At 35.3% G+C, this 72,089-nt stretch overlaps 2 protein-coding genes and 1 long non-coding RNA gene across 3 annotated transcripts; all 3 read right to left on the bottom strand.

Annotated features, from left to right (window-relative positions):
- Positions 1-14,608: 14,608 nt before the first annotated feature.
- On the bottom strand, positions 14,609-15,553 carry LOC104893945 (uncharacterized). Its single transcript, XR_790169.4, has 2 exons — positions 15,186-15,553; positions 14,609-14,975 (listed from the first exon to the last, which is right to left on the bottom strand). It is a non-coding gene; the product is annotated as an uncharacterized LOC104893945 (long non-coding RNA).
- Positions 15,554-24,414: 8,861 nt separating this feature from the next.
- LOC104893946 (pentatricopeptide repeat-containing protein At1g18485) lies at positions 24,415-28,710 on the bottom strand. Its single transcript, XM_010680088.4, has one exon. It carries the CDS (start codon positions 28,260-28,262, stop codon positions 25,317-25,319), a length of 2,946 nt encoding a protein of 981 aa, XP_010678390.1. The 5' UTR covers positions 28,263-28,710; the 3' UTR covers positions 24,415-25,316.
- Positions 28,711-37,310: 8,600 nt separating this feature from the next.
- On the bottom strand, positions 37,311-70,431 carry LOC104893947 (serine protease SPPA, chloroplastic). Its single transcript, XM_010680089.3, has 13 exons — positions 69,901-70,431; positions 69,620-69,803; positions 63,787-63,924; positions 63,321-63,491; positions 63,113-63,216; positions 62,495-62,562; positions 44,156-44,322; positions 43,758-43,827; positions 41,333-41,487; positions 39,842-39,947; positions 39,163-39,250; positions 38,912-39,055; positions 37,311-37,863 (listed from the first exon to the last, which is right to left on the bottom strand). Exons 1-13 carry the CDS (start codon positions 70,351-70,353, stop codon positions 37,633-37,635), a joined length of 2,079 nt encoding a protein of 692 aa, XP_010678391.1. The 5' UTR covers positions 70,354-70,431; the 3' UTR covers positions 37,311-37,632.
- Between the last annotated feature and the right edge of the window lie 1,658 nt (positions 70,432-72,089).

Here is a 72,089-nt window from a genome sequence, read left to right as displayed (position 1 = left end):
TAACTGACTGATGTTATTGTGTATAGTGTTTTTTTTCTTGGTACAGATCCCGAAACTATGGGATTCTTTCGGCCTTCCATCAGTGAGGGAGGAGTTGGAGGCCAATGCATTAGATCAGCACCCGTTTCCAATGGCGTGGATAATTGAAAAGGTGCATTCAAAACCCTCCACCATTTTTCAGGAATTTAAAGATGAGATATATTTTTAAAACTTTCTTTTATATATGTATAATTTTTTTTGGTAAATAAAATTTTACCCTAATCGGCCACATAATGTTAAAGGATAAATACAAGTAGCTCAGTTAGTTGTGCGTTTGGAGGGAAAATATAAATCAGTTAGAGTTTGTTATTAGTTTGTTATTCTGTTACAAACTCTGTTACAAACTTATATTCAGCTCAACTATAAAAAATTGAAGTTAGCTACTGTAATAAATCATGAAATGAAATAATATCCTATTCTTCCTCTCAATCTATCTCTCTCTCTCTTTCTCATCTGTTTCTTTCTATTCTCTCTCTGTCAATTCATCTCTATTTCTTCTTTTTCTTGAAATCTCTTGCAAGGATATCAGTCCTGCAACATTGGTATCAGAGCCAAATACTGCTCACTCATAGAGTTTCCATCGACGGAGCTTTAATCTGAAAATTCAAACATTCTGGCACCTCTTTTTAGAGTTGTTAGTAAGAAGTTTTCAGATATGGAAGAACAAGTAAAATTGCTGGAAAAGCGTCTCGAAGAGCAATCTAATAACATGCTTCTTTTGATGCAAATGGTGAAGGAGATGAAGGATAGCACCAGTTCTTCTGAAACCCAGAGAAATACTTCAAATAATGAAGTTAACTCCAATAGACCTCAAGGTATGATACCAAAACTGCAATTTCCTACTTTTGATGGATCTAATCCAAGAATCTGGATAAAGAACTGTAGTAGATATTTTGCTTTGTGCAAAATTGCTTGAATGTAGAGTAGATTTGGCATCTTTATACATGATTGATGAAGCAGAATTGTGGGTTTCGAGTTATTTGGTTGTAAGAAAAAATGTAGATTGGGATGATTTTATTCTTGACTTGACTGCAAGATTTAAAGATGGGAAGGGAATTAATGCAGTAGAAAATTTTAATAAGCTTGATCAATCTGGAACTTTAGAGGAATAAATTGATGAATTTGAGAACTTGAGGTCTTTGCTATTGCAAAATGGTCATGTATTAACTGATGAATATGTGTTAGAAAGTTTTGTGGGAGGTTTGAAACCTTCTGTTAAACCAATGGTGAGGGCCTTTAACCCTTCATCTATTTCTGAAGCTGTGAGATATGCAAGATTGCAAGAAGAACAATTACTAGCATGTGCTGCCAAACCTTCTCCAAGATCATCTTACCCATATTTTTCTGCAAAACCAATACAATCTGTTCCTAATAACAATAATACCAATAAACCTCCTCTTCTTCCTACCCCAAACCTTCTCAATCTTTGGTAAGATATCAACCCAAACCTTTCAAACATATTCCAGCAGATGTGAGGGCTGAAAAAATAGCAAAGGGTCTTTTGTTATTATTGTGATCAAAAGTATGATAGAAATCATAAGTGCAATTTTGAAGAAACCCAATTGTTTACTGTTGAAGTCCCTAGTGAAGCAGAAAGTGATGATGATGATGAGGGTAATAGTGGAGATGGAGATGTGGAAACTCGAGAAGAACCCTGTATTTCAGTTAGTGCCCTTTCTGGTAACCAGAATTTTGATACCATGAGAGTGGTTGGATTGGTGCAGAGTAAACCTCTTCACATTCTAGTAGATTCTGGTAGTACCCATAACTTCTTAGACCTAGCCTTAGCTAAGAAATTGGGGTGTAAGATTGACCAGATAAGTCCTCAGGCCATTACAGTAGCAGATGGAAACTCCCTGGTATGTCAGCATAAGTGTACTTCTTTTCATTAGACAATGAATAAGAAGGAATTCAGTACTGAAGTGATGTTGATTCCTTTAGGGGGATGTGATATGGTTTTGGGAGTACAATGGTTAAGTACTTTGAGACTAATTATTTGGGATTTTAAAGAATTAGTGATGAAGTTTGAATTGGATGATCATGCTTTTTCTCTAAAAGGTATTCCTCCACAGAAGATAAAAGTAATTGAAGGAACTCCAGGTAACCAATTAGTAGAGAATGTAGTTCAATTTTGTGTTATGCAAGTCAGTGAGTTGTGTGTGACTCAAGATCAGAAGAATAAAGAGATCTTGGTGTCAGTAGAGTTCCAGTTATTAAAAGAGAAATATTCTGATATTTTTGTTGATCCTGTGGAGTTGCCACCTCATAGAGGAGTATTTGATCACAGAATACCTTTGCAACATGATGCTGGACCAGTGAGCATTAGACCCTACAGATATCCTTTAAAACAAAGGGATATAATTAAACAATTGGTGCAAGAAATGCTTGATAGAGGAATCATACAAAACAGTTGTAGCCCCTTTGCTTCACCAGTGGTGTTAGTTAGCAAGAAAGATGGGACTTGGAGACTATGTATAGACTATAGGGAATTGAATAGGAAGACTGTCAAGGACAAGTTTCCTATCCCTGTAGTGGAAGAACTCATTGATGAGTTAGCTGGAGCTGCAGTGTTCACCAAGCTAGACTTGAGAGCTGGTTATCACCAACTCAGAGTACACCCATCTGAAGTGTTTAAAACAGCATTTAAAACTCATACAGGGCATTTTGAATTTCTTGTTATGCCTTTTGGCCTAACAAATGCCCCAACATCATTCCAAGGATGGATGAATCAGGTTTTTAAACCTTTACTCAGGAAGTGTGTCCTTGTATTTTTTGATGATATTTTGATCTATAGCAAATCCATCACTGAACATTGGCAACATCTGGAGTAAGTATTTCTGTTAATGAGGCAACACAAGATGTACATTAAGGAAAGCAAGTGTTCATTTGCAAAAAGTAAAGTGGAGTATCTAGGACATTTCATCTTAGGGTCTGGGGTTGAGACTGATCCTAAGAAGATTGAAGCTGTGTCTAGATGGCCTTCTCGAACTTCAGTCAAAGAATTAAGAAGTTTTCTGGGCTTAACAGGATATTACAGAAAATTTGTGCAGAATTATGCTATAATATGCAGGCCCTTGCATGATTTACTTAAGAAGGATTGGTTTGTATGGTCTACAGCAGCACAGGAGGCTTTTAATGCTTTGAAACTTGCTCTGGTGTCTTCTCCAGTTTTAGCTATACCAAATTTTTCAAAGCTTTTTATTGTTGAAACTGATGCTTCTAACATGGGTATTGGTGTTGTTTTAATGCAGGAAGGCCATCCCCTAGCTTATATAAGCAAATCATTGGGGCCTAAATGGCAGAAATTATCAGTTTATGAGAAAGAATTACTTGCAATTGTATTTTCAGTTCAGAAATGGGAGCAATATCTGACTGGAAATCATTTCATCATTAGGACAAACCAGAAAAGTTTGAAATGGTTAGCAGAAAATTTCAACACCATTTCAACAATTTTGGTTGTCCAAACTTATGGGATTCGATTATGAAATCCAGTATAAGAAGGGACCAGACAACCTGGCTGCAAATGCATTATCAAGGGTCCAAGGTGCTGAAGTGTTGTGCTTAGCTTTATCAGTGGTTGATGCTGATTTGATTACTCACATTAAGAAAAGTTATCACTTGGACTTTAATTTGATCTCTATTATTGAAGAGCTCCAAGATGCAGCAAGTTACATGGGCTTTAGCTTGTAAGGAGGCTTATTAAGGAAGCACAGGAAACTTGTCATAGGCCCTGATGCTCAATTAAGGTTGAAGTTGCTCACTTGGCAACATGCATCTCTAGATGGTGGTCATTCAGGCAGGGATTTAACTCTTAGAAGATTGAAAGTAATCTTTTAATGGAAAGGCATGAGTCTAGATGTTAGAAGGTTTATAAGAAATTGTCACATTTTTCAAGCTTCTAAACCTAATAATGCAGCAAGTCCTGGTCTTTTGCAGCCCCTACCAATCCCTCAAGAAGTATGGTATGATATATCTATGGATTTCATTACTGGTCTTCCTTTATCAAATGGCAAGAGTGTCATTTTTGTAGTGGTAGTCAGGCTTAGCAAGTATGCCCATTTTATACCACTTGCTCATCCCTTCACTGTAGTAGATGTTGCACAAGCCTACTTGGATAATGTATTCAAGCTGCATGGGTGGCCAAGGAATATAGTCAGTGATAGAGATTCAGTCTTTCTCAGCAAATTTTGGAAGGCCTTGTTTTCCATTTATGGAACTGAGTTCAATATGTCTTCTGCTTACCATCCTCAGACAGATGGACAAACAGAGGTAGTAAATAGGTGTTTGAAGACTTATCTTAGGTGTATGAGTGGAGATACTCCCAAGAATTGGAGCTTTTGGTTACCTTTGGCTGAGTGGTGGTATAACACCCACTTCCACTCTTCTACTCAGTTCACACCCTATGAGGTTGTGTATAACCAACCTCCTCCATTACATTTACCTTACGTGGCAGGAGAGTCTGTAAATGAAGTGGTTGATAGAAGTTTAATAAAGAGAGAAGCTATGATAAGTAACTTGAAGAATCATTTGACCAGAGCTCAGATCAGAATGAAAAATCAAGCTGATCAACACAGGTCTGATAGAGAATTTCAGGAAGGTGAATGGGTTTGGCTGAAGTTGCAACCTTACAAGCAACAAACTCTTCAGCATAGGGTCAACCAGAAGCTGTCCCAAAAGAATTTTGGCCCTTTTCAAGTGTTGGCTAGGATTGGATAAGTTGCTTACAAACTGTCATTGCCCACAGAAGCTCAGATACATGATGTTTTTCATGTATCTCAATTGAAGAAATTTCATGGTATTCTTCCAGTAGCAGTACATATCCCTCAGTGGTTACATGGCCAATCTAATTCGACTGTGATTCAACCCAAAGCCATATTGAGGAGGCGGTTTGTAAAACATCAGAATAAAGCTATCACTCAGTACTTAGTTCTATGGGAAGGGTTTGAAGAACATGAAGCTTCTTGGGAAAATGCTGATTCTTTTGAAACCAAATTTCCTGATTTCATTGTATAATAGACTTGAGGACAAGTCTTTTATAAGGGGGAAAATATGTTAAAGGATAAATACAAGTAGCTCAGTTAGTTGTGCGTTTGGAGGGAAAATATAAATCAGTTAGAGTTTGTTATTAGTTTGTTATTCTGTTACAAACTTATATTCAGCTCAACTATAAATATTGAAGTTAGCTACTGTAATAAATCATGAAATGAAATAATATCCTATTCTTCCTCTCAATCTATCTCTCTCTATTTCTCATCTGTTTTTTTCTATTCTCTCTCTGTCAATTCATCTCTATTTCTTCTTTTTCCTAAAATCTCTTGCAAGGACATCAGTCCTGCAACACATAAGAATTTACCATTTTATTGTAGAACACCATATAAACCTCATCAAACTGACGTTCTTAATCAGAGTTTTTGACCTGTATGAAAAGAAGTACATCATGAATCAAATTTTGACTTTTTGAGGGCATTACGAATTCACTCTTCATTCATATGATTTTATTGAATGTAATCAGTAATTAATGTTGAAATGAACTACGATAAAATCTAAATTTGAAAAGTAAATCGCATTCTTGTGGGAAGAGAAAATAAAATATAATATATTGACAATATAGCAAATCTTACCGTTTCGTCATAAAAACAAGCATCAATTTGTTGTAGCCAGCAGCTGCAATAGTAAAATAGTGACACATGGTAAAATGTTGTCTTCTATGAATCACCGTAGCTACAAATTGATACATAACCTGCGCATAGTAAAATCAAGTGATAATAAATAGATAAACTGATTATATTGTTCATAAGAGAACTAAATTGTTAATAAGAAAATTAATTAGGTATGTTATTAATTTGGATGGTCAACCTTGTTTAGAATATTATGGATTATAAGGCGAACCTACTTATTAGGGTCTTAATTAAATCGAATTTTTTTGAATGTTTAATTTTTCGGTCCAGATCAAAAAAATACAAGGTCTTTGTGACTCATTAATTTAGTTGTTTTAAGCTTTGTTTATATGAAACTTTTAAAATACTATCACGGACTCTAACAACGATGTGTTGTAAGACATTGTCATTAAAAATAATAAAATTATAACTTGATCGTATTGATGACGAGCTTGACACTTTCGAGCTATATTTGAAGCATTAATTGTTTGTCAATTGTAAAAATAGTTCAATTTGAAAATGTCGGATAGAGAAAGAATTATATTTTGTGCAAGTGCACTGAAATAACAGCCATTAACTAGAGGACTAAAGCTTATTGCGTAAATGCATTTGATAAGTTGGTGACTTTTATAGTGACTTCTATATCATCTGACGGAGTCCTACTCAAGAAGAATTGACGAACATGGAGGAAAACATTATTGTTTAGTTTATGTCAGATGAATACATAAGTGTGTAGACATGGGGAGGTCGGTAGTTCCTCCTCCATTCAAGATCCATTAAGATGCGTACGTGTGCTAGTTCTTTTAAAGGTAGGTATATGCGTGTCTCTTGAAAGACAATATGCTAGTTATGGAATCTACTCCTAGAAATAATTTGTTAACTTTTTGATTTTAAATGGTAACTTATTCAAAAGCAAAACAATGAATCAAGAGATTTATTGTAACCGATTTAGTATAAGTGCATTTGTACTTAGACATGTAATGGTGTAGGTGCTATAAACAGGTTACATTGTTCTTTCATCTTTGTCGTTAGCTGTTTGTTATTATTGTTTATGCCATCATTACCTAACTTAACATGACAACCGAAACAATTAGTGTCCAGCGAGATAAGGGCGGATAGCATTCAAGTGAACGTGAAGTTTTCGGATCTAATTCGTCGCTCCCGACCGAACGAGGGTCTGCCAGATCCTCCCGGGCAACACGAGATAAGTCAAATTATATATATAAAATGTAAACATATTTACGATTTTCTTGTAGAACAGCATATAAGCCTCGTCAAACTAAAGTTCTTGATCACAGTATTTTATCTGTATGAAAAGAAGTATATCATGAATAAACTTTTGACTTTTTGAGGGTATTACGAATTCAGTCTTTATCCCTATTATGATTTTATATAATGTACTTAGTAATTAATGTTGAAATGAACCATGAATAAAATCTAAATTTGAAAAGTAAATCCCTTGTGAGAAGAGAAAATAAAATATAATATATTGACAATAAAGCAAATCTTACAATTTCATCATAAAAAAACATCAATTTGTTGTCTCCAACAGCTGCAATAGTAAAATCTAGCCATGGTAAATTGTTGTCCTCTATGAATCACCGTATCTACACATTGATACAAAACATGCACATAGTAAAATTAAGTGATAATAAATAGGAAAACTTGATTAATATTGTATTATTGTTGATAAGAGAACTAAACTGTTAATAAGAAACTTAATTAGGTATGTCATTGATTTTGATGGTCCACCCCGTTTATGAGATTATGGAGCATAAGGGTGTGCCTACATATTAGCATCCTAATTAAATCAAAAAAAATTGTATGTTTGATTTTTCGGTCTGGACCGAAAAATCAATCAGGACTTTGCGACTCATGACGTTTGACTAGGTTGGTTTGTATTTTGTTTTTGATATAATTGTTTTAAACTTTATACTTGTTTGCTATTGGTAATAAAACAAATCTTTTTAATATCAAACTTTTAAATACTACCTTCGATTAAAAGTGGTAAGGCATTGTCATTAAAAATAGTTCATTATAACTTGATCGTATCTATGACGAGCTCGAATTTGAAAGTGTCGAATAGAAAAAGAATTATACTTTGTGCAAGTGCACTACTATTAGCACATAGGCTTAAGGCTTATTGCATAAATGCATTTGATAAGTTATGGTTACTCATTTATCTTCCTCACAATTATTTACAAAAGTAACTCCATTTTATTATATGAGTAACCCCATTTTTATCGTATGAGTAACCCAATTAATTCATATTAGCAATGCCATTTAATCTATGAGTAACCTCATTTAAACTTATGAGTAACCCAATTAATTCATACTAGTAACCTTGTTTATTTATACAAGTAAATTCAATAAGTCATGCGAGCAACCTCATTTATTTATACAAGTAACTTCAATAAATCAAACGAGTAACCTCATTTAATCATACGAATAACCCCAAAACGTTCACAGAAGTAACCATATTATCTTATAAGAGTAACCTCATTCATTCATAAAAGTAAATTGATTAGTAACCTCATTTATTCACAAAAGTAACTTTTTTTTTTTCATATGAGTAACCTCTTTAGTTCACAATATTAACCTTATTTAATCATATGATGACCTTATTTGATCAAGTAACCCCAACTATTCACAAAAGTAACCCCATTTTATTATATGAATAATCTCATTTTTATAATTTGAGTAACCCAATTAATTCATACTAGTAATGTCATTTAATCTATGAGTAACCTCATTTAATCTTATGAGTAACCCAATTAATTCATACTAGTAATGTCATTTAATCTATGAGTAACCTCATTTAATCTTATGAGAAACCCAATTAATTCATACTAGTAACCTCATTTATTTATACAAGTAACTACAATAAATCATATGAGTAACCTCATTTAATATTACAAGTAACCCCGAAACTTCACAAAAGTAACCGCATTTGCTTATAAGAGTAACTTCATTCATTCATAAAAGTAAACTGATTAGTAACCTCATTTATTCAAATGAGTAACCTCGTATGTTTACAAAAATAACTTAGTTTTTTTAATACGAGTAACCTCATTAGTTCACAATATTAACCTTATTTAATCATATGTTGACCCTATTTGATCAAGTAACCCCAATTGTTCACAAAAGTAATTTTATTATATGAATAAACCCCATTTTTGTCATATGAGTAACCCTATTAATTCATACGAGTAACCTCATATAATCTTATGAGTAACCCAATTAATATACTAGTAACCTCATTTATTTATACAAGTAACTACAGTAAATCATACGAGTAACCTCATTTAATCATACGAGTAACCCCAAAAGTTCACAAAAGTAATCGCATTAGCTTATAAGAGTAACCACATTCATTCATGAAAGTAAACGGTTAGTAACCTCATTTGTCCACAAAAGTAACTTCATTTTTTTTTTCATACGACCAACCTCATTAGCTCACAATACTAACCTTATTTAATCATATGATGACCCTATTTGATCAAGTAACCCCAATTGTTCAAAAAAGTAACCCCATTTTATTTTATGAGTAACCCCATTTTTATCATATGAGTAACCCAATTAATTCATACTAGTAGTGTCATTTAATCTATCAGTAACCTTATTTAATCTTATGAGTAACCCAATCAATTCATTCTAGTAACCTCATTCATCTATACAAGTAACTTCAGTAAATCATACGAGTAACTCATTTCATCATACGAGTAACCCCAAAGGTTCACAAAAGTAACCGCATTTGCTTGTAAGAGTAGCCTCATTCATTTATAAAAGTAAACTGATTAGTAACCTCATTTATTTAAATGAGTAAATCCATTTGTTCACAAAAGTAACTTCGTTTTTTGTCATACGAGTAACCTCATTAGTTCACAATATTAACCTTATTTAATCATATGATGACCCTATTTGATCGAGTAGCCCCAATTGTTCACAAAAGTAACCCCATTTTATTATATGAGTAACCCCATTTTTATCATATGAGTAACCCAATTTATTCATACTAGTAATGTCATTTAATCTATGAGTAACCCAATTAATTCACTAGTTACCTTATTTATTTATACAAGCTAAGTAACCCCATTTTATTATATGTGTAATACTCCCTCCGTTTCCTAAAGATCTTCCCTCTTTCCGTTTAAGTGCGTTTCCAAAAGATCTTCCCTCTTTTACTTTATTCCTTGTTTCGAATTTTTTTTTCTTTTTACCCTCTCATGTCCATATCACATGGTCCACCATTACATTATTAATTCAATTTTACTCCATTTTTCTCTCCTACTTTAACCGATTTTTATTTGTTTATTTATCTTAACCCCTTTCTCTCTCCTACTTTACCCACCCCTTACCCCACACAAATTAAATAGATCCTCCTTGGTATCTGTAGGAACAGTAACAAGGAAGATCTTTAGGAAACGGAGGTAGTACTTCGTATTTTTAGTAAGTCATTAATTATAAGTTTTAAATGGATTTTATTTATTAAAAAGGTTTATTATGAATTATAAAGGTTTTAAATAGGCTTTTATAATATATTATAGATTTTTCAAATAAACTCTATTACAAATTAATATTGGGCCTAAGTTTACAAATTATAATCCAAGTAGTTAGTTTAGTAGTTGAAGATATTTGTTAAAAGAAAAATTAGAAAAGATTTACAAAAAAGAGAAAAGATTTATAAAAAGAAAAAGAGAAAAAAGGGAAAAAAATAATTTTCGGCGCATGATCTTAGCGGTTAGGTGGGTGTGGGTTGATAAAGTTTTTGATTACTTTTCCTTTTTGGTTATCTTTTAGTTATTTTACCTTCTATAATTATGTATTATGGGTTAATTTATATCTTTTCCAAATTTTAGTTGGATAATCATAAATATTAGTTAGATCTTAGCTAGATTAGTTTATCCTTTTTCCTAAATTTATCTTTTAATTTCCTAGTCCTATTTCAATTCTACGTATCCAACTAGTATAAATAGGGGTTTCCACCCATCATATTCTTCACACCAAACTTAAGAAATACAATATGTAGATCTTTAATAATTATTTTTGCAACTTTAGTATCATGTTTTTAGGAAAATATTTTGAATTGAAGCCCATGTTTTTATAAGTTTTATTATGAACTGCATGTGTTCTGTTCTGTATAAACATGTTTGGATGTTTATTAATTTTATTATGCACTTGAATCATGCCTTTAGTTCAAAATTATTATAAACTTGATCTTTAAATCTATATTCATATAATTTACAAGGAGGTTGGTATTTAAATGCATGTTTAAACTTTAAATATTTTAAAAGGAGTGTTTTTGAACTATTATTATTTTTCAAAGGTTACTCCATGATTGAGTTGTTTTATTTATGCCTTTATATGACTATGTACAAAAGAATTACTATTCTTTATAAAGGAGGATTATTTTCGAAAGATTTTTATTAGATATATGATCTTTTATGATCACAATTATAAAGTGGCAACGACTTGTTATTTATTAGCAAGAACGGTAGCTATTATATTATCTACCCATGTACTTTTTGCATAAGTCATGTGGACAAGATACTAACCCCTCGTAATAGACTTAGTAAGGAATACTAAACTTGGGGGTGTGCACACTTTAGGAAAGGTACCTAGGCAAGGAAAAATGATTTTTATCAAGGTTATATACTTTATATTATATAAGTATTATCAAGTATCCAGAAAGGTTTTTAGAAATTAAATATTTTAAATGTTGAATCAAATAAAGTGTTCATTATTTCGCACATACATGTACTCAGTATTTTTACTAACACGCTTTCATTTGTTTTGTTTTATGGCTTAGTCCCTGTGATGATCCTATTTTGGCGAGCAGATTTTACAGCACTAGTAGAGAAATGTTGATTTGCGTCGGACCTGGGACCCCTATTTGCGTTGGACATAGGTCCGACGGCACAGGTCTCGACGCAAATTTGAGATATACAATCTGCGTCGAACTAGACACGACGCAAATTTAGTGCTATTTGCGTCGGATGTACTGGGTAGTCCGATGCACATGGACACCATTTGCATCGTGTATTGGTCTATGTGCGACGCAAATCATCCATTTAATATTTTTTAAAAAAAAGTGAATCTGCGTCATACCCAAGCACGCATGCGACACAAAAGTGACTTTTTTTAACAAAAAAAAAATAATTAATTTCGTGAATCCATCCATATTTTAGGTTACAGGACAACTCGTGAATCCATCTGTCGCGTAATTTCACCGATTACAAGAACATCAACTATTAAAAGAACATGAAGATTTGAAATTGAAAGAACATGAACAATTGAAAGAACATGATGAAAATCTAAAATCAAAATTATACAAATCTTCAAAGTAAAATAAATTAACCAAAAAAAATTAAATCACTTGTACAACCAGTATAGAATGAAAAAATCTGGAATAATATGAATTGTTCATCGAAATCCTAAATCAATCGAAATATAAAAAATCTGGAAATCCTAAGCTAAAACAACCGAAATATAAAAATTTGAAAATCCTAAAACAACTTAAATCTAAAAATCCAAAAATCCTAAAACAATTGAAATGTAAAATCTTGGTCTGCAATTTCTTCTCTTCCTCCTTCAGATTCGGAAATTCAATGAATTTCATTTTAATATATACTAGAAATTAAAAAGAAAAAATACAAGAAATTTATTTTTAGCAAAACAAAGAAATTCATAATTACAAGAGAATTGAAAAGAGCTTGAATAAGATGAATAAGATTCCGGAGAAATCAGATCTTGCAAAATGGCAAAAAAACAAAGAGAATTACTAGAGTTAGAGGAGAGAGAATGAGAGAACAAAGAAGGGAGACCAAGAAATTTTGTTGCACCGGAAAATTGAGTCTCATCCTCCTCCTCCGTGTCACCGGAAAATTGTTGAGAAATCTCTGTGTTGAGTTGATGAGAGTTGTCGTGTCACGGTTGTTGGTGAGAGTTGAGAGATTGAGATATGAGAGTTGAGAGAGAAGGCGGTTTAATCTGAAAGAATGGAGAGAGACATGAGAGAGAGAGAGAGGGGGGCGCTAGAATGAAGTGTGAGGGAGAGGCGATAGAATCAATCTAGGGTTTACAAAAAAAGTGAGGCGGGCCTAGGGGTCGAAAATAATGCCATTATTTGGATGAAAATAATACTTGGGCCCAAGTGATTTGGGTCGGATGGGACTAGGGGTCCGACGCAAATCAGCCTTTTGCGACGCTCCATCTTCACGTGCGACGCAGATAAGGCCTCATTGCTTCTCACCAGGATGCAGCTATGTGCGTCGCGCCCTCATGATGTGCGACGCATATGGTCCATATGCGTCGCATGTAATGGGGGTGCGACGCACATCGCTCGTACCTGGTGCTTATGCGTTGTTGTTTTGCGTCATACCCAAGCATGCATGCGACACAAATTTTGTTTTTGCGTCGTTTCCATTAAAGTGCGACGCACTTGAGGGGACGCAAATCGTCATTTTTCTACTAGTGCAGATTGATATGATGCATACTTCATATGGGGGAGCTATTGAGGAATCATAATTAGTCAAGGAGTTATTATTTTATTTTCTTTATTTCCATTATTGTCATAGTTGTACAATATAGTTTATATTAATAAAGAGAAGTTAGTTCAAATATTTCCGCTGCATTAGTTAAAGTTCGGTTTTGTAGTTAGTATTAGAGCCTTTAACGTTATCATGCGGCGGTAATACTCTCAAGTTTCTTAAGGAGTTTTATATTAAAATAAGTTTTCCAAAAGAGAGAAATTTGGGGTGTTACAGAGTGATGCGATAGAGTTTCGCGCTTTTAACTTAAAACGCTATTTTTGACCTAATTTTGATTTATTTTATGAGTTATTAAATGAGCCAACTTACTTTAATACAAAATTTTTGGTATATATGTGAATTACATGCTTTATTTTTGCTTACTTGCTTCAAGTTTCGAGGACAAAACTTCTATTAAGTGGGGTAGTCTGTAATACTCTGTATTTTTAGTAAGTTATTAATTATAATTTTTAAAAGAATTTTATTTATTAAAAAGGTTTATTATTAATTATAAAGATTTTAAATACATTTCAATGTAATACACTTGAGAAACTTTAGGGTATTACCGCCACGTGATAACGTTAAAGGCTTTAATAATAAGTACTAACAAAACTTCAACTAATGCAGCGGAATAACTGAACTAACTTCTCTTTATTGAAACAACTTTATTTTACAACTATATAACAACAGAAATAAAATAACAAATCCTCGACTAATTATATTCTTCACTAGCTCCCCCCACATGAAGTATGCATCATATCAACCTGTAAAATCTACTCGCGAAAATAGGGTCATCACAGGGACAAAGCCATAAAACAAAACAAATAAAAGCGTTTCGGTAAAATACCGAGTAAATGTATATTCGAAATATCAAATACTTTATTTAATTTAACATTTGAAATATTTAATTTCGAAAAACCTTTCTGGATACTTGATAATGGGGGTTGCTAAACGCAGCCTCACTTTACTAATGCAGCCTTAAAAAATCTCCAAAAAACCCTTATTATCATATTCTTTTTAAAACCCTTTCTCTCTCTAAAAATATTCTCTCCTCCTCTCAAACTATTAGATATAAAAAACTTCATCGAAGATCTACAAATTTTAATTTGATATTCAACGGACCATAATTTTCACCCAATCGAATTTCAATCTGTAAGTTGCGAATTTTTTTCGTAATGCATGATTTGCCTTATTTCGTGCAATCTACACGAAAAAAAGGATTAGTCTGTTTCGTGTAGACTACACAAAACAATTGATTCCGTTTCGTGCAGATTGCACGAAACAATTGAATCTGTTTCGTGCACCTTGCACTAAATACTATATTCCGTTTTGTGCACATTGCACGAAGTCTTTTATTTTTGTTTCGTGAAAAATTTACGAGACTATATCTAACAGTTTTACTTCATGCCATTACTTCAAAAGCATACCAACTGAGTTTATACATAGTGAAAACCAGATAATAAACAAAGTATAGTGGAAAGTGGAAACTAAACAAACACCAATGAAACTTAAAGGTTAAGGAACAACATTTCCTTTACAGTAAACAAAAAGGAAATTTGTTGATTAAGCTAGTGATAGAGTCTGTTCTCAATTTTCCTCAAACAGAACTCCCTTAAGGTTATCATCCAAGTATTCAGTTCTGCAGTCAGGATTCAGGAGTGATAACATGAATTTTCCTATCCTCCAAGGGCCAAATTGTAATGTGGGCCACCATGTTTATCACTCAAACATCTGTGAGCTTTTCGTACCACTGGAGCAAGCAGAAACACGAATTGACAATTTAATACTGAATAAATCAGAAAAATGAAGTTGTATTTTATTTTCAAATAATATTGGTAATAAATCAGAAAAACGCAGTAATTGACATTTGAAAAAAGTACAGAAAGCACAAATACAAGTTACAACAATATTGAAGAAACAAATTGCAGAAATTTTCAATTGTAAAAACAGAAGAACGAACCGATTTGCTCCAAAGTCATGAAATTTGGTTAAAATGGGCACCCAATTCGCATTGCACGAAGCCAAGAACACACAAAGTCGTGAAATTTGGTTAAAATGGACACCCAATTCGCATTTAACGAAGCCAAGAACACAATCACTCATGGAAATCGCCCAAGTGATACTTTGATATTCATCGAATGAAAAATCTATGGAGAAAGAGGGAGAAAGGAGAATAATGGAGAGAAGGAGAGAGAATAATGGAAATCTATGGAAATCGCCCCAATTTGAGGACGAAGAGGACGAAGACTCGAAGAGGGAAGATGGAGAGAGTAGTAGTTAGAGAGAGAAATGGGTTTTGAGACAAAGGGTATTTTAGATATTTTTCAGGGTTGTGTTAGTAAAGTAAAGTTGTACTTAGCAACCATGTTGATAATACTTGTATAATATAAAGTATATAACCTTGATAAAAATCCTTTTTTCCTTGCCTATGTACCTTTCCTAAAGTGTGCACACCCCCAAGTTTAGTATTCCTTACTGAGTCTATTACGAGGGGTTATTACCTTGTCCACATGACTTACACAAAAAGTAAATGGGTAAGTAATATAATAGCTACCGTTCTTGCTAATAAATAACAAGTTGTTGCCTGAATAAATAATAATAGCTACCGTTCTTGCTAATAAATAACAAGGTGTTGCCTCTTTATAATTGTGATCGTGAAAGATCATATATTTAATAAAATTCCTTCTGAAATAATCCTCCTTTAATTTAAAAAGAATAGTACTACTTATAAATTTAGCCATATAAAGTCATAAATAAAATAAATCACTCAAGGGATAACCTTTGAAAAATAATAATAGTTAAAAAACACTCTCTTTCTAAATGTTTAAACATGCATTTAAATATCAAAATCCTTGTAAATTATATGTATATAGATTCAAAGATCAAACTTTATAATAATATTGAACTAAAGGCATGATTCAAGTGCATAATAAAATTAATAAACGTTCAAACATGTTCTTACAGAACGCATGTAGTTCATCATAAAACTTATAAAAACATGGACTTTAATCCAAAATATTTTTCTAAAAATATGATACTTAGGTAGCAAAATAATTATTAAAGTACATATACACGCACCTTGGAAATTAATAATTACTAAGGGAGAAGAGAGAGAAATGGTAGGCTAAGAGAGAGTGTGTTTATACTTGAGAAAAGATATGTATTTCTCAAATTTGGTGTGAAGAATATGATGGGTGGAGACCCCTATTTATACTAGTTGGATAGGTAGAATCGGAATAGGACTAGGAAATTAAAAGATGAATTTAGCAAAAAAAATAAACTAATCTAGCTAAGATATAGCTAATATTTACGATTATCCAACTAAGATTTGAAAAAGATATAAATGATCCCATAATACATAATTATATAAGGTAAAATAATTAAAAAGATAAGTTAAAAGGAAAACGTTACAAAAGTTTGATAAACATCTAACTCACTGGCGTTAGTTTGCCGCCGAAATTTTTTTTTCTTTTTTTTCTTCACTTTTCTTTTCTAAACCTTTTTATATTTCTTTTAAACATTTTTAAATTTTTCTACCAAAGTACTTAGATTTTAAAACTAGTAAACTTACGCCCAACATCTATTTGGGCTACAATTTATTTTTAAATACTCAAAATCTTTTATAATAGCCTATTTTGAAAAGCCTTTTTAGTAAATAACAAGTCTTTTTAATAACCACAAAATTTCTAAAAGTATAAACATTAACTTACCAAAAATACGGAGTATTACAGACTACCCCTCAAAAGAAGTTTCGTCCTCGAAACTTGAAAAAGCAAGTAAGAAATATAGCAATTAATTTACATATACCAAATTCTTTCTATTAAAGTAAGTTGGCTCACTTAATAACTCATAAAATAAGTTAAAATTAGGTCAAAAATAACGTTTTAAGTTAAAAGCGCGAAACTCTATCGCATTCTACCCCCTTAAAAGGAGTTACGCACCCGTAACTCGCTAAGGCTTAAAGCTTGACTTAAAATTATTTACCAACTTTGTAATACAAACAATATAAGAATCGTTGCTGGTTTTGTAATAAAAAAATCACTAGAGAGATAATAACACTTTCAAAAAATAACTTTTAAGCTTTTAAAAAATTAACCTCTATTTCAAGGTATTATAACAGAAATAATTGTTTTCAATAATAGATCAACATAATAAAGAAAGTATTTGATGAGCTAATGGACTGACAGGCTATCGCGCGCACGGTGAGACCTGTAATTTCGTGTGTGGCCGGCCACACGCAAGACACGCTGAAAATATAATATATTGACAATATATCAAATCTTATAGTTTCATCATTAAAAAAACATCAATTTGTTGTCTCTAGCAACTACAATAGTAAAATAGTGACCCATGGTAAAATGTTGTCCTCTATGAATCGTTGTAGCTACAAATTGATACTTAACCTTCACACAGTAAAATCAAGTGATAATAAATAGGAAAATTTGATTATATTATTGATAAGAGAACCAAACTGTTAATAAGAAAATTAATTAGGTATGTCATTGATGTGCATGGTCAACATCGTTTATGAGATTATGAAGCATAAGAGAGAACCCACATATTAGGGCCCTAATTAAATCCAAATTTTTTGAATGTTTGATTTTTCGATCCAGACCGAAAAAACAAGGACTTTGTGACTCATGGCATTTGACTAGGTTGGTTTTTATTTTGTTTTTGATCTAGTTGTTTTAAGCTTTGTACTTATTTGTTACTGGTAATAAAACAAATCTTTTTAATATCAAACTTTTAAATACTATATTGGACTCTAACAACAACGACAAGATTAAGAGTTGTAAGGCATTGTCATTAAAAATAGTTTATTACAACTTGATCGTATTGATGACGAGCTCGACTCTTCCGAGATATATTTGGAAAATTAATTGTTTGTCAATTGTAAAAATGGTTCAATTTGAAAGTGTCGGATAGTGAAAGAATTATACTTTGTGCAAGTGCACTGAAATGACAGCTATTAGCACAGATGCTTAAGGCTTAGTGCGTAAATGCATTTGATAAGTTGATGACTTTTATAGTGACTTCTATATCATCTGAGGGAGTCCTAATCAAAAAGAACTTACGAGTATGGAGGAAAACATGCCTTGTTTAGTTTATGTTAGATGAATACATAAGTGTATAAACATGGGGAGGTTGGTAGATCCTCCTTCATTCAAGATCCATTAAGATGCGTATTTGTGCTAGTTTTTTTAAAAGTAGGTATATGCGTGTCTCTTGAAAGACAATATGCTAGTTATGGTTTCTACTCGTGGAAATAATTTGTTAACTTTTTGATTTTAAATTGTAACTTATTCAAAAGCAAAACAATGAATCAAGAGATCTACTGTAACTGATTTAGTATAAGTGCATCTATACTTAGACATGTGATGGTGTAGGTGTTATAAACAGCTTAGATTGTTCTTTCACCTTTGTCGTTAGTTGTTTATTTTTTTTTTTTTTTTTTTGTTTATGCCATCATTATCTAACTTAACATGACAACTAATACAATTAGTGTGTGAGGCGACATAAGTGTTGGATAACATCCAAGCGAACGTGAAGCTTTCGGATCTGGTTCGTCGCGCTCGACCGGGCGATGGTCCGCCTGATCCTCCCGGGTAAGACGAGTCATCAGTGAAGGTCGTCCCGTCTGACCGGGAGATGGTCCGCCCGCGCGGGCGAGACGATTTTTCTTTATTCTCATAGCTTTTCCTTGCGGGCCCGACTGGGCGTTTTTCGCCCGACCCGCCCGAGCAAACCTTTTTTGTGCGGTTTTCGAATTTTCGGGTTTTGTGCTGCTTGTGTTTATATTTTATATAAATACTTCCTCCAAAAACCGTATTTATAAGTATTATTCTCTTGAACCCTAAAACACAAGCCTACCTATTCTCTCTGAGACGTGAGCAGTTCTTGAGAAACTCAAATCCTTGATCCGGGTGCACAGAATCGGGGATCGCTGTATGAGACTTGGGGGACGAACGTCATCAGGAATCCGCACCGGAGATGGTGAAATCTAAGGCAGTGGTCTCCATACCACGGCGCAATACTGTTCTTGTGGAATTCAATCAAGTTCAATTGATTGTTATTTGTAGATAAGTTTCTTCTCTATATTGTGTATCACTTTAGTTTATTTTATATATTAGTTCTTCATGAGTACATCAATCATACCGATTATTTCCTATAATTTAGGAACGAATTTATTCAGATTGTTGTATTCATGTTGATGAACATTTTGTTCTAACCTAATTTCAATTATCTACCTTGGAAAGGATTCCTTGAGTATTGATTATTTGTTTAGGTATGATTTTGAGTCTTGTGAATAAACTTGAGGTGGAAAATTTGAAGCATATTTTATCTATAATTAACATAGTTTTTCCAATTGGCTTTACTGGAGTAAAGGGAAATTCTATCGATTGCTTTGATTTTCCAACTTTCTTCGTGAAGTTCTTGGTGCCGGTAAGAATGGCTCATGCCATTATAATATTGGGTTGAATTTCTAAAACTTTTGTTTTTGGTGGAGTCAATGCACTGCTCAAGGGTGCAATAAGTTCATTAATGTATAAAGTTTGAATCTTAGATATTATGCAATCAAAAGGCGACATACGTCCTCTTGTGCTTTGAGTGGTGGTGTGACTGTAATTCCAACTGTATTGCAATTGTCAATGTTCATAATCGATGAAGTTAAGGCATTTGGAGGAGCATAGATTCGATTGCATATTATTCTTGTTATATGGAAATTGGCTGCAAGTTTTATTTCCAAGAAAGGAAAATTAGTTTTGCTGACGTACGCCAACTATTCGATGAAAGTTTTCAATGAGTAAAGATCGAAAGGGAAGTGATGGAGCACAAGCAGGTTTCTAAAGTAATTGCGTCACTTTCAGGGAAGTTTAATTCCTCTCTAATTTATTTATTGTCAGACTTCTAACTTCACGTAAATTATTTTGTGTGCCCTTGTGCTATATATAATAATTATTTTTGGTGACAACTGACAAGTTAATTAGTCTATGTGGGGGTCGAGTTAGAGGTTGAGATGTTTTTCCACCAAGCAAAGAGGAGTTGGAGTGACAACTATGTGGAATTCATAGCACCTTCAATAGGATTGGTGAAAGGGAGGTTTTTCTCTTATCGTTAATATTTCAAGTATAGCTTATTTGCATAATTTATTTTGTGTGCCCATTGCTTAATATTTAATCTATAATTGTGTCCTCAAAATTGTTAGTTTTCTTTGAGGAATGAGTTTGTGCGTGTTTGAGACTAATGAGTATGTTAGTTTGGCTTTCTTAATTGAGTAGATAACTTATTTTGTTAACTTGGAGTAATGATTGGTGAATGCTATCGCATTTCATGTGTTGATTGATTAGAGGCTAGCATTCTTATCTTTTTGTTAAGGGTCTAGGTGAGACCATTTGGGACTCCTTGTGGAAAAGCATAAGTTTGAGAATAAATGTGGCTTTGTGCCAAGTGAGTAAAATCATTCAAGGTTGAAGGAAGATGAGGGCTTTTAAGAGGATTATGATTATTCTTCATACCATCTTTGGGTATCATCTCTCATGTGGGGATCATCGTCATTTTCAACAAGTTATGACTTATGTAAGATAAGCTGATGAGCTGTTACTTATTCTCCCTGTGTGATGAGGGTAAAGGTAATAACCTAGAATGTTCTCCTTTTTGGGGTTTTCTAGCCATGTTTGGAATTCTATCTTTCCTTTAAACAATTGGTGTTAGAATTTAGTTCTATGTGGCTTTTGGTATGCTGAACCTGATGATGTGTTTATTTCTTCTTGAATGAGCTTTGTTGGATGAATCTCATGATATCATTAATGATTTGTTAGTCATTGGTATGATTGTTCAGTAGTTATGATTATGTTTCTACTGCCTGATTCTATTTGGTGTCTCTCCTAGTAACGTTGATGTGTAGTTCAGCAAAGGAGTAGCAAAAGGTTAATTCTCTAAGTTAGCAAAGTCTAGTCTTGCTTGTAACCTCCGTGGTTAGAAAGTTGACATTGTTGATCAGCTATGTGAAGTTTAGGGGTTATTATCTTGAGGTGATGATCAATTCACAAGGGAATTTTATGTCTTCTGATTGGGACTAGTGCTTAGAGAAAAGCAAGCTCGAACATGACTCATTAGTGACATGCCATACTCGTTGTGTATGTCTTTGTCGGACCATAGTTAATACTTTGGGTGTGTGTTGACCTTCAATAGACTTTGAAGTTGTAAACTTGAAAAGCTATGGGCAAGGTACATGATTCTGAGGTTCATTAATGTTTTGATATTGACCTATGTAGTTATCTCACATGTTGCTAAGTTTACCTAGGCCAGTGGTTGTGGTTGTATTGGGATTGTGTTATTTGATTGTGTGTCAATTTGATTTGTAAAGTGCATACTTGAATGACATCTTAGAGAAGAAAGAGTCATTAGATCTTACAGGATTTGGAGCTGACCTGTGAGGTTTCCTTGGTGAAAAGACTTGAATGGTTTATGGTTTATACTACTATCTTATGTATTTGGTGTTCACACTCTTGATGTCTTTATGAAACTGAAGGTTTCAACTATTAAGTCAAGATGGAAATTGGAGATGAGGTATTTCATGTGGTTCGTGGATGAAAAACCATGGTAAAGGCACCTCTCATCTCAATCTTGTTCAAACAACATGGTTTGAAATAGGTTCAACTAGAAGGTTGAATAGTTAGCATGAACTGTTATATTTTGTATACATGTTTATGAACTTGTTTTAGAAAGTGATTTTCTAAATGATTATGCTTATATGTTTACAAGTGTATATGTTGGCATATTGTTCTTGACTGGTTGCTTTGTTGAGGAGATGCAAAATAAGATGTATTGCAGAGTCAACCATAAGAATAAGTTTGTGGAGTTGTACAGCTTGAGTCAAGAAGCCGACTGATGAGGAAATCATTGGCAAGTTTCCCATTGTGGGGGTAAAGAAATACTCACTTATTTACATTGTGATATTTCATATGCTTATGTACATTGTTATGTGAAGGCAATGGAGACACATATGGACAAGAACATGCAGAGATTGGTGTTGTGTTCGCTGAGAGAACCTGATGGATGCTTTTGAGGTACCATGTTGGAACTTGCCATGCTCACGTGGGGTCACATAACCATAATGAGTTCGGTGGCTCAGCTAGTTTAAACTTAATGGATGTGTGAGGATCCATTACCAGACATGGTGGTTTGAATGGTGAGCTTGATAGTATAGTGACAGGACAATCCATTACCTCTGTGGTGGCTTAATTTGTTTGAGTTTAATGGATTGATGAATCTATACCCTTTGGGTGGTTCAACTAGCAATTGAACTTGGTAGATTTATAGATATCAGGTTGGTCAGTGATTGTCGTTAATGTGTCTATAGTTAACACTGTGGGGGTACAATGTGATGTTGGATGTGGCATACAATGAGATATTTTATGTGAGGTTGAGCTTGACCGCTCTTAATGTTTACATATCCCAGCAGGCTTGGGTGGTCCTTGGAATGGACTTGATGGTTATACCGTTGTGATGCCTTGTGCATGATTTCACATGGTCGGTATCATAGTCTTGTAAAGGAATGGTCTACTTTCTTCAAACCTAATGGATCGTGAGAATCTATAGCCTTTATGGTGGTTTGACAAGTGGAGCTGATGGTACTCGGTGACAACCGGTAGGGGTTGTGTTGGAGTCCATGGCTGATTCAGTTGATTGAACATAATGAACATGATGTTTCTATGGCCTTCGTGGCTAATTCAAATTTATTTGAACGTAATAGAACATCATATATGAGTGTGAAGGGATGGTCTGCTTCTGTCGAATGTCGTTCTTGTAGGTATTCTAGAGCACTTTTTGTAATCCCAGGGTGATGGCCAGTATTGTTGAATTTTGTAATGTTCACAATCATTTGAAAGACATGTGATTTGTCTTGGAGGAAAAAAGAAATTGTATGTTCAAATATGTTGTATGTTGTTCATGGGACAAATTCATGGATAACGCGATATTTTTCAAGCTTTGAAAGTAAGATATGTGTTATCGGGTCACTTTTCTCTCCTGTAAGTTCAATCCTAGGATACTTGTAGGTGAATGGACACCCCATTTCACTAACGTGTTAGTTCAATTCTTAGACACTAATATAAGTATCAAACTTTCCTTTTACTACTCATTTCTTATCTTCCTAACTTCGCGTTTGTGGGTGATTGTTGGATAACGTCCAAGTGAACGCGAAGCTTTCGGATCAGGTTCGTCGCGCTCGACCGGGCGAGGATCCGCCCGATTTGCCCGGGCAAGACGGGTCATCAGTCAGGTCCGTCCCCCTCGACCGAGCGAGACGAGTTTTCCTTCTTTGCCCAGTTTTCCCTTGCGGTCCCGACCGAGCGGTTTCCGCCCGGCCCCCCGGGTGAACCTGTGTGGTTTTCGGATTTCCTCGTTTTGTGCTGCTTGTGTTTATATTTTACATAAATACCTCCTCCTAAAAAACCGTATTCATGATTTATTATTCTCTTGAAGCCTACCTATTTTCTCTGAGATGTGAGCAGTTTTTGAGAAATTTCAATCCTTGATCTAGGTGCACGGAGTAAGGGATCGTTGTATGAACCTTGGGGGACGAACACATCAGGAATCCGCACCGGAGATCGCAAAATTCGTTTCTAAGGCAGTGGCCTCCATACCACGGTGCAACATTGTTCTTGTAGAATTTAATTAAATTCAGTTGATTGTTATCTGCAGATAAGTTTCTTCTTTATATTGTGTATCAGTATAGTTTATATTAGTTCTTCATGAGTACATCAATCATACTTGAAGTAGAAGTATATTGCCAACTGAAACTACACTGGGATTTTTCCTTTGGCTAAGGGAGACAGTTGTGGTACATACGGTAGATCGATTGTATTACGCTATAATAGCTGATTAGTGATATGATTGTATAAAACGACCAATAACATATTAGCACAATTTATTGTTGGATTTTTTTAAAAAATACTTTGGTATACTTTATAGAAATTCATAGTTCCAAAGCGTTTTGACCATGATACGTTTGTGACTCAGAAGTAGATTTTTTTTTGAAAGAAAATATAATATCGTTTATTGAAATACTAATGTTACGTTATAACTTACAAATGTTATATTTACTCTGTTCACTTTTGTTCTTCCTAGTTAGCCTATATTATTTGTCTTTTTCAAATGGGAATTTGAAAAAAGAACTAAGAGAGTATAAAAATAACATACTAATATTGTAAAAATGATACATGTTGGTTTAGAATTCGCAAATGTTATATACAAAAAATGAATGCTAATTGTTCTTTAATTATTGGAACAAAATTTGTTTTTCTCATGGAACAACATTTGTTCCTCCCGAGTCCCGAGGAGGAAGTGAGGAACTAGATACTTTGGGCTAAGTTGGCAAAACTGGGTAGCCAATTGCATAATCGTACACATTATTGTAACGCGAATCAGGTAATACTGGATAGTACATGCATATCAAACACCAAAATTTTCTTGAGGCTCGTACGTTGCTTTCTCAGCCAGTATGTGCATAAATGCCTTGTCTTTTTCCCCTCATCTGCGCTATAGCCGGTAAGCAGCAACTACTGCTGAAGGCCTCTAGATATAAATGATATTCAGGCTAGTTCAGCATATCTGTTTTGCTTCTGAGAAAAAATTCTAAGAGAGCACCGGTGGCGGCAAACTCTACACTCAGGTTTCCAAAGAGGGAAAATGGAAGGACCAGGTAGCCAGGTCGTGTTTCAGGCTGTTGATTCCAGCCGTTGATTATTGCCATAATTGAGGGGTTTTGCACCGCGACCTCAAGCTAGAGAGCTTGCTCCGATCCTTCTGATCATCAGTTTTTTCAGATGCAGTTTGCAACTCTCGCCATATGGGACAAGGGAATAATATAAAAGCCAATGCATTAGGACTTTAAGATCATTGGCATTTGGCAAGCAGGATGTAAATGATTGAGCACCTACCCAATGATCAGAGTTTATTCATTGTCGATGTATCAAATTCCAAGGTGAAGCAGTTAGTGAAGCTGAACAAACTTTCTCATCAAAAGGGGTTAAGGGCAAGATCATGTCTTCAGCCTGAAATCTGGAAGGTTAGCATATATTATAGTTCACCAATAATCTCCACATGAACAACTTCCGTTCTTAAAATGGTGGAACCGCTTATTATCTCTCACAACAATATTCCTATTAGTAACCTTGGAGACCAATTTAATTGCGTTATGGCAGTCATTACATATGCGCAGATTCTTGCAAACTCTCATGGTCATACCTTCTGCAGATTTTAACAAGCCAAAAGATATTGCTAGCTTCTCACTGTGTCCCCTCAGTATATGTAATTTCTCCTCTTCTGCCAGATCATGAAGCACTGAGCTAGTATCAGGAATGTAGCCAATTTTTCTGATCTTCTCCTCTAACCCAGTCCACATTTTTCGGATTTCATCTGATTTAGAAAGCATGTGATCACCAACAACAAAATTATAAATCTTCCCTCCAACTTCTATCCAACTACAGCCAGCATCTTTCTGGAGGCCTTTCTCCCTCATTTCTGCTCTCACTCTTCTCACATCATCCCACTTGCCTGATCGAGCTAATAAATTTGATACTAGTACATAATTTTCTACCCTGTTTGGATCTAATTGTAGCAGTTTCTCAGCTATTCTTCCTCCAAAATCCATGTCATCATGAGTCTTGCAAGAACTGACCAAAGAACTCCAAATTCTAGCATCTGCTTCCATGGGCATGTTTTTGATGAGCTCCAATGCATCATACAGTCGTCCAGCACGTGCTAGCATGTCCACTACACAAGAGTAATGCTCCAATCTAGGCTTTATCCCATATAAACTATGCATATGATAAAAGTATTCCAAACCTTCTTCAACAAGTCCAGCATGGTTGCATGCCATAAGTATACTAATAAACGTAAAACGATCAAGCTCCAATCCCAGCATTTGCATCTGTTCAAATAGCAGCAAGGCCTCAATTCCACGTCCATGGACTGCATATCCTGAAATCATGGCAGTCCATGATGCTGAAGTTTTCTCAGTTAGGTTGTCAAAGAACCTCTGAGATAGCTCTATGCAACCACATTTTGCATACATATCTAGGATGGAACAGCTAACAAACATATCCTCTTGCAGATTGGCCTTCAAGGTGAAGCAGTGTATTTCCTTCCCCAACCTCAAGCATGAGAGCTGTGAACAAGCCCCAAGGAGACTCGTTATTGCAATTTTGTTGGAGTGAATTCCTCTTTCAAGCATGTGACGAAAAATTTCTAGAGCTTGCTCTGGACATCCAGTCTGTGCATAACCAGATATCATCGCATTCCAGCAAACTGGACTTCTATTCACTGTTCCATCAAATAAAGCCCTAGCAAATCGTGGCTTATCACACCGGAAGTAAAAAGAAATCAGTGAAACAAGTAAAAATGGGTCAGTTTCCAAACTCTTTCGGAGCACAAAGCCATGTATCTCTTCGCCATATTGCAAAAGACCAAGTTCTGTACAGGCTAATAGCAGACTACTTAAGTTAAACCTGTCTGGATGTAAGCCTAAAGATCTCATTTCAAGATATAAGTCAAAAGCTCTTCTTGGATCCCCATGTTGTGCATTGCAATCAATTACTGCATTCCAAGAGTTCAATGTCTTGGTATCTATTTTACGAAAGACAAATTCAGCTGAACTCAGTGATCCACACTTTGCATAGGCTACAATAAAAGCATTAGCCACCAACTCATCATGAAGAAATCCATGTCTCAATGAGTAATCATGAAGTTCCTTTAAGCTAATCAGCTGTGACTTGTGGGAGAAAGCTGGCAGCACATTCAAAATAGTGACTTGGTTGACCTTTGTTCCATCCCCTTCCATCTGCATTCTCCTAAGGAGATAAAATGTCTTTAAAACATCACCATGTCTGGAAAAATTCCAGATGATGCAATTCCATGATACCGTATTTTTATTTTTGTTCTTCTCGAAAAGGGATTGAGCAGCATACGCCAACTCACATTTGACATACATGTCAATCACTGCATTATTAACAGTTACTTCATCGATTAGACCCAATTTTACAGCCAACCCATGAAGCATCATTCCCATTTCAACATCCCCTTCCCCTGCACAACATGGTAACACCGTCACCATCGAAGCAACATCAGGTAACAAGCAGCACTCATCTTCAAGCATCTTCACAAAAACAACAATACTCTCCTTATAAAAACCATTCTCCGAATACACACGAATCAATGAGTTCCACGAAACTAGATTTCTCTCTGGCATACTCTCAAACACCTTACCAGCACACCCAAGTAACTCATACTTGCCATACATCATAATCAAAGCATTTCCTACAAACACATCGAAAACCAACCCCAATTTCACCACCAACCCATGAATTGTCTCTCCCAGACCAATCCTCAAACTCAAAGCACAACATTTTATAACACATGGAAAAGTAAAATTATCAGGTTTCAAATCTGTACTTGAAAGTAACTCACAAAACATCAATACTGAATCATCATAAAGTTCATTTTTGGTGTAACAACTAATCAAAGCATTCCATAAAAACAAGTTCTTCATCTTCATCTCATCAAAAACCAAACGAGAATCTAATGGAGACTCACACATTGAGTACATTGTAATTAAACGGGTGTAAAGAACAAGATCATTAGTAAAATGAGTTGAGACAAAGTTATGAACTTTTCGACCGATTTCGATATTATTTTGCTGCCCACATGACTGGATTAACAAATTAACAGCATCAACTGTTTGAATTGGGTTAACACAGGAATTTGTAAATTGTTCTTTAATTACAGTTAGTGCTTGATTGAGGTTTCGGGAATGACAGAGGTTTTTTACAAGTTGGGAGAAGGAGAGTTTAGGGGTTGAAAATTGGGCGTTTTGAAGGGGTTTTGGAAAGGAGAGAGAAAGAGAGGAAACTGGGGTTTTGATTGAATGAATGTTATGAATTGATTTGTATGGTTTATGGGTAATTGAGTTAAAGGAAGAAAATGGGGAATGGTATTGGTAGGATGAAGAAGACGTTAACAATATAAGCGCCATTATCAAGATTGGATTGAAAATTGGAATGAGAGAAGATGTGCAGAGCCAAGAGGTGCTTCGCTTGAGTCAAAGTTTGGCGCGCAATCAGACAAGCCTATTGCCTGTGTCAAGATAATGCAGCAATGCCTAAGCTATCCAAGTGTTTGTAACAACTAACAACAATTAAGTGGTATATTCGGCCAAATCTCTATTATATAAGACAACACATGGGGATACCAAAAAAAAAAAGGAAAAAAAGAAAAAAAAAATAACTAATTGTTTCATTTGAATGAAAAAAAGGGGGAGAAGTATGACATTTAAACTGAACCTCAATTTTTTTAGAAAATAAAATATAAAGACAGTTTTTCTACCCAATTAATTTTATTTTCTACTTCATTTGTTATCACACGTTATCGCACGCATTGCGTGCATGTAAGACTAGTTATTACAAACACACGTTCGTATGATGAGAACCATATGTTCACACTATACGTACGATAAACATGAAAAATTAGATTATAAACACAAAGATCAATACAAATGAATATGTACTAGCAAAGATGTACATATGCTCATTTGGCTGGCTATCCATGTACATGTGTTCATTTGGCTTGTTATCCATCTATATTTAACTTGTTATCAATGTGTGCATCATGGTCTATGTACTAGCGTGTGCACCATCTAGGCATTGGTATATTACAGTGTCTGTAAGACTGTAACAACAAAATCAGGGATTATCATATCAAGAAAACTAAAAATCAAGGTTGGTCGAGTTGGTTGGAACTTGGAAGCACTCATTCCACTCTTGTTGTAAGTGTTCGATTTTTTCCCCTTGCAATTCGGGATCTTCAAGTCCCCCCACTTGCAAGAAATATTTATCTTACCTAAAAAAAATATTATATCAAGAAAATTGCATATAAAATTTAAAAAGTAGTAAATTAAAATCAAAAGCATCATTGTCTTAATAGAAATAATAATTGTTAGTACTACATTGGTTTTTTATATACTACTTTTAAAAATCTAACATGCTACATTCGTCGCTTTACAATGATATATACTTCCTCCATTTTTAATACTCGTAACATTTAAATTTGCACCATATTAAGGAGAGGAGAGAGATAAAGAGAGGAAAAACATGTGTTAGAAGAGAGAAAGAGAGAATTTATTGTAAAATTATCAACGTTACAAGTACTAAAAAAACAATTAACTTGCTAAATTGTTACTATAATCACTACAAACTTTCATTGGTTTGTATACCAAGTAGTATTTGGTCTAGTGGTAAGAAAAACACCCTTCCAACCTCAAGATTTGGGGGTTCAATCCCCACTAGAGGCACTTTGAGGATGGGAATTTCCCTTACCCTTCCCCCTTACTCTCAAGTGTTGGGCCCATTAAGACCTGAGTGAGGTTCGGGCCACTTCTTCTTATCTTAAAAAAAAACTTTCATTGGTTTGTATGGATAATGCGCAAAGGTACAGATGACAATGATATCTCACATGCCATAACATACCTGAACAATAAAAATGCTACCTTTTTAATGAATCACTACTTTAATAGTAAAGTCATTGGTTAATCCCATTTATAGATCATGAGGAGAGAAAGAGTAAATAGCATTAAACAGATAGGAGAGAGGAAAAAAGAAAAGGAAAAAGGCGCTCGATCAAATCGTTGGAACGATCTCAAACCCCCAAAGCAAAAGTTGGTTCATCACCACATGGTGCACGTTGAGAGGAAGCTGAAAATTATGTGGGCCTCACTTCTGCTGCATGGCAGACATCTAATTATCCTTATATCTCCAACCAATAGCCTATATTGCACAGAATTGTTAACGTTGAAATCTTTGCAAGGGGAAGATGTCTAGTTAATTTTTTTTATTTAAAAAAACATCAACATTTATATTTTTTTGTCTATAAATAGAGACCAATATTGAGCTATTTATACACATCTTATTTTTGAGCTCATTTTGTTATTGACCAATATTGCTACGTTTCTTTTATTGTTATAGTAATTCTATATGTATAACTGATTTCTATTGTTTAATGCAATATTTTATTATTATTATTATTATATTTTCTGATTATATATTTGAATCGATAGTATTAAGTAACTACTGTATCTAATGTACAATATTAACGAAATTATTTTTTATTAATAGTTCTTAATCACAAACATAAAAATTATTTACATTCAATAATCATTAATTAATTGATTATATATACTCCCTCTGTATTTTTTTATCTTTCTCACTTAGAATCTTGACACTATTCACAATTAGATAGAATCTTTTAGATTTTTCTCAATATATAAGAAAAAATATAGTCATATGGGGTCTTGTTTGATTCGTCTCAATGAGTACTTTATTAATATTCAATCATCATAATTTTTACTAATATGTAATGAAAGATATTTAATGTATAATAAGTGAATTGACAAACGTGCAAAGTCAAAGTAGAAAAGATAAAAAAATACAGAGGGAGTAATCCATAATAAATAAATAAAAACGAGATGGAAAGGAGATCGAGGAGAGAGAATATATAGTGGGATATGGTAAAAAGTAGGAAATAGAATGTGAAGATTTAAAATTATAAATTATCCATTAGAGGTGAAGAGATCATAAAATTAAAAGTAGATCATAGAATAGGTGGAAGTGAGAGGAACTATTAAAATATTTGATGATCCAAGATTTTAGATCATCCATTGGTTATGCTTTAAGTAACGATTTTACTTTTCATATGTGTTGTTAGAGATCAAGAATATCCCACTTTCCATTATTTCCATTAGGGGTCATCGTTCTTTGACTTGTGGTTGTGGCGTGTCATGTAAAAAACTCGTATGAACCGGGTGCACACTAATGGCACTCAATAGATGTTCTGTAGGTTGTAATCAAAGGTGCTCATGGGCAGGGTCGGGTTTGGGACCGGGCCGGGGATGGGAATGGGCCGCACTTACAAAAATTTACCCATTGCTCAGGCCAGGCCGAGCCAAATTCAAGCCGAAAATTTGTGCCCAAAACCCGCTATTTCGGGCCAAAATGAGTGGGCTTTTCGAGCCAAAATCGGGCCAGACCAAAAAATAGACTAAAAAGTCATTTTTGGCTTGCCTAAAGCCCGCCATAAGCAAAAAAAAATCGGACCGGGTTGGGCCCGACCGTGGGCCAAAAATTCTGCCCAAAACCCGGCCAGGCCGGGCTAAAATGATCAGCTCTAGTTGTAATGATTACAACTTCTATTATCTTGTCTTTTTCTCTCCTCGAATTTTCTTGCCTTTTCAATTTTTCTCTCAACACTGCTTCATTTTCTCTCTATTCAAGTTTTTACTCCGTTTTTTCAATTTTTGTGATATAGTTGATTATACAATTGAACTTGTTATAAAGGATTAGGATTATTATATTGTCAGTTATGATATAGTGTGTCTGTGTGTGGTATAGTGTGTTTTTATGTGCTATAGTATGTTCATTTGTGATAGTGTTTCTTTGTGACATAATGTGTTTGTTTGTGTTATAGTATATTTCTTTCTGATATAATGTATTTGTTTGTGATATAATGTTTTTTTGTGTAATATAGTTGATTGTACAATTGAACATGTTATAGATGATTATAATAACATTATCAGTTTTGACATAGTGTGGTTGTATGTGGTATAGTATGTTTCTATGTGCTATACTGTTTATTTATATTAGTGTTTCTTTGTATTATAGTAGTATGTGTCTCGATTCATGTACGTGAGCCTGGTGCACACTAATTTTACTGTGAACCACGTCCACACAAGCCACATTGGTTCTACATGTAGTGGACGATGAGATATGTCAAACGCATTACATGTCGAAAACTTTAATGATGTGTAATTTTTTTTTAATCTTTTTAGACACTTTCACGATACATTTTGAACACAACATTTTATATTAGCTTAAATATCTTAGTGAACAATAAATTTTGATAATAAAAATGTTAGGAGAGAAGGAAGAGAAAAAAATTCATGAACATTATTTAATTTTTATGAAATTCAGTGATACGAGAGAAATTCGAATATTAGAGGAAAATATATACATTTTTCTAGTAATTTGATAGAGATTATTTTTACTATGTTTTGTCGTATTTGTATTCATTAATATTGGGGAGAATATTTATAGTACACCTGGGTGTACCATGCTCATGGTACACACAAGACTATTTTCTCCAAATGAGTAAAATGAACGAATGAGCAAATGAGCGAAATGAACAAATGAGCAAACATTTCTACTCATTTAAGAAAATGAGCAAACACTTTTATTACAAAATGAACAAATGAGTAAATGAGCAAAATATCATATGAGCAAATTTGGTGTCAAATGAGCACCTGAGTTCTAATTTATTACAAAAGTATCATTGGGTGTACCATGCTCATGGTACACCCGGGTGTACCATGCTCATGGTACACCCGGGTGTACCATGAGTGAACTCAATATTGGGATAGAGTTTATATTGGATTATATCATTTTTGTACCCAAGTGAATATTCATTTAATCGTTGGTATACAATCTAAATGTAAACAAGATTCGATCTTAAACTAGGAGTCCAAATTTTCTTTTTGATGTGGTATTAAGTGTCGTATCAAACGATGCGCGAATCAGTCCATCCGAGAAAGTATTCTCCCATATCCGATATGGGACAACTTTTTCCATACCAATTACTTGATATAATTAGATGTAGCCCAAATATGATATGATAAGATAGTGTTAAGATATGATATAAGATTTTAACTAACAATTCCCAAATAAAAATATAAAAAAAAATATAATTTTTCAATATTACTTTTATCATAAAAAAAAATTACTTTTATGCATATGATAAATATTATTTTTCAATAGCCACGATATTGGAACATATTGGATATGGGAATATCATTACTCAGTCCATCCCATTCCCACCTATATTGACAAGATTCCTTGGGAATTGAGGATAAGCATAAAGAAATAAAAAAGCATTGCAATTGCAGAAAATATTACGTCTGATAAAGGCACTAAAATAGAAGGAAAGTTCATAGTTATCATAGAATCTTGATAAACTATATATATATATATATTTTTTTGATAAGTAGATTGTATTTCATTAAAATTCAAGAGAGAAGAGGAATCAACCCCCAACAAGGTATCCCCTCAAAGAGAGGAACTTTCATAGTGTTACACACACCCTGTAGGGGGGACACCCATTCACTACATCAAAGAAATACAAGAGATGCCACATTGTTCAAGCAGTGAAATAAAACAAGAGTTACAATTCACCCCATACAATACTACCATTACATGAACTAAAAAAAAGGAGCCCATGACAGAACTATTACAACCTCATCCAATTCCACACAGCAGCCCATAGATCCTTTGGCGGGCATAGGTGCTCCCTTACAGCCATGCGACAAAATCATCGGTTCTTTGGATCCCTTGTTTCGCCAAAGCATCAGCGACGAAGTTAGACTCTCTCCCTTTGAATGTGATGGAAATATTCATCCAAGCCTTCAAGGCGTTACGAATGAAATTGAGGGCAAAGCCAGATTCCACGGACCTCCAGTTTCGGCATTACACTATAGCACCGCATTTTGAGAATCGGATTCAATTATCACATGTTGATGCCAGAATGAATCGTTTCGAATTGTGATGCTTAGGGCTCTGTGGATAGCCCATATTTCGGCACTATTGATCTCAATATGAGGGATGGGACATGAAAAAACACACTTGAATTCTCCCGAGCAGTTTCGCAACACACCTCCTATAGCCGCTCGAGATATTTGAGGGATCATTGACGCATCCACATTCCACTTCAAAGAGAGTGCAGGGGGAGCGACCCATAAGGGTGTTTTACTAGGCTTTTCCCGCCCACCCGGTAGCCCTTCTTGACCACCCCATCTAAGGCATAATGGATTGCGAATAACATCATTTATGGAGTATGGGAAAGGATCAGACCACCCTTTAATCCACCAACATAATCGCACTAGTATAAGCTGCTGAAGTTAAGGAAGATCACATGAGATTTTTTCAAAAATTCTGGAATTTCTCTCACGCCATATTGTCCATAGGATGACATAGAAGCTGGCTCGCCACACCTTTTTAAAGAAAACACCACTAAGGGGAGGCAGCCACTGTATGAATGTGTTTGCAAGGGACTCAGGAACAGACCAGCATAGTCCCCATAAATTAATCCACCATGACCAAAGGTGCCAAGCCATATCACAATGCAAGAAGAGGTGCGAGCAACTTTCCGGGGCCGAAATGCACATAATACACAGCGAGTCCTCAACAGGGATGATATCGAGTTTTGCAAGCTTATCTTTTGTATTAATTTTCTCCAATAAGGCTGTCCAAGTGAACACCTCGATTCTATGCGGAATCACCCCTTTCCATATTCCTTTAATAGCTTCATGGGGTAAAAAGGTCGATCCTTTTGATAATTCGAGGCAAAGTGATTTGACCGAGTATTAATCCGGATTTTTGCAGTTTCCAGCAGTAGCTATCTTTCCCATCCAATGAGAGGCATACAGAACTTAGTGTGATCATGAGGTTCCGTTTTTCAACTACGTCTTGAGGGCACAGCTCGCGGAGCCAAGTGAGGCTCCATTTCCATTGATAGCCATCCCAAAAACCTAGGGAACCAACAGTGGCTAGCTTATTGATTGCAATGGAATATAATCTTGGGAATTTCAACTTCAGAGGGGAAGAGTCAATCCATAGATCATGCCAAAAATAGGTGTCAAGGCCATCACTCACATTCTTTATCAACCCCGTTTTGATTACGGACCATGCTTTCGGGTTTTTAAGAATCGTGGAGCAGATACCCTGCCAAGGCCCCCCTTTTTTCGGAATTTTCAAGTCAAAAACCGTGAAGTTGTGTGGGTATTTGTATTTGGTTTGAATTATGATCCTCCAAAGAGCTTGAGGTTCATTAAGAAACCTCAAAATCCATTTAAATAGGAGAGCTATGTTCCTATTTAATAGATTCCCAACACTTAATCCCCCCAATAATTTGGGTAATTCCACAATTTCCCAACGAACAAGAGGGAGAGATTTTTGCTCCTTGCTTCCACTCCACAAGAAATCACGCTGGAGTTTTTGAATCTTGTCAATTATCCCTTTAGGGATGGGGAAAATTGACATGTAGTATAATGGAAGATTGGCTAGTGAAGTCTTGATGAGAGTCAAGCGACCACCAATTGAGAGCATTTTGCCTTTCCACGAGGCCAATTTTTTTGCCATTCGGTCCAAGATAGGAGACCATGATGAGAGGCGAGAAAGAGAACCTCCTATAGGGATTCCGAGGTAAGTGAACGGAAATTTCTCCACTTTGCACAGCAAACATCTCGCAGCATCCTGTAACCAAGCATCATCAATGTTAATGCCAAGAATACTACTTTTATGGAAATTTACCTGTAGGCCCGAAGCTAGTTGGAACAGTATGAGAGTCTTTTTGATATTGGCTAAGGCATCCAGTCGAGGAGGAGAGAAGATGATGGTATCATCTGCGTATTGTAAGTGAGTGAGACGGGGACCACCCCGGCAGACTTCCACACCTTCCCATAGTCCTAGTTGAGTAGCCTTTTGGATGAGAAGGTTAAGCGGCTCCGCAACTATATCAAACAAAAAAGGGGATAATGGATCCCCTTGTCTGAGCCCTCTTTGAAGCTTGAAAGGAGAGGTTGGGCATCCATTGATGTGGATGGATGCGGATGCTGAGGTGACACACGAGTTAATCCATTCACGCCATCTCTTCGGGAACCCCATTTGCACCATCACCCAATCTAAATAGCTCCAAGATATACTATCAAAGGCTTTATGGAAGTCAATTTTGAAGAGCACAGCCTTTTGCTTTCTCCTTTTACATGATTCCACCAGTTCACCAGCTATCAAGGTGCCGTCTAAGATTTGCCTACCTTTTATAAACGATGATTGGAGAGGCCCAATGATAGAACTCACCACCTTTTGGAGCCGCCGCGCAAGAAGTTTCGCAATTATTTTGTATAGGCATCCCACCATGCTAATGGGCCTATAATCCTTGAAGCATATGGGGTTCTCAATTTTTGCAATTAGGGCAATGAACGCACTATTGCAGCCTTTTGGGAGGCGGGCCGAGCACCAAAATTCCCGTACAAGCCCTACGATGTCATCTTTGATAATTGACCATGCACTCTTTATGAACTTAAAGTTAAATCCGTCCGGCCCCGGGGCCTTGTTGCTGTTACAAGAGGATACTGCGTCCTCAATTTCATCTTCCCCAAAAGGTGCAATCAACATTTCACACTGCTCGCTGGATACGGATTTAAAGTCGAGCCCCTCAAAAACCGGTCTTTGGGAGAAATCTTCACAGAAGATATTTGAGAAATATTTGGCAGCTTCCTTTCTTATGAGAGAAAGTAGCTTATATTGTTACCTTTCCTGAAATTCTTACCCCCAAGGCCCAATAAAGGGGTGCTAGTGTACGTGAAGATAAATACAAAGTAGCAAAAGCAATTTACATAAACAATTAGACAATAATTTAATAGAAGAATAACAAGGATATCCAAAACTACAGTACCTGGTGATTCACCAAAATAAAAAATAAAAAGAATAAACAAGAACATCCAAAATGATAGCACCGTAGTACCAGTTTGTATGCTTGAATTTTTTTTTTTATCATACCAAGACAATAGATAAATTCACTCCATAAAGGCCCTTATATGCACCTTTTTTTCTTTAGGGATCCCCTTAAATGCACCTTGACAAGCTTTTTTTTTTCAAAAACTTAATACTTAGCATGGATGGGAACGCAAACATCGAACTTTATACACCCACGAGGCCGTTAGGTTCACCACCCAGGATAAATTTGTGTAAGCAGTTGCAAAATTTTTTGGGGAGTTTGCACTGAGAAAGTGCAATGCAACCTAACGAGGGTATGTATCTGATAACACATTATGTTCATATGTGTATATAGCCTGAGCTTGGAGACGCAGTGTAGCAGTAGGCGTGCCTATTTCCCACACCCAGGCCGTGGGTTCAGCACTCATCAAAGGGGGCGGGGGTAAGGTAATGTTGACGTTTGGCTCCGAGAGAGTAGTTTAAAGGAGTCCTTGTACCCAAAGAAAATGTGTGTATAGCATGACAGGCATGTAAAAATTGTTACAGTAAGAACTTACACTGTATTTTCAGAAGTTGCCTGTATCTCTATTCATCTGATTTGCTATGGCAGGTAATATGACAATTCTTCTCATATACATGATTTATATAACACTTGTAATTGTATCAAAGGAAGATGCAGCTAATCCTTTAGTTCACTCTGTATATGAATGCATAATATGCAGCTAATCTGTCTAGGCCAAGACCCACACAAGAAATGAGAAATATGTGCACCAATCGAGAAAAATGAGTGTATATGAAGGTGTTTCATTAGCTTCACAGAGAACCTAGATAGTCCTTCAGTATGTTTATGATAGGATTGCCAATAGATGATTCATCCAGTTTCTCGAAGATGATCCCATCCATCCTTGCCTGGACTCCCTCCACCGATGTTAGCTCCTGAAGTAGTACTTTAAGAGTCCTGTCCACCCCAACCAGAGTACTTCCTATGCCACTTAGAATCTCGGGCAACGAAGGGGACGATCTTGACACTTCAACAAGTGTCACCTGCATTACATTAATCAATAAATCTGAGACGGGCACAAGTAAAAGAATGATTAAAAGCCAATATATTGACACATAATTAGAAGTATGTAGTAAGCATTTGGCTTCCTTAAACTATGAAACTAGTAATACTTCGAGCATGCATGTGTGGTATAAGATTTTTGAGTGTTGGAAATGAAAACAAGAAACTGTTTCCCTTGTTTGTATGAGGGTTGGGGTAATGGTTTTTGACTTTTGTTACTTGAGGGTACTATTTCACCCAATTGTTACCCTCAACCGTATGGTAACACATTATGTTATCCTCTTAATTAAACACTAACAAGTGTTTCATTTCCATAGTGAAAACAAACACCTTATAAAGGTAATGATTATTGTAACAATTGCTTCACTCTATTTGGATTTACTTCCTTTCCATGAACTAAACCAAACATGAAGACCTTTGAATCTTTTTGTTTTACAAGGCAGGGGTTTTTTGGGGGGGGGGGGGGAAGGAATCCAAAATGTCAAAACTGTGTGTTATGAGGATTCAGTTTATCACGGAATCTGTACCACTTGCTTCAGTAAGCATGATGGATATGCTGCCGAACTACAACTAGGACCACTGGTCTACCAAACTTGCTAGATGAGAGTACAACCAAATCTTCAACATATATCCTCTTCTAATTTTTTGTGTTCCTACAGATGTCCCGGAGCCCCAAAATAAAAAGTAAGATACTGTAGGAATTGGGCATGGAGAATTAACTTGGGAAGTAGCTAGCTATTGCATTACAAGGAAGAAAAAACAGCCACGAACACATAATGATTTGGTCCCTCAACGTATAGGTCTTCCACTCTTGTTAGCCCATCAATTTAAAATCCAAATATCCCTATCCCACAAGTTTGATATAAAGAAAATGACAAACTAATTACTAATATATTTTCAATACAATAACAAAAAATTTGCTAATAAAAGGTTGATATGCTACACCAGACCAAAACAGAAAGAAAAAGATGCAAGCAGAAAAACACCAAATATAAGAGAACTACAAGCCATAAAGTTAAAAGGAAATACCGGTTGCTCTTGAGGAATGTTAGCCTTTTGCTTTGCTATGGCGACAGCACGGCCCATTCCACCAATAGCATCAATAAGTCCTCGAGAAGATGCATCGCCACCAGTCCAGACTCTTCCTTGTGCACTCTCTTCCATCTTATCTACCTACGGACAGATGAGAAATTTAACCATTATTCCATACATACGGTGTAAAAATAAGATAGGTTGTGAAAAGGGGGGTAAAAAACAAAGTTTGATAATAGTAAAATTACAGGCATTGATCTTGAATAGGCTGCTTTATCTCGAAATTGTGCATACGCATACTGAGCAGACTTCGCGAAAAGCTCTGCTTCTTCCGGCCTATAGCAGAAATTGCTTTTAGAACAAAGAGCAAATCCCAACAGGGGGGTTGGGGGGAGAGGGAAGTAAAACGGCTGCCAGAGAAAGACTTCAAGAGGTGTTGTTTCTAATATTTCACTCTATATGCCCTAGTTTGTTCTTTGATGCCATATGAGGTTAACTCTAAACATAATTTACTATATAGCCCCTTTAAAGATATGACATCTAATAACAAATTTTTTCCATAATTTGAAATCTGAAGTTCTGAACTACACATAGAGTTTTAACATAGCCCACTGAGATACATAAATGATAAAACTCTATACATTAGCAATTCTGTGACAGATTGCACGTTTTCTTCCATGCAAAATGATCATATTTAACTACAGAACTTGTTACAGCATAGAAAGTTGGATAGCGCTGCTGTCTGCTTAGCCTATATTAAGAAGGATGCAGTGCACACTGCACACAGTTCCTAGTAATATGCAGATGTTAGCCACTCAGAACTTCACACATTAGACTCGCCATGCTTTAGTCTACATAATTATCAATGAAATAGGACAGATATCACTTCAATAAATCTCATGTAAACACGCACAAAAGAAGTTTCACCTGAAAGATCGCTGTTCTGCAGCAGTGAGCTCAGCAAACTTTCCTCTTGATATAATCTCCTTATTGAAACCAATCTTTTCATACAGCTTACCCAAATTAAACTTGCCTACGGTCAAACACAACTACATTAACAGATGCATCACATTATAGTTAACACCTTGAGCAATTTTTCAAGTGCGCTATGACTTCTAGCATCTAGAAGCTCAAACAGCACACTGTTCGAATCAATGCATGGGAACTTCAGGTCAGACTAAATCATCTATAAACAAATGATTTCAAGGTTTTCCTTTAATGACCAATTATAGACAAGCTGTGAAGAAATCTGACTAAACAAACACACACAAGAAGACAAAGCACCGGAAACCAGTAGACAATGAACATTTCATTTGGGAGCATAAAAGCATAAGTTCAAAGCTCATCCTTCAACAACATCAGGAAACAAAGAAGTATAAGCATGGAGAACTTATGGCAGAAGGTTAGATAGCTTGTAGTCTGTAGATGACTGCACCTTGCAAGCCTAGTCAATGAAATATGAATTGCCAAATGATCATACAGCCTTTTCAGTTAATACACAAAATTAGATGAGGACTGAAAAATTGCATAACTTATACAGTACATGTAGATCCTGCAGCTTATGAATTATAGTACGAGCAGAAGAAGTTGAAGGGTGAGACTTGGTGCAATTGTAAGGTTCTCCTACTGAGAAAAAACCCTGGTTCAAAGTCACAAAACTGCCATCCTAAGAAATTAAGGTAAAGCTGCATAGATTTGACAACGCTTTCACAAACAACTGCTATCAAGCAGAGCCTTGTGTATGGGGTTCTTTTTACACGGAACATGGACATTTGTAAAATATCCTTTCCAGAAATCTTCAAGAAAAAATACCTACATATATATATATATATATATATATATATATATATATATATATAATATATATATATATATATATATATATATAAAGAGTCAAGACCCAGCAAGGCAAGAAGAAAGGTTTGATCTAAAAACATAATTTCCTTGACAGAAATCTTACAAGGAAAATACACAAGACTTACAAAAGACCCGGAAATATCCATAACTTGAAAAGGCAGAAACTCTGATTTACCAAAGAAAAGTTTGTCTTATATATGGGCTTCATTAAAGAGAATTAGTTCGAAAACCCAGCATTGTGACCTTTCATACACTACTAAATTGTGAAGGAAAAAGAAGGTCAATAGCAGAAGAAAGGAAAGGTTGAAAAGCCACATCAGCCATCAAAAGTAGGATTTATTAGTTTACATGCCTCATTTCTACTTAGGGCTGTTCCAAATTCTACTTTGAGTCATCTCAATAGGAGGACGGTTTTCCCCTAATTCAAGTCTATCTCTAAAACTTCAGCCCATTGAAAGTAAGACATTCAAGGCAAGTGGATGGGGGTAATTTGAAGCCTTGCACACTGCAGAGATGATTTACTGAAACCTATTAATGAGGCACAGTATGGAAGAATCTCACCTGTGACAACTCCAATAGAACCAGTCAATGTAAGATTTTCTGCAATTATGGTCCCTGTCCCCATTGCCATGTAATATCCTCCACTAGCTGCAACATCAGCCATAGATGCAATAACAGGTTTTTCGGCAGCCAAAAGTCTGATTTCCCTCCACATCCTGAACAAAATTGACAAGTAATTATTTTCTGGGCCTCCCATCAACAAGTAATACATCACAGTTGAGGTCATGATATTGCTAAAGGTTGCAGTGTCAGAGAAGAAGCATGTTGCAGATGTTACGTTGCATTTCCAACGATCATGGTATGAATCGACAAAGCAAATAATTTGCCTTCTATTTTCTTATCTTGTTCTTTTGTGAAGAAATTATGAGTTCAACTTGCACATTATCATATTGAATAGATATAAAACATTCATTGTCGTTTCCAAGTTAAGGAGGCGAAAAATTCAATCACATCAAAAAGTTGTGTTTCAAATTCAGAGCTGCAAGAAGTCAATTCCGTTCACAAAGCAATATACTTAATTAATACGCCAAAGTTAGGAGGATATTTGGATAAAAGGGAGTAAACTTTTGTAGCGACAATAAGAAAATTTTAATTGTATCCGTATGCATAAAACTCCTTCATCAATTAGAAATGAACAATAACAGCTGATGCAATAATATAACGGTCTACATCGGATGTTGTGTGATCTCAAAGCAAATGTCATAAAACGTATTTTTATGGGGCAAGTTGAATATAGTTCATACTTCATAGAACTCCCTTGACATATAAGATAGCCTTGATTGAATTCCATAGCAACTTCACTTTATTCTTTTCCCTACTTTTGTACATGCTCTCATTCTCTTGACACCACTAATGGATCCCTTGCCACCAGCCATTCGAACCTTGTAAAACAATGCTAAAACTCAAGCTTCTGGCAAAACCAAGGTGACAACTCCTCTCATGAAAGGCAAGGAAATATGGATGGAGGTATAAGGCATGGTTTTTTTTCACTTGAGATGCAGCCAATCAGTCAATTTTAGCCAGCCAAAGGTTATCAAACTCCACATGAACCCAAAGCTTCAAAAATATTTCAATGAGCTAAAAAGACAAGGCAGACAAAATATTAATTCCCACACCCATGAAAATCTACAAGAGTAGCAGACCTATTAATTTGGCTTTTGGCAGTTCAATTACTATATACCAGAAGCATCAAGTTACCACTGGTTTTCACAAAAGTACAATGCTCATGATGTAGCACTATATTATACAAGCCACAACTATCTCTATTATATAAGGGAAGGGGGGAGCAATGGTGTCCTCTTTTGAAATGCCTATTTTGCCCCCCTTCCCTTTCTAAATTACAAAAGGAATGTCAAAAGCAAAATTGGCACTCAAAGAAAACTACCGAAAAATAATTTATAACACTCACTTACAAATCACTTAAAAGAAGAAATTTTACAAATCACTCATACAATTGAGAAAATCACATTATAAAAATTACGCAAATCACTCAAATAATCGGAAAACTTTATTAAAATTTAAGATTAATATACAAACTAAAACTAATAACCTAGAACGTCAATACATACAAAAACATTTACAAAAATTTACTTACAAATCACTATTCTCAAGAACCATTCACAATTAATGGTGGGTTATGATAAAAATAGAGATGTATTTGTAGGTGAAATCAGAATTTAGAAGTTAGACAGGGAAAAAAATTATTTACTTTTTTATAGTATTTGGAATTTAGAAGTTAGTACTGTACTTAATTCAAAAATCAACTAAAAAATTATAATATTAGAAATCATAAATAAATTCAATAATTCTATTTTGTTCATAGAATTTAACTTTGAAAAGTAAAAAAAAAAAAAAGACAAAAATAATGGTGATAGACTTAAGTGACAGAAACTAAACCAATCAAATTTTGCAACTAAAAACAATTATACTTCATATGTCTAATGTTCAAATTTTAACTCTTATGCCGAAGAAAATCGAGTTTTTGTTTCGAAAAAAATTCAAGCACGCATCACGTGCAAAAAATTCTACTTTATCAATATTGCAAGAGGCACTGAAATCATCTGTCAATGTTTTCAACCTGCCAATTTGTCTATTGGGAGAAAGCAAGCAATGTTGAATGTCATGAGCAGAAGCAGCAGCAGAGTGCCAACTTCCTAGGCAATATGTTTAGTTCCATCACCAACTCTTGCATCACTGTAGAAATTGTAGCAAAATACTTTGCCCATCAAAACCAAGTGTGCATGCATTTACAAGTTAATTGTAGTGAATCGACCCAGGTTTCTAGGATATTGCAAGATGATATCAATAAAACTCGGAAGTAAAATATTAGATGAAGTGCTACATACAGGTATGAACCCAATAGGAAGAAGAAAGTGATTTATATTAATGACGCATTCAACTCTATGTGACAATAGGATACACTTACAGATCTGAGGCAAGAGCATCACCTCCAGGGCTGTCAATTCGAATGATAGCAGCTTTGTATCTTTTGGATTCTGGAGAGGAAATTGAACGTTGAATCAATAACAAAACTGGTAAATTTTAAGCAGAAGGCAATTAATACTTTTGAAGACTTCGTGACTCTACTAATGACACGGCCATTCTTACAGCCAAATTAGGCTATTTTCAGTCCATCCTTGCCACCTGGACATTTACTCCTACTAACTTGTCAAAAGGGAAAACATATTTATGGGTATGACAGATTAGAACTTAATTTCTATCCTAAGGAAAGATATCCATATCCAATTCATGCAAAAGCCATATAGATAAAGCAATAAATAAATCAATTATGAGTTCTTGTTGACTAAAGCAAACAAGACATACCTCTTACACTGCGTATTTTCTCAATTAGCTGTTCTGCAACTATGCCTGATGAAGGCGAACTCAGTGGACCACGAACACGACTAATGCTTCCAGAGGCTCTAATAACAGCTATCCTCTCTTTACCGCCAGATAATCCAAGGGTCCATCTATTTACCCTAGAGTATCGCCTGTAATGGAAGGATTGTCACAAACTGCATTCCAGACATCTTAGACAAGAGAGATCACTAGACATTTCGACAGTATTTACTTTCTTGAGAGGTAATAATCCAGAAAAAACCACTTGACTTTCAGAAAAGTCATGCATTATAGATAAACATAGATAACATTGAGTTTAGCATTAAGCTAATACATTCCTCTTGTACAGCCAGACGCCAGTCATCCATTGATGAGCACATATTTATTGATCTCAACAGCTAGTTTTACTATCAACTGAGATAGGCAGAATTTAACTTTGGGACCAACAGAAAAAGTAGATAGAAAAACACCGGTGATGTTCCACACTTCCACTTAAGTTTTATGACACTTACGCACATTATTACAGTTTGTTTTTGATTTCTCAATCAACCGCTGTGATTATATATTATGAAACACCCTTTTTCTTTGAACTACAAAGGAGTACAATACCAGTTCAGTTGCAAATCTATCTATCTACTAGCATGTATTTACTTAAGATAGCAAAAGAAATGAAAATAAAAACCTGGTCAAAGTTGAGGCAAAGATTTTTCATCAAACACGTTTTGAGCAACAAACATAGTCTAACAAGACGGCGACATTAAACTCTGATTTGTTTCTTTTTTTCCTAAATATGAGGAGGGAAGGGGGCAGATACGTCTGTACAATTGTTCTGGATGTCAAAATTGTGCCAGTTGTCTGCAGTAATATCACAATAGAATGATGGTAACATGAGTACATGACAATCCAATAAATTATCTGGTTTTATAGCACACAAAAAGCGACCAGTCGAATCTTTCTTTCTGAATTGGTTTATCGATACACAGTGACAGGTTGACAAGTGTAATTATGGACCAACTGGACATCTACGAAATTGCTTCAAACTGTGCCAAAACATTGGAGAAAATAAAGGAACCTCACAGATTCCTATTCAAAAGAATTCTGTATATAACAAATATTAAAATGCTATCAGGGGCCTCATAGAGTAACCTTATTGTGAACGTGCTGTGCTTACTGCTTAATAACGTAGCACTCTAATTCAATAGCCCAAACTTTTAATGTTCTAAACATCAAGTAGCAAAATAAACAAATTTTAGATTGCTTAGCGACCATTAAGACAAATATAACACTATCCTCAATAACAAATAAATAACAATGTTTTAAATCTAGCAGCACAGTGGTCATTCCAAAAAAAAAGCTTCTGATGGAAAATTGGAAATGTACATAATGATTTAGTATCACTCGAGCAAGAAAACTGCCTCAAACAACAAAAAATTCTAACTTTTTGCAACCATTGACACAAACTTGACTAATCCCTAATAAATGACACTTTTCATTATTTATACTTGCAGCAAAATGGAAATCTTCCTTTTTATATTTAGATTTTGCTAAAAACAAGTAAAGGAGAATTTATAGGAACTGAAATAATGATATATTATCTAGTAATAGAAGGATTATATATTGTGTAACCATGTAGATTTTGATACAATCACATCCAAAAATATAGAAACATTTTACATTTTGAGATACACCATCAAATATTAGTTTATATTTTATAAACACTTTGTGAGTTGTTTTATTATATCATAGAGATATAATTGTTAGCCTATTTTGTTTATACACGAAAGGGAAAACGAAATTTATTTCTGCTGCAAGATTATTTGTAATCTTTCTCAACAGTCTGGTATCAGAGCCAGATACATACATACACGTATATAAAAAAAAAAGGAAGATTCGATGGTAAGCATATCATGAATGATTAACTTGACGTCGTCCAACTATTCCATGTGGAAGTCCGAATGAAGGATATCCTTTATGGTAAGGATTTGTATGACCCATCGAGGAAGAAAATAAACCGGAAAATAAAACTGAAGATGCATGGAAATTGGAGAATCGGAAGGCAGTTGGGTTGATACGACAACATACTGATCAAAGCACTTTTCAACATCTTGCTAATTAGGGGTGAGCACAACCGGGTACCCGGTAGAATTTCATAGACCCGGACCCAGACCCGGACCCACTGGGTATTGAAATCTGGAATTGGAATTGGTCCAACCGGGTCCTAAATTTTTGGACCCAGACCCGGAACCGGTGGGTACCAGGTCCCGACTGGGTACCCAGTTGTAAGTTTAACAACATACTAAAATGGGCTAATTGAGCTATAAAATTTTTTAAAAAAATAAATGGGCCTAAAGGCCTACTAAATACTAATTTTTTACTTAACAACTATTATCCTATTAACAATTCTATATGAGTATATGAAAAAAAACCAATTCTAAGTACTGGGTACCCGGACTTATACCCGCTCCAACCGGGTACCCACCAGGTACCGGGTCCAAAAAAATACTACCCAGAATTGGAACCAGATGCAACTGGGTCCACTTTTTTGGACCCAGACCCGGACCCAGTTGGACCGGGTCCGGGTCCAGACCCGGCGGGTCCATGCCGGGTCCAGATCTGGGTCCGGGTACCCGGAATTTCTGCTCACCCCTATTGCTAATGATACAAATGCCTACAAGCTCTCTCGAAAAAGCTTGAGTCAATGTATGAGGGGAAGACAGCTTTAAATAAAGCTACTCTGGTGAGAAGGTTGGTTCGTCTTCTATACAAGGAAGGTGAAAATATGGCTGAACATATGAATGAATTTCACAGCATCGTGAATCAGTTAACAAATGTTAGCATGGAAATTGAAAATAAAGTCCAAGCCTTATTACTCCTCGGCTCATTACATGATAGCTCGAAAACTATTGTTATCTGTTGAGCAATTCCACTCCGAGTGGTAAACTCACCCTTGCTATGGTGAAAGACATCTTATTCAATGAAGAAGCTAGAAGAAAAGAATTTGCCTCGACAAATCGTACTGAAGCACATATTGCAGAGAACTGTGGGAGACCAATGTTTAGAGGTTCCCAAAATCAAGAAAAATCTACGGGTAGATCAAAATCCAAAAAGAGATACACTTGCTTTTATTGTCAAAAGTCGGGACATAAGCAAAGTGAATGTAGAATATGGAAGCGGGACATAAGATCTAAGAATGGCAAAAGTGGTGATAATGAAGATAAGAAAAAAAGTCATGGCAACAGCAATAAGTGATGATATTTGTTTTGTCGGTGATGACGCGTGTTATAACCTAACAAGTGATGATTGTAGTTGGGTAATTGATAGAGGTGCTTCGTATCATCTAACTGCAAATAGAAATTCTTTCGCATCTTACAGTAGAGGAGATTTCAATTTTGTAAGGATGGGAAATGATGGATCCTCCAAAATATTGGTATTGGAGATGTTTGTTTGAAAACCATTGTAAGCTTACACTACACGATGTCAGATTTGTTCCAAATATTCGGCTGAATTTGATTTCAGCTAGTAAACTTGACGATGAAAGGTATGCGAATCACTTTTCAAATGGAAAGTGGAAATTGTCGAAAGGCTCGATGATTGTTGCTCATGGAAAGAAGCAACAAACCCTTTATGTCACAAATGGGAAGCTCAGCTCACAAACGAAATGTAGCTGAAGAATGTTCGACTAAGCTATGGCATAAGCGACTCGGGTATATGAGTGAGAAGGGATTGCAAATCCTTACTCGAAAGCAACTCCTTCCTGTGAAGGATGTTAATTTGAAATCATGTGTTGATTGTTTGGCAGGAAAACAACATACAGTTTCATTTCAAAGAAATCCAACATCTAGAAGATCCCAAGTTCTAGATTTGGTTCATACGACGTTTGTTCTATGACGGAGAAATCTCTTCGTGGTGCATCATATTTTGATACATTGATTGATGACGATTCCAGGAAAGTGTGGGTCTTTCTTTTAAAAAGTAAAGATCAAGTCTTTGACGCGTTTAAGAAGTCTCATGCAAAGTAGAAAGAGAAATTGGCATGAAACTAAATTTTATGCGATTCGATAATGGTGCTGAGTACGGGTGTTCATGGGTGGTTACCACCCCGAAACAACATTTCGATTCGGTAACCGGAAGTTTCGATTCGCTCTTTTTGCGAACCGTAACCGTTTAGACCGGTTACCGCTTAAGCGGTTAACTGTTTTTTCGGTACGGTTTTTCGGTTAACCATTAAACGTTATTTAATTTATACTATTATGTTTTACTTAATGTACTATATATTTTTAATTTTTTTTGCATATTTATTTTAATACTATAATATAAAATGTATTATAAAGTGGATAATAAATCCATTGGAAAATATAACTAACACTAATAATTCACTTCATTTCCTAATTATAGTTTTGTATTAGTACTAGAGTTTCCAAGTAATTACATACTTACTCTAATTGTAGTAACTTAGCAACAAATATTCGAATTAATGTAATTGTTAGAAAATGTTTCACAACAATTAAATAGAGAAAAAATATTTCGGTATTTCGGTTAACCGTTCACTCAAAAATCATAAACGTAACTGTATTGTTTAACCGTTAATTTTATCGGTTCGGTAACCGCACCGTTGAAACTTTCTTTTATCGTTACGGTAACCACCTATTTAGACCGGTATTTCAGTACGGTTTTTTATCTCGGTTTTTTATTAACAACCCTAGTGGTGAGTATAGAGGTAGAAAGTATGGGATAAAGCTCAAGAAAATTGTCCCAAAAACACCTCATTTGTCTCGCTGAAAGAATGAATCCAACGATCACGGAGAAAGTTCGTTCGATGTTATCACATGCAAAGTTACCCAAATCTTTTTGGGGGGAGGCGATAAAGACTGCAGTTCATTTAATTAATCTTTCTCCTTCAGTTCCTCTTGATGGTGATATTCCACAAATGATATGGTCAGAAAGAAAAGTTAACTATGAAAGTTTAAAGGTGCTTGGTTGTAAAGCCTTCGCCCACATCCCGAGGGATGAAAGATCAGAATTTGATAGCAAGACAAAACGATGTATTTTTCTTGGCTATCCTGCAGATGAGTTCGGTTATAAGTTATGGAGTCCTAATGAAAGAAAGATTGTGAGTAGAAATGATTTCTTCTTTGAAGATCAAACCATTGTCCATTGAAGACAATACAAAAAGTCGCAAAATCAACAACATCTCATGTAGAATCACCTATAATCATGAATCCAAGTCCTTCTCCGGAAAGAATTGATGATCACAGGGAAGAAGTATACCAAGAACATCAACCTCAACATATAGATGATGACAAGGATGATAATAATGAGAATGTGCAACCTTAAGAGTGTCAACCACTAGAATTGAAAAGGTCTAAACGACTTCCAGCAAGACTTGCTAGTGGTGAGTATCATTTGCTTACTGAAGGGGGAGAGTCGGAGTCTTATGAAGAGGCTCTAAGAGATGACCACCAAAAAGAGTGGATGGAAGCCACGAAAGAGGAGATAAAATCCTTGCATGAGAATCACACATTTGATTTGGTACAATTACCAAAGGAGGTCGATGAGCACTCGAAGTGGGTGTTCAGATTGAAGAAAATAATCAGCAACCAAGATACAAAGCAAGGTTGGTTGTGAAGGGGTCACTCAGAAGAAAGGTATTGACTTTGAAGAAATATTCTTACCAATGGTGAAAATGTGGTCAATAAGAGTTGTTCTAGGCATGGCAGCATGCATGGATTTAGAAATTGAAGAGCTATATGTGAAAACAACCTTCCTACATGGTGATTTGGAAGAAGAAATATATATGGAACAACATATGAAGGACCATGAGTATCATAAGACGAAGACGACATCAGATCATTGTGTGTTCATTATAAGATTTACACAAGGAGATTTTATCATTTTACTCCTCTATGTTGATGATATGTTAATTATTGGTCATGATACCAATAAAATCGCCAATCTGAAAAAGGTGATGAATAAGTTCTTTGCCAAGAAAGACTTAGGATCTGCAAAACAGATACTTGGCACGAAAAATCTCCCGTGACAGGAAAAATAAAAAGTTATGGTTGTCACACGAAAGATATATAGAAAAACTACTTTGAGAGGTTTAGGGCCTGTTCGGTAAAAGTAGCTGTTGGCTGTTGGAGTAGCTGTTAGCTGTTCGGGTAGCTGTTAGCTGTCGGCTAGTAGCTGTTAGCTCTTAGCTGTGAAAGTAGTTGTTTACAATATAAGTGTTCGGTAAAAGTAGCTGTTATGCTTATATATGATAAAAATAACATATTTTTTAATTATAATATATTATATAATTAATTATTATTGATTATTTTATGGTTAAATTAAATTCAATATATGAACACAATGCATTATTTTTCTTTTACTATGATGTCCTTAAATTTGTTTATGTATAGTTTTGTCTTTTTAACTAGATCCCACTCCATTTAATACTTGTACTTCTATTTCATCTCTCATATTACTTCCAATAAAAATCAACTAGCTATACTTGTTGGAATTCTCTGGAGATTTCATGCTTGAAGATGGAACTTTCTGAGTTCTCTCTCTTCTAATTTCAGATGTGGGTTCTCAAAATTTTTTTTCTCTTTCCTTCACTTAACTCTCAAACATTTCAGATCATCTTCTTCGTTTTCATTGTTCTGTGCTTCTTCTTCTTTTTTTTTCCATTCTTTTTCCCCCAAACATGTCCTTTTGTGGTTAATCTTTCTAGGATTCACATTTTTCCTCTAATATGAGTATAAAGTGGTCAATTTTTTTTCTCTTTCCTTCATTTAACTCTCAAACATTTCAGATCATCTTCTTCGTTTTCATTGTTCTGTGCTTCTTCTTCTTTTTCCCCCAAACATGTCCTTTTGTGGTTAATCTTTCTAGGATTCACATTTTTCCTCTAATATGAGTATAAAGTGGTCAAATTTCGAAGATGATGGTATTTTTCGGATGTATCTTTCATTTCATACGAGTTTTTTTTTTATTATTTTGAAAGATCTTTTCATACCAGATGATATTTCAGGAAAAGTGAAGAAGAAATAGCACCAAAGATATGTTTCCAGAAATTCATTATATTTTGGAAAATACTTGTGCGATTTATTGGTATTCCCAAATTAATCCATAAAAAGTGAAATTTTTTATGATATATTCAGGGTCTCAGAGGAATTTAGGTAGAAGATGAAGAATTTTCTCAAATTTTTGGTATTTTTTTCCTTAAAAAACAGAAAAAAAAACTTTGAACGCTATCTTGGTATCTTGAACGTCATATTTTGTAGCGTTCATGAAAAGCTGGCAAAAAGCTACTTGAAACACTAACCACTACTTCAACCTCTGGCATGCCAAACACACAATTAGTGTTTTGACTAAGTCAAAACATTAAAAGCTACTCGAAAAGCTGTCGCCGAACACGCCCTTAATATGCATAAGGCTAAGCCGATCAGCTCTCCACTTGCAAGTCATTTTAACTTAAGCTCTCAACAATGTCCTACAAGTGATAAAGAAAAAGAAGAGATGGATAAAGTTCCTTATGCATCTCCAGTTGGCACTTTGATGTATGCTATGGTTTGTACAAGACTAGACATTGCCTATTCAGTACGTGTTGTTAGTAGGTTTCTTTCTGATCCAAGGAAAGAACACTTGGAAGCGGTAAAATGGATATTAAGGTATCTATATGGCACATCAAAAATGTGCCTATGCTTTGGTCAAGGAGATCCTATGTTAAAAGGGTACGCAAATGCAGATATGGCAAATGATATTGATTCACGAAAGTCAGGTTATATGATGACATTTGCAGGGGAGATATATCATGGCAATCAAGATTAAAAAAATGTGTTGTTTATCAACAATGGAAGCTCAATATATTGTTGTGATAGAAGCTTGCAAAAAGCTCTTGTGGATGAAGAATTTCCTACGAGAGACTACGAGAGCTACGAATTGCAGGAGTTGCACAATTTACGAATTGCTAAACCAAATAATAATAATAAGGATTATAAAAAAGGAGATACTAATATGGGTTACAACCCACAATATAAAAATAATCTTCTTCTAATAATATATGTATCTTTACAATATATATCTCCTTTTCTCTCCGTGATCTTTCTCTCAATCTTTTCTTTTTCCTGTTCTATGCTTATCAATCATAAACAAAACTCATTATATATAAGTTAAACTATGCCAAATAAATGAGGGATGATATTTATCACAATTTTTAAACGCTCTTCATATTTAGTACATGTTATTTAAAGCTAACTAACTTTAGAATTTTCCAAATTAAAGTTTGGTGTTCAACACACCCCCTCAAACTTTAATTATCATTCCAAGCATTTCTCTCAACCTTTTGAATGCATCAAGAGATAGGGGTTTTGTAAAAATGTCCGCTACTTGCTCAGCAGTTGTATTACAATACTTGAGCTCAATTGTTCCTTGCTCGACTTGATCTCGTAGGAAATGAAATCGAGTATCAATATGTTTACTTCTCCCATGTGCCGGTCTCTTCGCTTATCGCTAACACATTATCTACATAGATTGTGACCCTTCTTTAACATGTCCAATTTCTTTCAGTAAGTTCAGCAACCATAAACCTTCACATACGGCAGATGAAGATGCTATATATTCTGCTTCGCAACTTGATAATGCCACAACTTGTTGTTTTTTCGAACTCCAAGTGAAAGCAGTTGAACCTAGATAGAAAGCATATCCACTTGTACCTTTTCTCTCATCTAGGTCTCAGACGACCCAGTCACTATCTAAATAGCCAAATACTGTCGCTTCATCTCCATAAGAATAAAACATCTCATAATCTAAGGCACCCTTAATATACCTTACTATTCTTTTTGCAGTGCACAAATGTGATTCTTTTGGTATCTCCATACATCTACTAACCAGCTCGACTCCATATACAATGTGAGGCCTTGTGATAGTTAGATATCTTAAACTTCCAACTAGACTCTTGTATAAAGTTGGATTAATCAATTTTTCTTCTCCAGCTTTCGTCATCTTTAATCTTGTTACTACAGGAGTGCTCATGAGTTTGCATGAGTCCATTTTGAACTTTTCAAGAATCTCTTTTGCATATTTCTTTTGTGAAATGAAAATTCCATCTTTACTTTGTTGGACTTCTATCCCAAGAAAGCAATTCATAGCGCACAATCAGTCATTTCAAATTCTTTGAACATTGCCACTTTGAAGTCTTCAAACATACTTTTATTGTTCCTAGTGAACAATAGATCATCAAACATATAAACTTACTATAAGAATATCATCACCATTTTTCTTCACATAGACAGCATGTTCGTACGGGCATTTGGTAAAACCATTTTGTATCAAATATCCATCAATGCGTGCATTTCATGCACGAGGTGCTTGTTTTAAACCATAAAGTGCCTTTTTCAAGCAGACTTTATCTTCTTGTCCCTTGATAATGAAACCTTCTGGTTGTTCTACATAGACTTCTTCTTCGAGAATGCCATTTAGGAATGCAGATTTAACATCAAGCTGGTATATCTTCCATTTATGATGTGCTGCAAGTGAAATCAACAATCTCAGTGTATCTAATCGAGCTACGGGAGCAAATACTTCGTCATAATCAACTCCATATTTATGCTTGTAAACTTTTGCTACAAGTCTTGCCTTCTATCAGTCAATGCTTCCATCAACACCTCTCTTGATCCTATATACCCATTTTACTCCAATAGCCTTTTGACCTTTTGGTAATGTAGCAAGCTCCCATGTATCAATTTTCTCTATTGATTGGATCTCCTCTTTCATAGAGGATATCCATTCTTTTTCTCCAACAGCTTCTTCAAAATTGATGGGTTCATGATCTGCATATAGACAAAATAAATCTACTTTTTCAACTTCAATTGTGTTATCATAAATGTCTCTTAAGCTTCTCATCTTAACACGAGTTTTTGATGATGAGCCTGATCCTTCTCTTGATGATGATGACGATGAATCATTGTTATTTCATGGAGTCCTTGCTGGAGTTTGTTCATAATTCTTCTCTGTAACATCATTATACTCTTCAAACACAATTTTCTCTTTCTCTTTTTCTTTTTCGTGTTCATCCCATTGCCAAGATTCTCCTTTGCTGAATATTACATCCCTACTCTCAATCAGCTTTCCAGTTATTGGATTATATAATTTATAAGCTTTTGATTGGGAACTGTATCCAATGAAGATACATTTTTCACCACAATCATCCAACTTCTTTCTTTGTGCCTCGGGTATTTGAGCATAGGCTATGCACCCAAATACTCTCAAATGTTCAACATTTGGCTTTTCACCACTCCATGCTTCTTGTGGAGTCATATTTTTCACACTTTTCGTAGGACAACGATTAAGAATATAAGTTGTCCAAGCAACAACTTCTGCCCATAATTGCTTCGGCAATCCCCTTTCTTTCAAGATGCTTCGCGTCATGTCTAGAATTGTTCGATTCTTTCTCTCGGCAATTCCATTTTGTTGCGGTGTATAAGAGGCTGTGAATTGTTGTCGTATTCCAGTAGCTTTACACTAATTTTTAAATACATTGGCTTCATATTCACCCCCTCGATTTGATCTTAGGGTTTTCAACTTATATCCACTTTCTAGCTCCAATCGAGCCTTAAATTGCATAAATGTATCGAATGCAGCTGATTTCTCTTTCAACATATGCACCCATAATTTTCTGGTATAATCAACGATGAAGGTAATAAAATAACGATTACCTCCTAAAGATACCGGTTCCAGTGGTCCACAAATATCTGTGTGTACCAATTCCAATGGTGCTTTTGCTCTCCATGATAATCCCTTCTTAAATGGAAGTCTAGCTTGTTTTCCATCCATGCATATCTCACAAACTTATTTAGGATCTTCAATGTTAGGCAAGCCATGCACCATACTCTTCGATTGTAAAAGTTTTAGGCCATTGAAATGCAAATGCCCAAAACGTTTATGCCATTTCCATGACTCATTCTCTATAACACCGTAGAAACATTTTTGTATCTCGGTGTTAAGTTGCAGCGGAAACATGCGATTTTTTGCCATTTTTTATTGAACAATAAGTCTTCCACTCTTATCTTTAAGTTGAAGATTATTACCCTCCATATGAATAATATATCCCTTTTCAAGGAGTTGTCTAATACTAAGGATATTACTTTTCATATTAGGCACATAATAAACATTAGAAATGGATTCTTCATTTCCATTCTTCTGATAAATTCGTAACTTTCCTTTACCTTTAACTTATAGCTTGGATGAATGTCCCTTACATTGACTTGTACCTTCTCATCAAGCTTGATAAAATATTCTCTTCTGCCACACATGTGATTACTCACACCAAAATCGAAAAACCACATGTTTTGTTGATAACTAACTTATTCATGTGCTAGCAACAATGTAGGACTTTCTTCAATACTTTTTGATGATTCAGCGAAATTCAAGCGATTTCCGTGATCCTTTTGTTTGCTCCAACATTCAGATGCATAATGTCCATATTTTTGACAATTATAGCATTGAATGTCTTTCGTCTTACCATGTTCATAAAAACTCTTTCCTCCTTTGTTTGACCTTCTTCCACGGCCAAAACTTCTCTCATTATTTTGGTCGAGTAGTTACCACGACCTCTACCTCCTCGTCCTCGAAAATTGCCTCGTCGATTTCCACCTCTTTGTTCATTTGATGATAATCTTTATTCAAGTGTTTCTTCTATTATAGTCGGTTCATCTTCCTTAAGAATTCTTTGTTCATGCACTTGAAGTGATCCCATAAGCTCTTCTACAATGTTTCAATGTCTTCTGATTCTTCTATCGTTGGCAATACATGATTAAATTTTTTTATTACAAGATCGAAGAACTTTTTCAACAATCTTTTTATCTTCGATATTTTCTCCATTCAACTTTTGTTGGTTAACATTTGTAGGTAGCCGAGAAAAATAGTAAGAGATTGTCTCATTATCAGTCATCTTTATTTCTTCGAATTCACCTCGTAGAGCTTGCAAGCGAACTCTTCGAACTTTCTCGACTCCTTTGAATATTGTAGTCAAATTATCCCAAACTTCTTTGCTTGTGGCTGCATTTGAGATTTTGACATATATCTCTCGATCTAATCCTCCATATACCAGAAACAATGCCTTTTGATCTTTTTTCATAATTTCCTTCAACTCATCTTTCTTTTCTTTAGTTGAAGCAGCCTTTGTTTCATCACATGGTTTTTCAAAACCATCACTTACAACATCCCATAAATCTTGGGAGCCAAGTAGTTTTTTCATTTTGATGCACCAATCTTCATATTGGTCTTTAGATAATTGGGGTACGGGTGGCTGAACAAAGTTGCTAGACATTTTGTAATATTTAGTAAATAACGTGGCTCTGATACCAAGTGTAGGAGTTACACAATTTACGAATTGCTAACCTAAATAATAATAAGGATTATATAAAGGAGATACTAATAATAATATGGGTTACAACCTAGAATATAAAAATAATCTTCTTCTAATAATATATGTATCTTTACAAGATATATCTCCTTTTATCTCCCTAATCTTTCTCTCAATCTTTTCTTTTTCCTTAACTCTGCTTATCAATCATAAACAAAACTCATTATATATAGGCTAAACTATGCTAAATAAATGAGGGATGATATTTATCACAATTTTTAACCACTCTTCATATTTAGTACATGTTATTTAAAGCTAACTAACCTTAGAATTTTCCAAGTTAAAGTTTGGAGTTCAACAGGAATTATACAAGAAAATTATAAACTTTATTGTGAAAGTCAAAGTGTTATTCATCAGCGAAAAGTCCCACCTTCCATTCCCGTTCTAAACATATAAACGTAAGGTATCATTGGATACGAGAGGTCTTTGAAGCCAAGTTGTTGCATTTAGAAAAGATCCATACTAACCACAATGGTTCAGATATGATGACAAAAACATTGACCATGCAAAAGCTTAATGGTCGTCGAGATGAAGCGGGTCTATCAATAATCTCCTAATAAGTCGGAAGGGGAAGATTTGTTGGATAATATTCCTCCTTATATTTAGATTTTGCTAAAAAAAAGTAAAGGAGAATTTCTAGGAAATGAAATAATGATAAAGAGCAAAAATAGGGAGATGATTAATGAGGTATAGTTTATTTCATTTCAGTCGTTCACTATTTAGTAATAGAAGAATTATATATTGAGTAATCATGTAGATTCTGATACAATCACATTCAAAAATATAGAAACACTTTACATTTTGAGATATACTATTGTATATTGGTTTATATTTTACACACACTTAGTAAGTTGTTTTATTATATCATAGAGATATAATTGTTAGCCTATTTTGTTTATACACGAAAGGGAAAACGATTATTATTTCCGCTGCAAGATTATTTGTAATCTTTCCCAACAATCATGTTAAAATTGACACTTACTATACATAACTATGCTATTAATTGAATGGTTGATATACAGAATAATTATAAACCATTAGTTAAATAGATGATGAGTTACTATATAATGTAATGTTATGTTTTGTAAATATATATAAAATAATAACAAAAACACATTTTCTCATATTATTAGTATTCCTTGTTTAATCATTTCCGACAATAAAACCATCAGGTGGTATCAGAGCCGTCTTGATCTTTCGAGCCTACTTTTTTTGTTAGCCTAGAGTAAAAATAAATACTATATTAATTTGAAGCATGGCTTCATCACCACTTTTCAGAGGAGAAAATTACAATTTTTGGTGCACCAAAATGAAGGTTTTGTTCACTGCTGTAGATCTATGGGAAATAGTTGAACAAGGATGTATTCTTCCTGAAACATTAACTGGACAACAATTAACTACTGAACAACAAATTTTACTAAAAGAGAAAACCACGAAGAATGCAAAAGCAACTGCATATCTTCATTCTTCTATTGGAGAGACGATTTTTCCACGAATCATAAACACTACTTCGGCAAAGGAGTTGTGGGATACTCTCCAAGAAGATTTTCATAACTCGGAAAAAGTAAGAGCTATTAAACTAAAAAAAATTCGGAGAGACTTTGAGAACTTAAAAATGAAGTAATCTGAATCAATGAAGGATTACACATCTAGAATCATAGATCTAGTAAACCAAATGAAAATCTAAGGTGATGATATATCCGATAAAAAGATCGTTAACAAAGTTCTTTGCAGTGTGATAGTAAATTCAATTTTATTGTCACTGCTATAGAAGAGTCCAAAGATCTCGATAAATTATCTCCTCAAGAGTTATTTGGGTCTTTACAAGCACATGAATAAAAGATCTCTAGTAGAAACGAAGGTTTATCGGAGGGTGCTTTTCGGTCAAAGAATAAACAAAGACCACAAAACTTCAAGAAATATAAGAATAAGTCAATGTCCAAAGAGAAAGTTGGTATAGGAAGAAAAGGAAAATTTTCACCTTGTGGAATATGCAATAAAACAAACCACATGGAGAAAAATTGTTGGAAGAAAGGCAAAATACCGTGTAATATTTGCAAAAAGTTTGGCCACGAATAAAAAGATTGTTGGAATATTTGAAGATCAACTATTTATTGCATGTTAATCCTCAATAGGAACCAACAAAGACGTGGGGCTAATTGATAGTGGTTGCACAAATCACATAGCAAACAATGAATGCATGTTCATTGACATTGATACTTTCATGTACACTCCTGTTAGAATGGGTGATGGCTCCATTATAGAGGCAAAAGGCAAAGGAACAATAGCGGTACAAACAAAGGGAGCACGTATATTAAAATGTCTTGTTTGTTCCTAATCTTGCTTCGAATTTGTGGAGTGTTCCCCAGATGATGCAAAACGGATACTCCATTAATTTTGAGGGAAGTTCATGCAACATATATGATCAACAAGGGAAAGAGATTGTCGAAGTTCAAATGAAAATTAAGAGTTTTCCTCTTTTATGGAAAAACCCAAAAGAAGAGTAAATAGAATGGAGCATGATGACTCTTGGTTATGGCACAAAAGGCGAGGTCACTATAACTGTCATGCTTTACAACTTCTCCATAGAAAGATTATGCTTAGAGACCTGCCACTCGTGACAGGTGTCAGCTGGGGAAGGTGCATGGAGGACAAAAGAGAAGCTTGAGTTGTACATACCGATGTGTGTGGTCCTACGAGGACACCCTGATAAGAATAACAAATATTTCATCCTATTTATAGATGATTTCACAAGGATGCAATGGGTATATTTTCTCAAAGAACGTTATGAATTACCAACTATTTTGAAGAAATTCAAAGCCATGGCTGAAAATCAAAGTGCATGTAGAATGAAAAGAATTTGATCCGATAGAGGTAAGGAAATACACATCAAATGTGTTGGGTAACTTTTGAGACGATGAAGGCATTACACATCAGCTTACGGTTGGGTACACACCACAACAAAACGGCGTATCTGAACGTAAGAATAAAACAGTTATGGAGATGGCACGTTGTATGCTTTTTGAGAAGAAAATGCCAAAAAGATTTTGGGCGGAGGCTGTTAATACGGTCGTGTATCTTCTATAGGTGTCCAACTAAGGAGTGAGGGATAAAACACAATGTGAAGCATGGACAGGCGAGAAACCTATTGTAGAGCACCTTAGGGTATTTGGTTCTTTATGCTACATACATGTTCCTGCTTCAAAGAGACACAAATTACAAGAGAAGGCAGAATGTGACATCTTTCTAGGATACAGCTCGCAATCCAAAGGTTATCGTCTTTTAAATTTGAAGACATGAAAGTTGGCGATCAGTAGAGACGTGGAAGTGGATAAGAAGTCCTACTGGAACTATATGAAGAAAAAGTGGAAAGGCAACCTCCAATAACTTGGAACGTCTTCGAGAACAATGAAACACAAGGGCAAAATAACAATAATGAAATATCACTGGATATGTCACCACCATCAAATCTTCCTAGAACACCACATAGATCCCCTAAAACTCCAAATAATGTCGAATCTTCTCTACATGACCAAGAGGTAAACGACTTGTAGCTGACTTATATAAAGATAATGTATCAGCTCAAGTCACCAAAGTTCAATTTGAATCATGTTATCTTGGTGTTTATGAACCTAACAACTATATTGAAGCGTCAAAACATCAAGAGTGGAGAAACGCGATGAAGGAGGATCTAAAAATGATTAAGAAAAATCATACTTGGGATCTCACATAGAGACCTAAACATAAAGATGTAGTTGGAGTCAAGTGGGTCTATAGAACCAAACTTAATCCAGATGGATCAATTCAAAAATTCAAAGCAAGGCTCGTTGTAAAAGGATACTCTCGACAATATGGTACTGATTACAGCGAGACATTTGCTCCTGTCGCGAGACATGATACAATAAGAATCTTAATTGCCTTAGCTGCTCAACATAAATGGAATATTTTCCAGATAGATGTAAAGTTCACATTCTTAAATGGCTATCTCCAAGAAGAGATATATGTCGAACAACCAGAAGTGTTTGTCATTGAAGGAAAAGAAAATCAAGTTTATAATCTTAAGAAAGCGCTATACGGGTTAAAACAAGCTCCACGAGCTTGGTACAGCAGAATTGACGAGTACTTACTGAAGTTTGGATTTGAAAGAAGTCCAAGTGAACCCACTTTGTATGTAAAGCATAAAAAAATCAGATATGATGATTTTATCCCTATATGTTGATGATTTAATCATTACGGGAAATAATGAAGCAATGATTGCCGACTTCAAGAAGCATATGAAACAAGAATTTGAAATGACGGATCTAGGCTTAATGAACTTTTTTCTTGGTTTGGAAGTAAAGCAAACAAATGAAGGCATCTTTATAACACAGAAAGTATGCAGAAGCTATCCTAACGAAATTCAAGATGGATAACTGCAAAAATATGTCAACACCACTAGTTATAAATGAAAAACTCTCTACAGAATATGGAGCTTAAAAGGCTAATCCTAGCATTTATAGGGGTATCGTTGGATGCTTGTTATATCTAACAGCTTATGTTTACTTCAAGTCTTTTATCAAGGTTTATGCAAAACCCCAGTCAACTTCATTATTCCGCTGCAAAGAGAGTTTTAAGGTACCTAAAAGGCACTAAAGAATTAGGTATCTGGTACAAACCAACTGAAAATTCAAATTAGTTGGGTACTCTGATAGTGATTGGGATGGATCTATTGATGATATGAAAAGTACATCAGGTTGTGCATTTACTCTAGGAAGTGGAATATTCTCATGGCAATCACAAAAACAAAATAATGTTGCTCAATCAACAGCTGAGGCAGAATACATAGCCGCGTGTGCAGCTGTGAATCAAGCAATTTGGTTAAGGAAAGTACTCCAAGATATGGGGAAAGAACAATGTACTCCGACTAAATTACTTTGTGACAGCATGTCAGCAATTGCTATTGCAAGGAATCATGTATGTCACAAAAGAACCAAACACTTCAAAATCAAGTATCACTTTGTGAGAGAGTCACAAAGAGAAGGTGAAATAAATTTAGAGTATTGCCCTACACAAGAGCAAGTCGCTGATATATTCACAAAGGCATTACCAAAACAAAAATTAGAACTAAGACTCAAGCTTGGGATGCCAGAATTAAGTGTCAAGGAGGAGTGTTAAAATTGACACTTACTATATATAACTATGCTATTAATTGAATGGATGATATATAGAATAATTGTAAACCATTAGTTAAATAGATGATGAGTTCCTATATAATGTAACTTTATGTTTTGTAAATATATATAAAATAATAACAATATCACATTTTCTCATATTATTAGTATTCCTTGTTTAATCATTTCCCACAATAAAACCATCAGAATTGTACATAATAATTTAGTATTATTGCAAGAAAACTGCCTCAAACAACAAAAACTTCTAACTTTTTGCAACCATTGACACAAACTTGACCAATCCCTAATAAATGACACTTTTTATTATTTATACTTACAGCAAAAGGGTAATTGGACATCTAAATTCCATTGGAGATGCATATGATGGCGAAAATTCGAATAATTTCTAAAAAAATAATAAGCAATATAAATTGATTAAAAAAGAATAAGACTGGACGACATAATTTATCATAAAAGATGTTTCTATCTTAGACAATCATCAATTTATCAGGGATATACAATTGCCAGTATTAGAAATTCCTTACTTTCATCATATTTAAAACTAGAAACACGAGGCATCATCAGGGTCACTCTAGGACATCAAAGAGAGCCCATGCTCACAGAGTTACAAGCTCATAATATTTCCATGTCAAAACAAAACTGGTACCTTCTAAAATATACGAGTATACGACAGTGGTGCATATGTATAAAACATTTTCCTTTTCAAATAGCAAAATGGAGAAAAAGTCGTAATAATTCCACTACCTGTAATCCACCATTGGGAGTTTCTTTTCTTTCTGAATCCCCAACCTTTCTTTCAACATTGATATCACCTGCATGAACATGAGTACATGACTAGGTGTGCCATTTGTGATAAGGAAAGGAATGATGGTTGACACATAAATCAAAAAATTTGTATAAATGTTATAAACTGGGTTGAGAGCAGCAGCAACTTAACTCTATAATGGTGAAATTCAAGAACAGAAATAAAGCAGCAGCCTTGCAGTAGATAGGGTAAGTAATTTGTTTTATTGATTAACTGAATGTAACATGGACAAGTTCTCCAGCGTACGAGAGGCTGGGGCTCTCCCCCACAATGATGTAAATACTCTCAATTTTCTGAATGCCTAACTTACCCAAACGCTCCCCTTTATTTACTGCTATTTTCTCTTTGTCCCTCTACTGCTGATTTTCTGACAATCCTTGATTATTCTAGCTTAAGTAAGCCTAATGGGAGGGTTGAGTGGGTGTGGGTATGGGTGCATAGCAGATGATATCAAAGTATTAAGATGAACTGTATTCCAACACATTCAAGTAGGCTTTTTAATTTTGGAGAACTAGAAAAAAGGTCTTTGAAAGATAAACCAGAAGTTGTTTTCCTACCTCATCATCATAATTAATATTTGTTATCCATCCTTCATCTTTAAGCCTTTGGATTTGGTACACTCCTTCATTGATGAACTTCTCAACCTCATCTTTGCTTTTCCCTGTACAGAAGTTTCAGTACAGAAACTGTAAAGCATTTTTTTTCATGTCAGACCATGATAATGATGCTTTTATAATCAAGTGGGAGCAGACAACAGTAAAGCACCTTTAGCAACAGAAACTGTATCAAGCCAATTCCCGTAGATATTGTCAAGCAATGTAGTCAGCATGTCTCGATTTTCTTCAGAAATAGACTTGCGTGTAAGCTGGTCTCCAGCACTTTTGAACTTGCCAATCCTCTCAACCTGGGGTTCAATCCCTACTTTCTCAAAGATGCCTGAATGCAGAGGTTAAATTGTCATTGCTAGAGAAAGCATGAGTAGATGAAAAGGAACGATCCACAATATAAATCCTGAAAAAAATCTATAAAGAAGAGCTGCAATCGCCGGATTAAATCTGTCATTATGCCCTCAGAAAAATAAAAGAACTCTAAACAAGAGCTGTGACACTAGTTCTTATCTTCAGCAGGATGAAGGAATCCTATCTGAACTCTGCTAGAACAACATCTGCCCAAGAAATAACCATTGCAAAACTAGAGCACAGAAAGGGAAACTACGACAACAAAAACATACCTCCCAGAAATGATGCTTGAACAGTCAAACCATACAGACGAAAATAAGCACTTGGAGGTGCATATACCTCTTCACATGCACAAGCCAGATAGTACTCTTTCTCTCCGCACGCTGGAAGATAGCCCACAACAAACTTTCCTGCACAAAGCAACAGATAGATAAACATGACCTATCATCGTTGATAGAAAGAATGAGGATGAGCACATAGTTAACGCAAGACCAATTATTTAAACATACAGCAGAGAAGTCTAACAAAAATGAAGATGAAACCCCTCTTGTATCAATATCGCTCTACATCCAAAAGACTACAGAGTACAGATACCAGCTGGACCAACTAATACAGAATAATTAATTTCCAAACATAAAAGGCTCAAAATAAAACCTATCAACTACCACTTTGACCATTCCGGAAGGGAGAAAGTGGGTCCAAGTCATCTCATGCTGGATGAATTACATCATGAAACCAAAGCACTTTACTACATTAATGATATTTGGGCCATCTAGGTACCACAAGTCCTAAATGGACAACACAAACAATGGGAAAAGTCGTAAAGCTCGCAAAAATACACTTCCTCTGTCTTTATTCTATAGCAGCGATCCTCGTTTAAGGAAGTTCGATATTATTTGCAACATTACTAATTTTGGCTATTCTCTCAATCTCTCTCCTATGACATAGGTCCCTCATGTTTATCTCTTTCCTCACGCAGCTTCATTAAAAAGTGTATCAATTTTTAATGTTGATAGAAAAAGTACGGAGGAAGTAGCACTGAGGAAACACGACTATCAGAAAGGAGAAGTCAACTCCATGAACAAAAGAATTGTTTATGGTCCAAAGAGCACATCTAGCCACATATTCTGGAAGCAAAAGTCTTAAATCATTTTTGCTTTGCTAGAAGAAAAAATACTACAAACTAGGGTAGAGAACACAAAATAAATTAGTTGAGGGTCCTAGACGAGTCCATCTCAGATGTAGAGACACTAAAAAAAGGTATGCCAATGTACAGTTTTTACAAGGCCGTGAACATGCATAGTAACACCTTTTTGTCAAAAGCTACTTTTCCTTCAAAATAAAAGCAAAGCTAGATGGAGCAACTTTATGAGAAGGAAACAAGGAAAAAAAAATCCTAGCTTGAGAAACCAGGACCAACAATAGATATTCAGCATGCACAATGCCCCTACGGAGAGATATTCATTGAGGACAAAGCTTCGACACACGACAAGGAATTTTACACATACTTGTCGTGTGTCGAGATAGTAATGAGTCTTGATTCCCTTCATCAAAGACATAGTCGGATTTTTAACTTTTTGAGATCTAAACTTTTTATAGTTTTAGATCGATTATTTCTTTCTTATTAGTACATAAATAAGTTGTGGACAAACTGGGAAAAAACACAGAGAGGGAAATTTATTAAACAAATGAAGCTTCTTTCATTCTATTTGATCTCGATAAATATAGATTCTACTGAAACCCACAAATTAAAAATAAGTCCGGACCACAAACAGGACATCAACTAACTCAAAAAGCCATATAGTAGATGTTGGGGACTATTGAGCTAGTAATTTTATTAAAATAAGTTACATGTATTAGCATTATAGTAAGACTGAGGTATTCAGAATGGAGATATGCTGAGAAAGGTTGAAGTTGCAGATATTTAGGATACAATGAGGGAAACCCGACTTTGTTGGTTTGGGCACGTACGACATAGACCAAAAAGATGCACCCGTAAGGGAAGTATAGAGCTGGAAGGACGGTGAATATAGAAAAGCCAGGGGAGACCTAAGATGACTTGGATGAAAGAGCTTGAAAATGAGATGAAGAAAATGTATATACTACCACTAGATAGAAAAGAATGGAGGAGGAGGATCTTTGTGGACACAGGCGATAATTTCATTGTTCATGCAGCCAACTCCATCATTTGGGATTAAGGCTTTGGCACTGTAATAATACGAAGTATTCTATTATCTGGAGAGCAGTCTCGACCAAAAATGGAAGTAATGGAATAAGAAATCATTTAGAAGTCTTCAATTTGATAAAATTAATATTGTCATGTCACAAACATGAACCAATAATCAATTTATTGATTGGAGGACGGGCGATACTAAACCCAAGATGGGTGAATTTTGAGACAAGTTAGTTTAAGTTATCAACAAATAAGGTAATGTTATACACCAAAAGAGGGTTATAGTGATTCTCAAATCTTAAACATCAACCTAAAATACAAAGGAGAATTTAAAGGAAAAGATCCTATGTCGTTATAGAGCCTGAAGCTTATCAAGTGCAATATGGCCCATATCTCCATGGGAGCTGGAGCTTAAACAATATTTTCAGCCATCTCTAATGTAGGACTATATGACATTTAGTAAGACATTTTAGAGGTTTTTTATTCTTCTGAGGAGCATAGCACATCGAATTTTCTAAAAAGTTTGAGACAAGATATAGCACCCAGTACCGGAGGAATCACAGGAGCGCAGATAACAACCAAATGACGTTGATGATACTCATGTTATTCTAGAATAAGCGAAGAACTGCTTTGTTAGAGGAGACACTTGCTACACCTAACATATGAGCCCCATTTCAATTTTAAGAATTCTGGAATCTTTCATTGCTCTTGGGTACAAACCGAAAATTCTTAGTAAACACTCAATTGGAAGTCCTCTCTGAGTAAAAGGCTGAAACAAAGTAAACAACTAAACATTTCCGACAAACGAACTCCTCAAAAAGAACCACAAAAGGAGAAGGAAGCAACCCTATCCCACAAAACGCAACATTAATGATTAGATGAGGATATATGATCTAGAGAAAGGAGAAGGACCGAGGACTCAATCCTAAGTCTTCTTCCCATTGAAAACCCCCAAGACAATTCAAATTCAATGACCTTTCAAACAGTTTTTATTCAAAACCAATCCAATATCGCAAGCAATTTCATTCAGAATCAGATTCCATGAAGAACCACTTTGTAAATTCAAACAAGACAAGTCATACTCCCCTTAACATGTATAAATATATCTCCTTTCAACTCTGTTTCCTCACAACCCCAGTTCTTCTTCTACAAATTTCCAGAAAAAACCTTAAAGCTCATATTACAAATCAACCCATATCCTCCTACCTCAAATGGACGACTTAAAATCTAAATATACCATAAAATATGGGAGACTGGTGGGGAGGAGTACTAGTTGGTTATAAACAAGATAATCACCGCCAAATACAAGGTAAAAACAACCACTCCAACATGGTTGATTAGTTAAATAGGATATACCCTCATTGAATTTCGGTTGTCGTTGGAACATTTTCACTCTACCAAGAAATTAGCAGCCATGGTAATTGTAGTAATGATCACATGAAAATTGGAGCTATTTATGGGTTGCTAAAGCCTTGAAGGAGTGATGTAATCGACTTTGCCCAAGTTCTTGTGAGTGCAAGGATTGAAGCGCATCAAGATGCAAATTATGACAATATACAAATGTATCACATTATAAAAGCTGAGATGACATGAATCTCATTGTGCGTCTCTTCTACATCGGTAAAAAAAAACTTTAACCCGTTTATTTCAGGATAGTTGAATATTGTCTTGGTGTAGAATTTTTCTTCAAATTATGTGCATCAACCTTCTTATCACGCAATAGGTGAATGAAGAAACGGACAATTAGCTTGTGAGATTCAATTGATGTCCCGTCGAGTTGTATACAACAATGAGATTGATTTTTAGCTCAATGATTCAAGAAAAAGATCGCATGATTTGATGAGGTTCGAGTTTTAATGTCGTGTCACTGCTTCTCTCATTATAGTGTTGTGCTTGCGTGTGTCCATCTCACTTCAATTCTATGGACAATATTGATTTTGCCTCTAGAGCTCTACTCGCGACAGTCCTCTCGTTTTTCTTCTTTAATCTTTTTTCTCTAAGTTTCTTGCTCTCACATTTCATTGAAATTATATCTGCCTAGCTAACGGGCTTTGCTAAACGACGCCCTAAAATTTCCTATTAAAGCCCTAAATACCATATTTTTATACTATATTTGTATATTTCTATTTCTTCTCTTTCTCCCTTTCCTTTCCCCGTCGCCACCATCACCAATGCCTTGAAATTTCCATTTTCATCCTCCCTTTCTCTCTCTCATTCTCACCCTCCTTATCTCTCTCCTCAAAACCCTAAAAAATATCAAAAATGGTGGCTACAATCAACTAGCCATTTCCAAATTTTTAAACTCAAAAATGAAGGCAAAATCAATTAGCATGATTTTACATAAAAAAGTAAATCAAAATTAGGAGAGAAAACTCAAAAGTTTATTAAGAGGGGCTTCAAATTTAGGTGATCATTATCACCATCTTCACACCCCAACACCATCCCACCTTCACGCCATCACCACCCCACCTTCACGCCATCACCACCCCCACCTTCTACCTTATGGCGTTTTTTTAAAAAGAAAAAGAAAGAAGGAGGCGTCTGCAATGGACGCCGGGGTAGGCGTTCATAGCAGGCGCTCCACCAAAGGAAGAGGCGCCTGCCATGAACGCCTCCACAGGTGGTGGGGCGACCATGGTAGGCGCCTTTGTATTTTTTCTCTAGAAAACACCACATGCGCCTGACATGGACGCCCCACCACTGGTGTAGGCGTCCATGGCAGGCACCTCTTCCTATGGTGGAGCGTCTGCCATGGACGCGTACCCTGGTTGTGGGGCCTCCATCGCAGACGTCTCCCTCTTTCTTTCTTTTTTTAATGAAAAACGTCATAAGGTGAAAGGTGGGGGTGGTGATGGCGTGAAGGTGGGGTGGTGTTGGGATGTGAAGATGGTGATAGTGATGGGAAGAAAAAAAGATTGTTAATGGTGGTTGTTGCCATTGTTGAAAGAGTTATATGGTGAATGGTGATGAGCCACTACCCACTGGTTGTTGCTATTATGACCAAGCACTAACTCCATTAAAGGTTTAATTTGTGATGGTGGAACTTTGTCATGCCCCATTTGTTTAATTATCAGGGGAAAAAGTACTCTTATGAGTATTATGGAAGGTGGTGGTGGTGGTATGGAAGAAGAAGGGCAAAGGGAAGTAAGGGGAGAGGAAAAAGTGAAGTATGAAAATACAGTTTGTTTTACGTATTTAGGGTGTTACTAGAAAATTATATGGCGTCATTTAGCAACCTAGCTAACCAAAGACCCTTGGATCGAATGGTATGGCTTCCTATCTCCCACATGGGAGTCCAAGGTTCGAATCTTGATGGAAGCAAATTTCAATATTGTTGGGGGAGGGGGTGTTGGGGTTTGTTGGGCCTCTGGGTGAGTGGGCATGTGCGAGGGTATCCTAGAGGATATTCATCTTACCACATGGTTTCCGAAAAGGGGGCCAAAAAAAAAATTTAGCAACTCAACTATTCTAGCAAACTTGTATTTAGATATGACTGCATTGAAAGTTCATCCATTATTCTCCTTTAACTTAAATTGCCCTTGCCAAGGGCAAAATAATATTAAAAGAGAAAGTCACCCTATGACAACTTAAGTATAAACTAAAATCACCTTGAATACTCCCTCCGTTATCAATGCACAACTTTGTCCATTAATATCTCTAATTATCCATTACTAAAAGATCATAAATAAATAGATAGATATTTTGAAAATATAGGTCAGACAAATTCAACAACTTTTTGTATGCTAACATTGAGTTTTATAAATATGTAAATTTATATAGTCAAAGTAGAGTATGTGAATAGTGAGAAAGTTAAAATACTGAGCACCTAGTCAAACCAAGCATATATTAAAAGAAAATTTGATGGTGTCTCTATCTTCCTCAATTCTCACACTAACATGAAGTGACAAAGGCAAGTATAATATAATGCTGACCTGATTTCCGGAAATCCAAAATATGCCTTCGAATTTCCTCAACTTTACCCCATCCACAATTCAAAGGTTCAATATGAAGATAAACCCCAGAAATCCGAGGATCATAAGCTGCCTTAATGAAATTGTCACAAATTTGAGGTAGAGATAATCCTTGAGAAAACCGAGATTTGAACTGATCAGAAACCTAAACCTCAAAATCAACATTTACGAAAATCATTACTAAAATAAACAAACAAAATTCAAATCAATAAATAAAAAAGAAAAATCAGTTGAAAAAAAACCTGGCCACGCAATTTCATAGTCAAAACAGTGCCCTTCTTAACCCTTTGCCAAGGAAATGCGACGAGCATACGACATTTAACGACGAAATTCTTCCAAGCGCCGAATTCTTTAAACTGAAACTCACCGCTGGGAAATTCCTCAGGTTTGGGAGCTCCGCCATTTCCTGTATCTTCTTGTTCTTGAAGTTTAGCTTGAGAATCGAGTTGAGAAGTAGAGCGAGAATTTGAATCGGAATCGAAAGCGTGAACGGAATAATCTCTGCGCGAGATAAGAGAGAAGGAGATGGAAGGAGGAGAGAGAAAATGAGAGAGAGAAAGAGGAGAGGAGATGGAGGAAGAGGAAGAAGAAGAAATGGAAAGAGGAGAGAGAGAGTAAGTTGAAAGAAGATGAAGACTATGGCGGTGGATTGTGTGGAAACGAGGAGTTGAGACTGAGTAGAGTAGCTTCGACATTCTTATCTCTCCAAGTTTCAGGACATTACTGAAGTTGAATCAAGATTATTTATGTAGTTGAGTGTTGAGTGGGAGGGAGGAGAAGCTGACGAAGGTTAAATATTCGTCCACGTCGTATACAAAACTACTTAGTACTTACTATATACTCCGTGGTACACAAATGTTGTTAGTTTTACTTGCAGGACATACCAGTTCAAAGATTGGAGATAAGGCTAATCAGCTCAAAAATAAATGTCCAATGTATTATTGGAATGAGGATTCGAATTCTGGACAATGTCATGTAATTCAAGGTGTTACTCCACTGAACTACCACCTCTCACTTTCACAAATGTTGCTAGTGAATCACAAATATTATACTCTACATGTTGAAACTATTGTCTATTAGTTATATTTGAAAACTTGACAAATCTTCCAAACTCCTTTTCTAAGAAGATTTTGCAACACCATCTCGGATATTTTTAGATCTCGGATCAAAAAGTAAAAAAGGACCCCTATACAATATATGAACAGAGTCATATCTTTAAAAAAAAACTCTCATAAAATCTTTCATGAGTTTTTTTAATTAACCTCTTAGTAGATGTAATATCCCGAAAATTTAAACTTGCATAAATTATATGATAATAATTAGTGGTTAAAATTTTCCTTTAATCATAAGTTATTATTGAAATTCTGTTATACTATACCCAAGTAATGATAGTTAATTCGTTAAATAAATATATGTTGTAAATAATAACAAGTTATGTTAGATTAAACGATAACATTAGTTAAAGTAAGGAAACAAAGTAATAAACAAATTAATTACTAGAGTAGTTCTAATGTTGACACACATTTATTAGTATTAGGAATAAAAAAGAGGAAAAGAAAAAGAAAAAGAAAAAGAGAAAAGAAAAGAAAAAAAAAATTAAGGAAACAACAGAATACTTTCATCAACCCATTTTCATTTCCTTCACAAACAACCGGTACAACCCGACAATGGATTTTAATTCCAGACAGATTTTTTTTCACATAAACAAACTCAATTGCAATTAGAAACTTCAATTCAATCCAAACCCACCTAAAAATCTGATTTTTATAATCAAACCCACCCAAATTTCAGTTTTTCTTCATCAAATCAACCCACCAAATTCATGAAATTGATCCCCCAACTATGCCTATAAATACCCATTACTTCCTCCCTCAATTCACCACCACAACCATTCCACTTCCTTCGCCGGAAACCCACTAACCCTCGCCGGAAAAAGCCACTAAAAACGCCCCCCAAAGCTTCTGTTTTTTTTCAATTCTTTCTCCTCTGTTTCGGGTCAGCCACCGCAACCCCACCGCGGCGCCGCCACATTCCTGCGCCTCCTGTGCGCGACCGCCGCACCACCACACCGTCCCCTGCCTTCCCTCGCTCGCCCCTTCTTTCTCTTTCTTCTCCCTCTCACGCCCCAACTCTCTCTCTCTCTCGTGTTTTCTCTCTCCTCGTGCGCCGACGAACTCACGCACAACACGCCGGAATCCCGCGCCTCCCGTCGCTGTCGCCGGAGCCTGAAACCGCTGCCAACCTTCCTTCCTCCCCTGTTTTTCGTGTTGTCTCAGATAAGCAAGAGGTAATACCTCTCCATGCTTCAAGTCTCTTTTAAGGGGGCGTTTGGTTCATTGAGAGGAAAGGGAAAGGGTTTGAGAAAGGGTTGCAAGAGGAATGGAAAGGGTTTCCCTTTGATTAAAAATGTTGTTTGGTTAGGAACATCAAA

The sequence above is a fragment of the Beta vulgaris genome, chromosome 5 (assembly GCF_026745355.1).
Source record: "Beta vulgaris subsp. vulgaris cultivar EL10 chromosome 5, EL10.2, whole genome shotgun sequence".
Lineage (NCBI taxonomy): Eukaryota > Viridiplantae > Streptophyta > Magnoliopsida > Caryophyllales > Amaranthaceae > Beta > Beta vulgaris.
This window is presented reverse-complemented; position numbering and strand designations above follow the sequence as displayed.

Bases quoted from the DNA above. Each gene is read 5' to 3' on its own strand.
- LOC104893947 (XM_010680089.3), bottom strand. From the start codon at position 70,353: ATGTCGAAGCTACTCTACTCAGTCTCAACTCCTCGTTTCCACACAATC. The intron at 63,217-63,320 runs GTGCTTTACTGT...ACTTCTGTACAG, and splicing joins TACAGTTTCTGTTGCTAAAG to GGAAAAGCAAAGATGAGGTT. The intron at 39,251-39,841 runs GTGAAACTTCTT...TTTCTGCTATAG, and splicing joins GCAGAACAGCGATCTTTCAG to GCCGGAAGAAGCAGAGCTTT.
- LOC104893946 (XM_010680088.4), bottom strand. From the start codon at position 28,262: ATGGCGCTTATATTGTTAACGTCTTCTTCATCCTACCAATACCATTCC.